Source organism: Mesoplodon densirostris, chromosome 3 (assembly GCF_025265405.1).
Source record: "Mesoplodon densirostris isolate mMesDen1 chromosome 3, mMesDen1 primary haplotype, whole genome shotgun sequence".
Lineage (NCBI taxonomy): Eukaryota > Metazoa > Chordata > Mammalia > Artiodactyla > Ziphiidae > Mesoplodon > Mesoplodon densirostris.
In genome coordinates, this window is record NC_082663.1 from 147,259,895 (window position 1) to 147,317,807 (window position 57,913).

Here is a 57,913-nt window from a genome sequence, read left to right on the forward strand (position 1 = left end):
TTTTGATTCCACATATAAATTATATCATATGGTATTTGTCTTTCTCTTTCTGACTTACTTGGCTTAGTATGATAATCTCTAGGTCCAACCATGTTGCTGCAAATGGCATTATTTCATTCTTTTTACTGGCTGAGTAATATTCCATTGTTTAAGTATACCACATCTTCTTTATCCAGTCATCTGTCGATGGACATTTAGATTGTTTCCATATCTTGGCTTTTGTAAATAGTGCTGCCAGGAACATTGGGGTGCATGTATCTTTTCAAATTATAGTTTTGTCTGGGTATATGCCCAGGAGTGGGATTGCTGGATCATATGGCAACTCTATTTTTAGTTTTTTGAGGAACCTCCACACTGTTTTCCACAGTGGCTGCACCAGTTTACTACATTCCCACCAGCAGCATAGGAGGGCTCCCTTTTCTCCACACCCTCTCCAGCATCTGTTATTTGTAGACTTTTTAATGATGGCCATTCTGACAGGTGTGAGCTGGTACCTCATTGTAGTTTTGATTTGCATTTCTCTAATAATTAGTGATGATGAGCAGCTTTTCATGTGCCTATTGGCCACCTGTATGTCTTCTTTGGAACCCTGTGTTTATTCTTAATAAGTAATGTTCACTGTTCAAAGCATACAAGGTCCAAAGGTGAGTGAAGGAAAGCTCCCCCTCTCTCTGGTTTCCCAGCCACCTGGCTTTCCTCTCTCGAGCTGCCTGTGTGTATCCCTCCAGAAAAACTCTGCACATTCAAGCCAACCGTAGGTCTATGCAGTATTTTAAGTGGGGGAGGGGAGGCAAGGCCACCAGATCTGTGTTCTAAGCCCACCCAACTGCTGAGAGGAGAATGGCTCTTTACATGTAGAGTTTCGTGCATTTCAGAAACTGTAGGCTTATTTAACAAATGTTTTCAGATTCATCCATGCTGTAGCATGTATCAGAACTTAATTCCTGGTAATTCCCTGGTGGTCCAGTGGTTAGGACCCAGTGCTTTCACTGCCAGGGCCCGGGTTCATCCCTGGCCAGGGAACTAAGATCTTGCAATCCACATGGCCAAAAAAAAAAAAAAAAAAAAGAAAGAAAGAAACGGAAAGAGAAAAGAACTTCATTCCTTTTTAAGGCTGAATAACATTCCATCGTATGGATGGACCACATTTCGTTTTTCCATTCATTCATCAGTGGACACCTGCATTGCTTCCACCTTTGGGTTATGATGAATAATGCTGCTATGAACATGGGTGTGCCAATACCCCTTTGGTCCCACTGTTTATTTTTTTCTCTCTTCCCTCCCCACCTCCCCTTCCTGGGCCATGGTAACAAAGGAGTTGATAATGGCACCCAAGACTGAAGAGACAGACCTTAGCATAATAAGACCAAAGAAGTATGCTAAGATCATGCCCCACTGTGACTTTCATGGGTCCCAGGCACTTTTGCCTTCATGGGTCCCATCCTTCACGAAAAAAAGAAAAAAATTTTTAAATTATATTTTACAACTAAGTTGGCATAAAGATGACTATAATTCCAGCTAGATTATATATTTTTTCCTTCTTATTTTTTAAAAAAAGTGAGGGCTTCCCTGGTGGCGCAGTGGTTGAGAGTCTGCCTGCCAATGCAGGGGACACGGGTTTGATCCCTGGTCTGGGAAGATGCCACATGCGCGGAGCAACTAAGCCCGTGTGCCCCAACTACTGAGCCTGTGCTCTAGAGCCCGTGAGCCAAGCCCACGCGTGCCTAGAGCCCATGCTCCACAACAAGAGAAGCCACAACAATGAGAAGCCCGTGCGCCGCAACAAAGACCCAATGCAGCTAAAAAATAAATTAATTAATTTTTAAAAAAAGTGAAGCATTTGCAAGGGCCCCCAAAGTATCGTGGGCCCTAGGCAACTAATAGGTAGGTCAGCCCTGCTAAGAGGTCAGGCCTGGTTCTTTGAAAGGCCTGATTGCCTTAGAAGCCCTGCATCTGCTGCCTGACTGTTCCACCCACACCCTCCATAGACTCTAATAAGCGCAAATAATTGTGAGAAGAGAGATGAGGTTCCAAACAGAGAGAGTGTCCTCAAGGGCCACTGGAGATGCTAGAAGCCCCTCCCGATCACCCGCCTGCGATGACCAAGAGCACTGCCCTGCACCACGGCCGTGCCTGGAGGTTGACAGCCAGGTGTGCTACCGACCTGCACCATAAAAGCTTTCCTTGTCCCTGAGTCCTGAGTGCCCTGACTCCTGGCTGCTCAGCAGGCCCATCTGCCACGTCCCCTTCGTTTGGGACACTGTGATCTCCTAGCGACCACAGTGGCCTCCTCACTGGAGCCAGAGGGGGATCTTTCCACAAAACAGAACTGACCGTATGGCTCACACAATACCCCAACACGCCCCATTTAAAATTCCCCAGAGTTCCTGGCTTAGGCGACCCTCGTGATCTTGTCCCTGCCTAGTCTCTCCAGCCAAGCTCTTTTGCTCCCCCTGACATCTCCCCAATCTGTCCTCATCCCCTGCTGGTGCTGTCCCCACAGCAAGCCTTCTAGTCTAGCTGCCCTTTATGGCTTCTTTCAAACGCCTTTGATTTCCCCATCCTAGCACTCGAGTGACTTAACTTCTGGAGGCCTTTCCTTCCTTGCCAGGAAAGGGAATGATGCCACCAGCTTCACAGATATTAAGGAGGATTCAAAGCCTGTCTTACAGACAGCCCTTGCTTTCACATCACCTGGGCTGGGCACAGCCGACGGGGCCAGGGGTCTATGCTGTGACCTGGGTCCGAGGCTCTGCCCTAACTGGGCCAGCTACATTCTCTTTGTAGATGTGGCCAGTGTGGGCAGCTTCCTTTCCCTCTGCAAGCTTTGGGTGCCGGCCTGTACGAGAGCACTAATGATAGCATCCGCCTTGAAGGCTGGTGGGCTGGTGCTAAATAAGACACTGCTTCCTGGGGCCTAGCACGACGTCTGGAACAGGGAAGGCACACAGCCAGTGCCAGCAGCTATTATTATTCTCGGGGAAGGAGAACAGGAGAAGGAGGAGAGAGTCAGCCGGGTAGAAGGGGGAGCAGAAGTGGGAAGGAGGCCAGACAGAAGGCAGACAGATGGCGGAGGCCCGTGGGCAGCAGAAGCTGGGTGTGCGCAGGGGCTCCGAGCCTGAGGGGAGAGGTAGAGGACCTGTTGTCTGAGTCTGCATGGGCCGCCCTAACAGAGGACCACGGTCTGGGCAGCTTACACAACAGAAATTAATTTTCTCGCCGTTTTGGAAGCTGCAAGTCCACAGTCAAGGTGTCTGTAGGGTTGGTTTCTCCTGAGGCGTCTCTGCTAAGCTTGCAGACAGCTGTCTTCTCCCTGTGTCTTTACATGGTCATCCCTCTGTGTGTGTCTGAGTCCTAATCTCCTCTTCTTATAAGGACACCAGTCATATTGGCTTAGGTCCCACCCCAGTGACCTCATTTTACTGTAATTACCACCTTAAAGGCCCTCCGTCCAAACACACATCCTGAGGTCCTGGGGTTAGAACTTCAATACATGACTTTGGAGGGACACCACTCAGCCTATAACAGCTGGTGAGGGGGTCGTTGGGAGAAGGGGAGCAGGAAGGCTGGAGACAACAGATTTCTCTTAATAACGAAGTGCCTGCATCCCAATCTGAGGCTGGAGGGACAGTTCAGTTGTGCCCATGAGGCCCAGCTGCAGGGTTAGATGCCCGTCCCCCCCACTCAGGCTCCTTCCAGCCACAGAGGGCCTCCCTAAACCAGTGTGTGAAGTACTTGGCACACTGCCTAGCCCAGTAAGAGCTCTACAAATTGTAGCTATTATTGTTCTAAGGATTATTTGATCAGTAATATTAATTTCAGAAAAAAAAATCAATTAGGTCAAAAATATTAAGAACCTGATTATATAATGGTTACCATTACCGTAAAATTGGAGCTGTGGCATTATTAAACCTAGAGTCTTCATAAAATACAATAATAAAATGGAAAAAAATGTTAGGAATAGAAGAAATTGACAGAGGCATTAATTGCAGTGAGAACGGAATATCATCCTATTGAGTGTATAAAAAAGAAGTAATTGATCCAGCAGTTGCCCCTGTTGGTATTTTTCCAAATGAGGTTAAAACTTACCAGCACACAAAAACCTGCATGTGTATGTTTACAGCAGCTTTATTCATAATTACCAACTAAGGAAGCAACCGAGATGTCCTTCAGCAGGTCAGTGGCTAAATACTGTGGTATATCTGGACAGCACTCAAAAGAAATGACCTATCCAGCCATGAAAACATGGAGGAAACTTAAATGCACGTGACTAAGTGAAAGAAGCCCATCAGGAAATGTGATGTATGATTCCAACTCTATGACATTCTGGAAAAGGCAAACCTATGGAGACAGTAAAAAGATCAGTGGTTTCCAGGGGTTATGGGGCAGGGAGGGATGAATAGGCGGAGCACAGAGGATTTTTAGGACAAGGAAATTATTGTCTGATACTGTGATGGTGGATACATGTCATTGTTCATTTGTCCAAACCCATAGAATGTTCAACACCAAGAGTGAACCCTAATGTAAACCATGGACTCTGGGTGGTGATGATATGTCAGTGCAGGTTCATTGATTGTTACAAAGGCACCACTCTGGTGCCAATGTTGACAGTGGCGGGGAGGCTGTGTGGGGCGGCTGGGGGGGCAGGGATTATATGGGAACTCCCTGGACTTTCTGCCCAATTTTGCTATGAGCCTAAAACTCTAAAAAATAAAGTTTTATGTTACGAAAAAAAAAAAAACAGAAAACGAAGAATGGTCCCTAATTATTTTTTTTTTATGTTAATGCCTATATTGAGACTAGTAAGGCAAATACATTAAAATTATGCATCTATTCATAAAAAATAATGACACAGACACCATTTCCCCTATTAACAATATCTTAGACTGGTAGGAGACATTTGTTACAATTAAGGAACTGATACCGATAGATTATAATGAACTGAAGTCCATGCTTTATTCAGATTTTCTCAGATTTCCCCTAATGTCCTTTTTCTGCCCCAGGTTCTGTTTGGTACAACTGTAACAAATAACGTTTGAGTTAGCCCTCAGTCTTGGCCTTCCCAGGCCATAGAATCAAATTGCTCTAACACTTACGAAGCGTGTAGGTGAGGGGCAGCTTCTAAAGTAGCCTTCAGGACCCCTACCTCCTATAATCACACGCTGGTCTGATCCTGTCCCCTTGACGGTGGGCAGGACCTAGTGAGTCCCTTTTAACTAACAGAATATGACAAACGTGGTGGGATGTCACAGCCAAGATTTGGTTACAAAAGACTGTCTTGCTGGCCCTCTCTTGCACCCTCGGATGGGAGCCGACTGCCATAATGGAAGCAGAAACTGAAGAGGGTCGCCAGGCAACAGTCGGTGGGAAATGGAGGCCCTTCATCCATCAGCCAGCAAGGGACTGAATCCTGCGAACAGCCACGTGAGTGACCTTGGAACAGAACCTTCCCCCAGTTGGGCCTAGGGGGGCAAACTTCTGGATGCTTCTTATCAAAGTGCCCCAGTACCTTTATAAAAGAGGCCCCAGAGAGATCGCTTGCCCCTTCCACCATGTGAGGACACACAGCTTTACTGAGGTACCATTGATATACACAACCTGCACGTATTCAGTGTATACAATTTGATGAGTTGGGGCATCTGCACACAGACCCCGTCGCCACAATCAAGGTTACGAACATGTCCATCATTTCCAAAGTTTTCTGTGTATCCCTTTGTTTTGTGTTGTGTGTTTTTTTTTTTTTTTTTTTTGCGGAACGCGGGACTCTCACTGCTGTGGCCTCTCCCGTTGCGGAGCACAGGCTCCGGACGCGCAGGCTCAGCGGCCATGGCTCACGGGCCCAGCTGCTCCGTGGCATGTGGGATCTTCCCGGACCGGGGCACGAACCCGTGTCCCCCACATCTGCAGGCGGACTCTCAACCACTGCGCCACCAGGGAAACCCTGTGTGTGGTTTTTTGTTTGTTTATTTTATTTGTTTGTTTGTTTTGCGGGGCGTGGGGAGGATGAGATCTACCCTCTTTTTTTTTTCACTTTCTTTTTTTTTTTTTTTGCGGTATGCGGGCCTCTCACTGTTGTGGCCTCCCCCGTTGCGGAGCACAGGCTCCGGACGCGCAGGCTCAGCGGCCATGGCTCACGGGCCCAGCCGCTCCGCGGCATATGGGATCCTCCCAGACCGGGGCACGAACCCGTATCCCCTGCATCGGCAGGCGGACTCTCAACCACTTGCGCCACCAGGGAGGCCCTCACTTTCTTTTTTATTGATGTATAGTTGATGTACAATATCATATAAGTTACAGGTGTACAATATAGTGATTTACAATTTTTTTGTGTGTCAATCCCAAACTCGCTATCTATCCCTACCCCCCACCCTTCCCCCCTGGTAACCATAAGTTCGTTCTCTAAGTCTGTGAGTCTGTTTCTGTTTTGTAAATAAGTTCATTTGTATCACTTTTTTTTAGATTCCGCATATAAGTGATATCATATGATATTTCTCTTTCTCTGTCTTACTGGGATCTACCCTCTTAAGAAATGTTTTAAGTGCACAGTACAAGACTATTAACTGTAGACACCAAGCTGGCTGTATAAGAGAGCTCTAGAATTCACACATCTTGTGTATCTACCCCCTAGTCCCTGGCAACCACCATCCTACTCTCTGTTAAGCCGTTACATTTTGGGTAACTTGTTACAGAGCAGTAGATGAGTAATACAAAGAGTCTTTCTGTGATCATCTTAGTCCAAAATCTTGCCCTTCCGGGGACACCATGTACACACTTCCAAGAACGGGCTTTCTGGATGCTCCTCTGGAGGGTGGCTCCCCATTGCCTAGGTCCATGTCCTACTCCTGGCCTTGCTGTTGACTGTGCCCAGCCCACTGTAACACACACGCACTGGACAGCATTGGGAAGGTTTCCAGGCAGCCTGGGGTTAGTCTACTGACCCGTGAGAACAGACTGTCTTAGTCAGCTAGGGCAGCTATAACAAAACACCACACCCACTGGTGGCTTCAACAACAGACCATGATTTACTAGTAGGCTTTGCAGGAACATGTAGATCAATCACAATCACCAATGACACACCAAGTCACAAGACGAAGCTGGTAAGTCTGCAACTGAGGTCTTATCAGGGAGCTGAAATCACAAAGACCCCTTCCCTTTTACCTTTTTTTGCCTTTAAGAAGACCTAAACAGACATTTCTCCAAAGAAGGCAAACAGATGGCCAACAGGCACATGAAAAGATGCTCAACATCGCTAATTATTAGAGAAGTGGAAATCAAAACTACAATGAGGTACCACCTCACACTGGTCAGAATGGCCATCGTTAGAAAGTCTACAAATAACAAATGCTGGAGAGGGTGTGGAGAAAAGGGAACCCTCCTACACTTTGGTGGGAATGTAAATTGGTGCAGCCACTATGGAGAACAGTATAGAGGTTCCTTAAAAAACTAAAAATAGAGTTGCCATATGATCCAGCAATCCCACTCCTGGGCATATATCCAGAAAAGACAAAAGCTCTAATTTGAAAAGATACATGCACCCCAATGTTCAGAGCAGCACTATTTATAATAGCCAAGACATGGAGGCAACCTAAGTGCCCATCAACAGATGAATGGATAAAGAAGATGTGGTATATATAATGGTATATATAATAAGCAATGGAATATTACTCAGTCATAAAAAAGAATGAAATAATGCCATTTGCAGCAACATGGAAGGGCCTAGAGAAAAGCTTACTAAGTGAAGTAAGTCAGAAAGAGAAAGGCAAATACCATATGATGTCACTTATATGTGGAATCTAAAAAATAGTACAAATGAACTTATTTACAAAACAGAAACAGACACACACATAGAAAACAAACTTATGTTTACCAAAGGGGAAGGGGGGAGGGATAAATTAGGAGTTTGGGGTTAACAGATACACATTATTATATATAAAATAGATAAAAGGCAAGGACCTACTGTATAGCACAGGGAACTAATTCCAATGTCTTGTAACAAAGTATAATGGAAAAAAATTTTTTAATAATTACACATATACATATATGTATATAATTGAATCACTTAGCTGTACATCTGAAAGTAACACAATACTGTAAATTAACTATACTTCAGTAAAAACAAAAACCTTGTGCCCCCAGCCAGCCAGCAAGATGGATTTGAGATGAGTCTAGGTCTCTCATCTTCCAGGTTGGTGCCTCTTCAACTAATTAACCTTTCTCTGCTCCAAAGTCCAATGTTTTGGTTTGTTTGCCTCACTGTTCCTTGGGCACACAACCTTGAGTTTGACAACACATATATATTTGTTTGCATATATATGTTTGTTTGCATATACATAGAGAAAGAATGCTAAAGCAAATGTAGTAAAATGAATCTAGGTGAAGGGTATATGAGTGTTCATTATAGTATTCTTGCAACTTTTTTGTAGCTTTGAAAATTTTCAAAATTAAAAGGTGGGAATAACACACAAACCACCCTCACTCTACCCCATATGTCCCTCCAGCTGTCACCATTTCACCTTCTAAGCACAGCAAAGATTCCTTGGAGGCATCTCTGTTCTCCCTCTCTATGTGGTGGTTAAACATTTAATAACTGGCCCTCCAAACAAACCAGAAAGCTACCGATCTGTAGTGTTTTTCAATTCCTATTGTCTAAATACTCCCACCACGGCCAATTTCAGGCTATTAATGTGGTGTCATTAAAGACAAAATGCATAAGAGATGCACCGCATATAATATGGTATTTCCAGCCTACAGATGTGATATATGCAAATAACCTCAGTAGCATAGATAGTAACATAATTAAGAAGTGCTGAGTTTTAAGTATTTATTACCTTTGTTTTAATATAATCCAGTTGATCGTAAGTTTATACAATCAATTTTTAAATAATGGCTGCGTTTAACAACTGCCTCCAAAATTCCTGAAAATTTGATAGTTGGCTCTTGCCAGGCAGTACAAGCTGGATCCAGCACACCTCTGTAAAAAAAAAAAAAAAAAAAAGAAAAAATCTCAGCCCACTGAAACCTGGCTTCCACAGCCACCATTCAACCAAAACCCTCTAGCCTGTCCCCCCAGGGACCTCCTCCATATTACAAAATGAAAAGGATGATAGATAGAGCTCTGGCCTGGTCTGCCTTGCTTGAGTTCTCTGCAACATTTAGCACTGTTTACTCTACCTGCCTTCTCCAAGGCCCTCTAGGTCCTCTTCTGACCTGCTGACCAATCCTTCCCAGTCTCCTTTAGGGGCTCTTCTTCCTCCATTTGACTATGGGGCTTTGATGTGCCCCTCTGACATACTCCCCCTGGGTGCTCTTGTCCAACTCCACGGTTTCAACTACAACTAAGAAGCCCAGACCTTCTTCTCAACAACAAACCTGTATATCCCAACCTCTTAACTAGTTTGCTCCTCTTCCAGTAAAGACATTTCAAACAAAGCCGAGTGGAAGCCTTCATCCCTTTCTGTCACCTCGAGGTGAAGGTCCTGAGTTACAGAAAACGCAGATCTGTCCAATCCTGAAGCCAGGGAATGTATGTTGCCTCCCTTTCAAGTCCCATAGACCTTACCACAGTTTACTAATGCAAAAGGTTTCAATAGGGCAAAGGCAACATACATTAACTCTCCCCACGGTACCAGCCCACCACCCCTCCCCAGCCTCAGATTGCATGGCCATGTCAAGGTACCGCCACTTGGTGGCGGCATTCTCCAAATGGAAAATAGTATCTGGGTGCTGACATGACAGAGGCTTGAGCTTCTTCAGGGCCAGGTGTATCAATTCACACCGAATCGATGGAGGGAGGAGTAGTCCACCCCCAGCCAGGTCTCAGCTTCCCGTTCCTTTTCTGGACCAAAACCAACAGGCGCCTTCCCGAAGTGCTGTACAAAAGTGGGCTCATTCGCCCTTGCTCGTGAAGCAACTCACTTGCCCGTCTGTTGGTCACTGTCCATCATTGTCAGTGAGAGCCAGAGTCAGTGGCTATTGGGCTGGTGCGTCGGTGTGGGTCGCTCTGTTTACCCGTTCTTCCGGCCACGCGAACCACGAGTTGCCAGTCGGAAAATCACCGCTCGCGACAGAATCCACACCCTCAGGATCCGCCCCCTCGCTGTTTTATCCAACCATACGTCTCTGCCTCACAGTAGTACCCGCTCCCCAGGTCACATTCAGTCACAGTCCCCGCTCTTCCGAAATTCTGCCCTATCAGAGGCCTAGCTCTCTAGGAATCCACGCCCACCACGAGACCACGCCCCCAGCTGTGGATTTCCCTCTACGGCCCCGCCCTCCTTGGGAGCCCTGTCCAGTGATAGGCCTTTCCCTCCCACAAACCCCACCCTCAGGTCTCGCTTTTCCCAGACCCAGGCCGTACTAGGCCGACGCGGCGGATGACGCCATCGGATAACGCCGCGAGAAGGTCACACGGGATCTTCCAGTATGGCGGCGGCGGCGGCGCTGCGGGGAGGCTGGTGCCGCTGCCCGCGGGTGAGCAGAGTGCTGGGCCGGGGGGGGCGGGCTTAGGGAGCTCCGGACCCGTGACCTCCAGAGCCTCGTTCTCCCCAGGCCTTTGATCCCTTCGGCCCTTCCCTGAGCTCGGCGAGAGGCTAGGAGTTTGGTCGCTGGGTCAGCCGAGGCCGGGGCGGGGGCCCCGGAGCGAGGCCTCGGAACGTGGGTACCGAAGCGAGGCCTGAGGGCGGGGGCCGGGCGTGCCGGGCCGGGAGCGGATCGCCCCTCACTTCCTGGCTGACCCCATGTGTACCGAGGAGTGAATGGTGTCCGTGGTGCTCAGTGGAGAAAAAGTAGCGAGGAAAAGGCAAAAAACCGTGACAGTCACAGCTCACCTTTATATGCCACGTCCCCCTACCGGGAGCATTTCCTGCATCGCCTCTCTTAATCCTCTGAAAGTGTGGGAGGTAGTTGTCGCCCTGGCTAAGAGCCTGGGCTCATAGATGCCCTGGGGGTCAAGGCGTGTAAAGCGGCTTCAGAAAATAGTACTCACGTTGCAGCTGTTTGTCGCTGTTTCACAGGGTAGGAAGCTGGGAACTCAGAATTGTTAAGCAAGCTGCGCACGGTCTCAAGAGTTGAGTGGGGTGGCTGACCTGGTCCAAAGCTCAGGTCAGTCTGACTCCAGAGCCAGACTCTGGAGGAAGGAAAATATCTCCCAGCAATCTGAGTGTCAGGAGAAAGATGGTGTTTTTGACTCAGGACTGAACTTTTTTTTCTGGGCTTGCTTGTCTTTTGAGGCAGGTTTTAAAGGTTGAATGTACACGTGTTTGGATTTGGGCACGTCCCAAGGAGAACCACCCTCAGGTTTGGTCCTGCTGGGGGATTTTTCTCCCCAGTGAGACAACCATCCACTTCTCTTTCAGGCTGTTGCTGAAGTCAGTGGCTCCAGGATCAATGGGTGTAGGCATTCAGAGGAGTAAAACAAGTTAGTTAAACTCCCAAGAGTTTAGGAGAGTGTGGCATCTGTGTAAGTTCGGGGTGTTGCTTAGAGTGACTGGAGACAGGAAGCATGGAATGGGGAGAGGAAGGGCCCAGGGGATGTGGAAATGAAAGAGTGGTTCTATCAGGTCATTGACATCAGTGTACCTAGCTCTGTGCTGGGTGCTAAGGTGTAGCATTGAACAGGACCTGCATGGAGCTTCCCTCATGGAGCTTTTTTTTTTTTTTTTTTTGGTTTACGCGGGCCTCTCCCTGTTGTGGCCTCTCCCGTTGCGGAGCGCAGGCTCAGCAGCCATGGCTCACGGGCCCAGCTGCTCCACGGCATGTGGGATCTTCCCGGACCGGGGCACGAACCCGTGTCCCCTGCATTGGCAGGCGGACTCTCAACCACTGCGCCACCAGGGAAGCCCCCTCATGGAGCTTTAAGTTCATCATTTTGTAGGAGAAGAAATGCTTACCAAAGAGGTGCTACACATGAGGTTAGCAGCATCTTTGCCCAGGTGACACCCCTAAGTTGCTCTGCTCACATCTCAGCCCTGGACCAGGACATGGTAGCTTTATTCCAGGGTTATGCCTGGGACAAGTTAGCAGTGTTTACCCCTTGAAGCCCGGGCCTCTGGTCCTCCAAGGCTGGCAGAAGTAGGGTGGGGTGGTGAGAGAAGACTGCTCGCCACCAGCGTCGAGTCTTAGCCTGCCCATTTTCAGACTAAGGTGTTCAGCCAGACTGTCATATTTAGCCTTCTTCCACCATAGGTTGGCATTTCGTAGGACCCATCAGTTTCCCCCACGTTCAGAGGCAGGAGGGTAGATATGGGCCCCGGATGTGCAAATCAAGCGTTTTCTCTTTCCACCAGATTCCACTGGCTTCTCAGAATTTGGGAAGATGGTCAAGCATCTAGCATGCAGCAGACATGTGATAAAAATCGTCAAATGACTCTCAGACGACCCCTGCTCTTTTAGCGTGCCCTACTTCCTCATCACCCTCTAGTCTAAATGGATCTTTCTCTCTTCTCCCTCAATTAGAGATGCCTTGGAGGTGGAGTCCATTTTCTTTCCAGCCACAACCTAGTGCCACTACCCCATGGTACCTATCAGATGCCCCGGCCGAGTGGAGAGCTGACCCTGGTGAGTGACTCAGGATACAAGCAAGCCGGCAGGAGGGGGAGGTGTGAAAATCAGACCTAGTTGACAGGAGAGAGGGCTGCAGGATGCTGTCCACACTGCTGGGGGTGTCTGAATGGCAGGCATTCCACATCCAAGGTCTTCCGGAGTTACAGAGCCCAGTGGGCCTGGTCCTCTTCGTATCCCGGGAAGTGCTCGACACTGTTAGGATTAGGGCTCCTGCCTCACACAAAGTAGCATGTCTCAGCTCTGCTGGCTAGAAGGGCATTCCTCTAACTGAGCTGAAATCCACCTCCTGGTGGCTCCCACCTGTGGGTCCTTCACTAAGCAAGTCTGTGCCCTCTGCTGGGTGACAGCCCTCTGGGCATTTGAGCAGAGTCACCCATCCATCTCCTGGAGCTGGGTTTCCCCAGGCCATATCTCCCTTACTCTTTTTTTTTTTTTTCTGCCGTACGCGGGCCTCTCACTGCTGTGGCCTCTCCCGTTGCAGAGCACAGGCTCTGGACGCACAGGCTCAGCAGCCGTGGCTCACGGGCCCAGCCGCTCTGCGGCATGTGGGACCTTCCCGGACCGGGGCACGAACCCGTGTCCCCTGCATCGGCAGGCGGACTCTCAACCACTGCGCCACCAGGGAAGCCCCTCCCTTACTCTTTATGTTGTTCCTCACAGAGAGCATTTTCTAGAGCTTTTTTGCCTTCCCTGTTATTCCTCTTCAACCACGTTTCTGTTGGTGCCTCACCACCATGGGGAAGAAAGCCCGAAATCTCACAGTCTCCAAATCCACATGCTCAGGCAGCCCACACCCTCCCTTCCCTTCTGAGTCTCATCTCAGCTCTCTACCCTCAGCATGCTTTATCTCCCAGATCCTGTCCTGGGGCTGTTGTGGGCTTGGGACATGCCCTTTGGCGCTTCCCCTTAGTTGTCCAGCCCCGCCCTCACCCCCAGTTTGCAGCCCTGGAGTGAGCTGTGGGGCTGCCGCGAGCTGGTGCAGTCCCTGACAGTCTTAGAACTTGGATTTCCCCTGGAGAAAGGCTGGTCAGGGCACATCTGGACCAGACAGCAGCCTGCTGTTGCCAGGCCGGGCCACCGCACCTGTGGGGCAGCGCCCAGACTTGCTGCTGCTCTCCCTGGGGCTGGACGGGGACCGGGGAGGCAGTCACCCCTGAAACTTGTAGGGTGAACCCCCTGCCGCTGCAGCAGACCCCGCACGCCGGCAGGAGTGGTGGGGGCAGCTGAGCAGGTGCGGCTATTTCCCTGTGACTTGACTGGCTCACAGTCAGTCTTTAAGCTTTCTCTTTCCTGAGCCTGCACGTAGTTACACAGGGGGCGAAGCAGGCATCTACAGCCGGCTGTGTCTGACCCCGAAGCCTGCGTCTCGGGTAGGGCAGTGCCTGGAGCAGGGCCTCACACTGTCTTCTGGCCTCTGGGTGTGTTCCGTTGGGTTTTCCTGTGGGGATTGCAGGGGGGACCCTGAGCTCCGGCTCTCGGTGACTGTGATCCTGTGGGCCAAGAGAGGGAGGTTTGTGCCAGTCCCCAGGCCCTTGGGTGACATGTAAAGCCCAGCTGGGGACTCGGGAGTGGCCCCAAAGGAAGAAGCTACCCTGGGCCCAGAAGCCCCTGGAGTAGGGCCTGGGCCGGCTCTTTTGGAATAAGGGGCCACAGAGTCCTTTCAGCTCTAGTCCTGGGACGAGGGTCCCTTTGGGTGTTGGCCTTTTCCTTGGATGGGCGTGTGTGAGGCCCCATGAGGATTCCAAGCTGCGCCTGTTTCTCTCACCCCAGCGAGAGAAGGGGCCTAGCATTTTCTTTTGTTTTTTAATAGACTTTATTTCTTTGAGCAGTTTTAGTTTTACAGGAGTATCAAGTGGAAAGTACAGGGCGTGCCCATCAACCTCCTGTCCCCCTCTCCTCCCACCGGGCACGCAGTTTTCCTCCGGTTGTACATCTTGCAGTTAGGGCGGTACATTTGTTAAAACTGATGAGCCAGTGTTGACACATTATTACTGACTTCAGTCTGTGGTTGACATTGGGTTCACTCTCTGTGTTGCATTTTATGGGTTTGAACAAATGTATAATGTATCTACCGTTGACAGTATGGTTACAGAGTAGTTTCATTGGGGTAAAAATCCTCTGTGCTCTGTCCACCCTCCCTCCCCTCCTCCAGCCCCTGGCAACCACCGGCCTTTTCCTTGTCTGCATAGTTTCGCCTTTTCCTTGTCTTCATAGTATCACCTTTTCCAGGACCTTAGAGTTGGAATCCTACAGCCTGTAGCCTTTGCAGATTGGCCTCTCTCCTTTAGTGATACGCCCTTAAGGTTCCTTCGCATCTTGTTTTGTTTCTTTTTTGAATCGCGATGTAATTGATATAACATGTCATGTGACTCCTCTTGTATTTTTTTCATGGCTTGATAACTCATTTCTTTTTCTTGCTGAATAATATCTTGTCCCACAGTTTACCGCCTGGTGGCTTTTTACTTTGTCTGTTATACTCTTCTAAAAGAGATAACTATTCATTGTGGGGTTTTTTTGGTTTTTGTTTTGCTTTGTTTTGTTTTCGTCGTTGTTTTTGGCCGCACCGAGCAGCTTGCAGGATCCTAGTGCCCCAACCAGTGATTGAACCCGGGCCCTCGGCAGTGAAAGCGCGGAGTCCTAACCACTGGACCGCCAGGGAATTCCCCAGATATTGTTTTTATTTATTTTTAAATTTTTATTTATTTATTTATTTTTGGCCACGCCGTGCGGCTTGTATTCATTGTTAAACTTATATCAACAGAAAGGAGAAAATGAAAAAATTCTTCGTTTCTTTTGCATTCTTTCTAGTCCAAATCCTATTCTTCTGGAAACAAGAAAGGCTTTCTCTCCGGCTTGCTAGATAACATCAAACAAGAATTAGCCAAAAACAAAGAAATGAAAGAAAGTATAAAAAAGTTCCGAGACGAGGCGAGGAAGCTAGAAGAGTCAGATGCGCTCCAGGAAGCCAGAAGGAAATACGTGAGTCCCCTTTGCTTTGCGTCTCCCTGGGCAGTCACGCTTGCTCTCAGAGCCAGGAATTCCCTCCCAGGGCAGTGCTGGGGCGGCCGGGGAGTGAGGGGACAGGAGCAGGCCCCCAGCCTTCCAGTTCAGCCGTGAGACTGCAGCCTTCTCTACACACGGCCCAGCAGTACTGACAGGATTTCAGAGCCCTCTCGACCTGCTGCATCAGAATCTGCCTCTCCACGGGTCCCTCGGGCACTAGGTTTGAGATGCGCTGCTCCTCAGGGCCTCTGACTGAAATGGGTAGAAAGTGAGTTGCGGGGCTGGTGTAATTATTATATTAATCACTGCCGCCGTCTCTCACGGAGTAGCTGCCAGGCGCCCGCCAGTGGATGGGCTTGGCACCCTTTATTTGTCTGCCCGTGAGGGCTCTGCCTGGCGGCACCCCCATCTCACCCATGGGCAGCTGAGCCTGGGGTTGTGGGCATTTGCCCCAGGCCCCTCGGAGGTTTTGTTCTGTTGGCGCCCCTCCCAGGCCATGGGCGACGCCTGTTCCCCCTGAGTCTCCCCAAGTCACTCACTTGGATGTAACTACCTGTGAGGGATTCGACCCTGTGGGAGATCGCCCTTCCTTTTCATTAAGGAGGAGGAGTGAGCCGAGGGGTCGTCCGGGGGCAGCGAAGGCCGAGCGTGGGACCGGGTGATGGGGAGGGGGCAGAGAGGGGCAGGAGAACGCTGAGAATGCCCCGCCCCACCCCCAGTATATCACTGGTGAGCATATGGGCAAGATCACCCCCTGCCGCCCAGACACAGATGCGGGGCCTGGGGCTTTGTGCTCAGGAGGGTCCCTGTCCCAGACTACAGCCAGGGACCCTGGGGGGCCGGGAGGGGACGGGTGGACAGGCTGAGGGGGTGGTAGAACGGGGTGTGTCTGGGGAGGAAGGAAGGGACTTCTGAGAAAACGCTTCTTTAGATTGTGTGTCACAACACAAAGATACAACATCCTTTACCCTAGAGAACCATCGAATCAGAAACCATGCGGACGGGGGAGGTGATCAGGAAGAAGCTGGGGGAGATGACCGGCACCGTGAAGGAGGTAATGGCCTCCGGACCCCCAAGGCCCCTTAGGGCCTCCGGAGCCCATCTGTCCCTCACCTCTGGTGGAGGAGTCGGGGAGCAGTGCTGGGGGCAGCCGGGGGTGAGCAGGCGGGGGAGGCTGCCTGGTCGGGAGGCTTCCGGAATCAAAGTCCAGAATGCCTTTGGGAAGGAGGGAGAGCTCAGACTAACCCACTGGCCTGCGAGTCACCGCTTAAGTTAGAAGCCTCTGAACTACAAGCAAGAACAGGAGGAGGGTGAAATGAGGATGTTTTTCTTCCTGCCTTAGGCTAGAAGGAGGTTGGGACACTGCACGCTCCGCCCCCGGGAGAGTAGAGGTGGGAGTGAGACTCCTAGAGGGCCTGGGAGACTTTGTTGCTTCTCCTGGGCTAGAGAGAGGGGCAGGGCTTTGCCTCGAGGCCAGCCCAGTGCGCTGGCCTCACCTACCTCCCCTTCGTCCTGACCCCGGGGCTGCTGCTCCTGTGCTGTCCTTCCTGCCTGTTACAGGCCGGAGCCCTAGGGTCCAGTGCTCCAGAAATCATAGGCAGCCTTCTGGGGCATGTGCACCCCAGTCTCGGCTCCATGAGCCAGATGGGCTCAGGACACCTGCTCCCGCCCTCTGGAGGCTGGGTCTGCTGTTAGCTCGGGGGGAGCTCCTGCAGGCCCCCACCGGGTGCCATGCCAACACCTTCCTCTTCTCTGTCTCAGTAGAGTTTTGACGAAGTCAGTAAAAGTGACCTTGGCCGGAAAATCAAGGAGGGTGTGGAAGAAGCAGCCAAGACCGCCAAGCAGTCGGCTGAGTCTGTGTCCAAAGGTGGGGAGAAGCTTGGCAGGACCGCCGCCTTCAAAGCCCTCTCCCAGGTGAGCTGGGCCGGGGCTCGTGCCCACGGGCGCTCTGGGCTCAGCCCCAGAGAGGCCTCACCGAGGGCTGCAGGGCACACCAGGCCTCAGCCAATCCTGGCTGAGCAGCCTCGGGCAAGTCACAGCCCCTAGGGAGCTACACGTTAACAAACCAAGAGCCTCCAACCTGATGTCAGCTGCTGACACCCTTAGCTCACGTCCAGAACCCAGAGACTGTCAGGCTCTGGGTCACTTGAGGTCCTGAATTCATTCCGTAAATACCGCTTACCACGCGCTGGGCCCTCTACTGGCCATGGGGCCTCAGGAGAGAAGGTCCGAGTTCTTGCTCTCAGAGGATCCCGGGACAGGAATGGGGACAGAGAAGGGGCAGGCAGTTCCAAGTAACACATGACAGAGGAACGCTCGGGGAAGGCGCCAGGCCAGGGGAGTGGGCATCACCAGCTCGGGGCGCCCCACGCAGCTAGGTGTGGCCAGAGTGGTGGCAGGGACACCAGAGGGTCCTGGAGGCCGTGCGGGGGAGTTTAGGTTCATCCTGAAAGCACAGCCTCCCAGTGAGGATTCCGGCAGCAGCTCAGAGGAGGCCGGAGAGTGTCTTGGGTGATGGAGCCAGGAGGGAAATGGGCTCCAGAGGTTTGCGGAGGTGGGATCCAGAGGCTGGGTCAGCTCGGATGGAGGTGGTGAGGCAGAGGCAGCTCTCAGGACGCCCGTCCGGCTTCTGGCCCATGTGAAGGAATGTTTCCAGCGAGAGTGTGGAATCGGCCTCAGAATGTGAGGGTCGTCTGGGGACAGCTCTTGGCGGGGGGCGGGTGGGGGCAGAAGTCAGAGCTGGGGTCTCCCCTCTGCCTCTTGCCTGTGCCTCCCCCCGAGGCTTGGGCGTGTCCTTGCCCTGCACCTGCGAGTCACGTGACCTTGAGACCTGGGAGGCGTGGCCCCGGGGTGGGTCCACAGCTGCTGGTCTGGGGTGTTGGGGAGCCTCAGCTCCCACATGGCCGGCTGTGCTCTGCAGGGCGTGGAGTCCGTCAAGAAGGAGATCGACGAGAGCGTCCTGGGGCAGACCGGGCCCTACCGGCGGCCCGAGCGGCTCAGGAAAAGGAAGGAGTTCTCGGGAGAGAAATTCAAGGAAGAGAAAGTGTTTGAGGCCAATGAGTAGGTACCAGAGCTGCCAAGGGGCCCCCCTCCCACCACCTCCCTTTGCAGCACCTGCACTGCTGTCCGTTTCCCAGGACCCACAGAGGTTCCTACCCAAGTCCGTTTGTGGGGTTTCTTTGTGCTCGAGGTTCCCAGGCACCCTGAGAGGACTGGGAGGGGAAGGGCAGGGTACAGGAAGGGGGAAAGAGACGGCAAGAGGCCGGGGTCGTCACACCGTCCTGCCGCCCCTTCCCCGTGTGCGGAGCGGCTCCCGGGCTGCGCTCACTGGCTTCCCCGATCTGCCCCAGGGAGGCCCTGGGCGTCGTGCTGCACAAGGACTCCAAGTGGTATCAGCAGTGGAAGGACTTCAGGGACAACAACGTGGTGTTTAACCGTGAGTGTCCCCATCTCAGAGAACCGCCTGGCGGCAGGCCGGTGACAAACAGCAGTGCTCCCCGAGGACCGGGCACAAGACAGAGCAGGAGGCCGGGGTCAGAGAGGACCAGTCACTCCCACAGCGTTGCCCAGCGAGTGAGCAGCGGAGCGCAGGCCTCAGGCGGCCTGAGGGGAAGCACCCAGTACCTCTTGGGCGGCGGGCTACCGCCCTCAGGGCTGGGCCACCACCTTGGCTGGAGCTGGTATCGTTGTGAGGCAGCCAGGTGCACGTGCCAGCCACCCCCCAATGTGAACTTGGCCTCGACACACCGAGGCCAAGAACCAGAACTTGGCCTGGACACTGAGGATGTCCAAAGGCCTGCGTTCCCTTGGTAGCGAAAGCCGCAGCCAGCAGGGGCGGCGCCCGGCGTTCACTCGGCTCCCCTCAGCCCCTGCCGGAGGGGTCTCTGCAGCCTCCCAGAGTCGGCCACCAGGCTCGGAGGGGGCTGTGATGGAGTGGGTGTGTCTCTCCGGAAGGGGCCTCTGACCCCATCCGCCACCCGCCACAGGATTATTCGAGATGAAGATGAAGTATGACGAAAGCGACAACGCTTTCATACGGGCGTCCCGCGTGCTGACAGACAAGGTCACAGACTTGCTGGGTGAGTGGGCTGCCCTGGGACTGTCCCCCCACAGCCCGAGCCGGTGGTGGGAGGGGGTCCCGGGCCTTCACCCCACTCCTGGCTCTGCTGCCCCAGGGGGCCTGTTCTCGAAGACGGAGATGTCAGAGGTTCTCACGGAGATCCTGCGGGTGGACCCCGCCTTCGACAAGGACCGCTTCCTGCAGCAGTGTGAGCACGACATCATCCCCAATGTCCTGGAGGTGCGTGTGCGGCTGGCAGGGCCGCGGCCCCGCGGAGAGTTCTGGCAGGGCCGCTTGGCTGTGGACGGGGCTTCTGAGCGGAGAGGTGGCTCCAGTGTTGACAGAGGCCTGAGCACCCCACACGGCCAGCCCTTGTTAGTCAAGCAGCTCGAGAAAGCCAGGCCGCTGCGGTCTCCTGCAGCCCCCGCTGGTCCCTGGGCCGGTGCCCTGACCATTCTTGCCTGGCCCATGGGGTGTGTCTGCCCCAGGGACTGAGTTTCTCACCCACTGGAGCCTGGAGCCCCGTGGCTTGTTTGCCTCGAGCTCTCTTCCTGACATTGTTCCCTTGAAGCTGCCAGGGGCCAGGTGTTTGTCTCCCAGGGGCCAGGGGCCTTTCAGGAGTTGGGAGAAGCCGGCTGCTGCTTCAAGGGCGCGGGGGGCAGCGCGTGACTCAGGGCAAGGAGGCGGGACCAGCACAGCAGCCCAGGGGCCTTTCCTCTCTGGGAACCCTGAAGCCCATCTTGTGGTCTTCTCGCCTCTCCTTTTGGCACATAAACAAGGAGGAGGTGCCTTGCTCAAGGTCACCCTCCTCTAGTCCCCCCCAAGCTGGGGCTGGAGCCTAGGCATCCTGCAGCCCAGCCAAGCCAGGGACCGTTGGCACGGCCTTAGTGGGACCGCAGGCAGCCCGTCCAGCCCCGTGTGAATGTCCGTTCCTTCCTCCCGCACCGCCTCCGCCTGGCCCCCTCTCCCTCCTCCGAGTTCCCAGGTCCCTCAGGACACTTGGCAGGGTTGGGAGGAGGTGAAAGTGTAGCATTTCCCCAAAGCAGCAGCCCAAGCATGGGCAGAATCTTCTGGGCTGAGATTGTCTCAGCCCCCAGATTCCCTGTGGTTTCCCACCAGCATCTCACCACCCCACTCCCCCCAAAACCCACCCTCTCCCTCCCCAGATCCAGCCCTGTCTCTGGGTTCCTGTGGAAGCTTCTCTCATTTGCACCCTGGGAACCCTCCCCCGCACTCCCCCTCTGCCCCGTCCTGCGTGGACCTGGCTGTCTAAGGCTTCTTCGTCCCCAGGGGAGGTAGAATGCCCTGCCTGGCCTCCTTGGGTCGGTTTCCCGGCCAGGGCGAGAGCCCCAAACGCTGCCACCTTCCTTTTCCTTCCAGCAGGCCGTTGGGACCCAGCCTGGGCTGCCCCGTTGTCACTTGCGGGGGCTCTGCTCCCACTGCTGCAGCCTGGCCCAGTCTCCCTTCCCCAGATTAGGACCCGGAGGCTGGGGTGGGGGGTCTGCAGAGGAAAGGTTCTAACTGGAGAACATTCTCCAGAGTTTACCTGCCTCAAAAGCCCACACTCATTCTCACACTTTTTTTTTTTTTTTTTGTCTTTCCCTTTTTAGGCCATGATTTCTGGAGAGCTCGACATTCTCAAAGACTGGTGCTACGAAGCTGTAAGTGCTTGCTTGCTTTCCCCCCTTATTTAGGCCTAAGAAGAAATCACAGTTCAGAGGAGATCTGCTTGGGTGGCTCAGTCCGAGAAGGGCGGGGTGTCAGGGGCGGGGGTGGCTACAGGCTGGGGGCCCAGGGGTCAGGGGGTGGGCGGAAAGGGACGGCAGATAACTCGGGGGGTGCATTCGATATTCCCTCAGTGCACGGGGGTCGTGGGTGCTGGCTGGTATGTGGGGTTTGAGGCCCCACAGCCTCCCTTCCCTGGGCTGGAGTTACATCATCGGGCTCATCTCATGGGGGTCGTGAGGATGCTTCGGGGACACAAGGGCAGCGCTCCAGTACATGCAGCGCTGGATGTATTCATTAGCTGTTCTCATTGCAAGATCCTCAAACACATCCAAACAGACATTGATAGATTCCCACCCGGGAAGAGCCGTGTGTCCTGACGAGGCCCGGCTGCTTCCTGGAGTCGGGGCTCTGGGCCCCGGGCCACAGGCCTGCTGGGCTGCATGGCGGCGGCTCAGGCGTCCTTGGGAGCATGCTGTCTGCACTGCCCCTTCCTGGCAGCCTGCCCATCCCCATCATCAGGCCACCTCACCCCACCCTGCTCACTCCCTGACCTGTGTCTTCACCGCGTTTGTTCCCCCCCGCCCCCACCAGCTTCTTGATACTGAGCAATCCAGACTCTCTTTTGGCTGATTTTATTCTGTACCCAGCTCACAAACAACTTGAAAAAGCAGAGGAGAAGATGTCAGGTTTTCTTGTTAAATACTCCCCTGCACGGTGACTAATCCAGCGGGCATTTATGAGTGGTTTGGGGTTTTTTTTGGTTTTTGTTTTTTGTTTTTTTTTACTTGGGGACCATTAGGATGTGGCTGGTTACCTTTGCCAGCAAGCTGCTGCTGGTGCCCCTGGAAACGCAGCTAAAGTTGCAGCCACTCACACAGGGGTGTTTTGAAAATGTCATCTTTAAGAAAACCACACAAGAAGTCAGATTGGCCCTTTTTTTTTTTTTTTTTTCCCACTTGGTGGATCAGTCAGTTACTTCCATAAAGAGTGGATGCTGTTGGAATGCCTTCTGTCATGGTTGCTTGTTGAGATACAAGGCTGCTGGCTGCTGTGTCCCGGGCCTGGGAGCAGGCACAAGAGGGTTAGGGTGTCATTTGGGGCACCACTGCCCCCGTAAGAGGAACAGGCTGCCAGTGGCCGAGACCCGCCCACAGGGGCTGGTCAGTGACAAGGCGGTAGACCTGGGCAGTTCACCCCAGAGCAGCCATGGGGTAGGATGAATCCTAGAAAAAGCATTTGGTTCCAGGCCAAGATTCACAGTGAGGTGAATGTGGGAATGTTCAGGGTCAGCCAGAGAGGCCTCGACTTACCTCTGGGAGTGTATTCCAGATCGCGTTCCCAGAGAATTACCGGCCTCACTGATTAATACCGCTTTCAATAGTATTGATACGGTGCTGTCTTTATAATGAGAGGGCAGTGTGTGATTCGAGCCAGCCAACGGGTGGCACCGGCCTCCCTGCTTGGACCCATGCTCCTGGCATCTGCCACTCCTGGCGCCACACACCCAGGAGCCGGGAGCCATTTCTGGAAGGTACAAGAGCTGAAATCCTGAAACCCCATGGTGAGCTCGCCCACAGGGAGCTTCCCGAGACACCGCAGCAGCCCCCCGGCTCCCCTGCGGTGCAGTGCCTTGGCGTGGCTCGCACGCACAGGTGGCCAGCCATACGGTTGTGTCTGGCTTCTTCTTGCAGACCTACAGCCAGTTGGCCCACCCGATCCAGCAGGCCAAGGCGCTGGGCCTCCAGTTCCACTCCCGCATCCTGGACATCGACAACATCGATGTGAGTGCCTCTTCCGGGGGGCCAGGTGGACCCCAGGGTGGGCAGGGGTGCTTCTCTGAATTGCGCTCAGCTGGGAGGGTTGGGCTCCCCCTCCCTGGAGGATTTCTAGTGCTTGGATTAAATGGCCTCCAGGGTCCCTTTCAGTGGAAGGTTTCCACAGTCTTGCTGTCAGGAATTCTCAGGCAAGTGGTGGCCCAGGGGGTGCTGTTGCCCAGACCAGGGTCCCCTGAGGCCCCTGAAGCCAGGGCTATCCCTGCACCTTCACTGGGGAGGCTTTGTCAGGACCGCTCAGGCCCCCCACTGGTCTGCTCTGCCACGATCCCCTCGATTTCCTCCCCGTGGGGAGCTGAAGGCACACCCACACCTGTGCGCGAGACAGCCGGCTCTGAGAGGCCATTACACGCCTGCACAGCCTCAGTCCGGGGAGCCTGTGTGGGTCCTCAGTGGTTCACATTCTGCCTCACAATTGGGACGTGCCTGCCTGGGCCAGTGGGAGGTGGCAGCCCTGGGGTGCTGAAGCAGGGGTCTGCACCTGGAGGGGGGAGCGGCAGCGAAGGGGCTGGGGACCATTCTCAGGCCTGCCTGCCCTGTCGTGCCCCTCCCCCCCCGCCCCTGCAGTTGGCCATGGGCAAGATGATGGAGCAGGGCCCTGTGCTGATCATCACCTTCCAGGCCCAGCTGGTGATGGTGATCAAGAATCCCAAAGGCGAGGTGGTCGAGGGTGACCCGGTGAGTGAGCGGGGGAGGGGATGGGGCCGGAACACGCAGTGAGGCCAGTTGAGAGGGGATGCGGCGTGGCAGGGCAGCACCTTGAGCTGGGCCTGGCGGAGGGTCGCTTATCTCTCCGGTTTGACCAAGTCCTGAGTTACAGCCTCTGCCCCTGCCTCTGCTCTGGACCCCAGACCCAGGCCGACCCCGCAGCACCACTCCCTGGTCCCTCCCAGTGCCCTGACCTGGCAGCATCTCTCTCCGTGCCCTGCACTCGTCCTGGAGTGGGTGCCGGGCTCACACCCTGCCTCCAGCCCTCACCCTTCCCTGATTCTGCAGGACAAGGTACTGCGAATGCTGTGCGTGTGGGCTCTCTGCCGAGACCAGGGCGAGCTCAACCCCTATGCGGCCTGGCGGCTCTTGGACATCTCCGCCTCCAGCACAGAGCAGGTCCTCTGAGCGCAGCAGCCACGACTAGGGCCTCGGGGCTGGATCGTCACTGCAGACACACGGGGGACTGGTGTCCACCTGCAGCAACTAGACCTCTGGGGACAAGACTGTCAGCTGTGCCCCCGCCGTGCCAGGACTGCTGCAGAGCTAGCGGGATGCGGCGGGGAGGGGAGGGGCTGCTGTGCACAACGCCAGCCCCAGCGCCGCCCCTCTGCCCCATGGGGGCTGCTCGGGCCCCGGGCACCCAGGCCACGGGCAGTGCCCAGAGGCCCCCAGCCCAGGGGTACCCTCCCAGGACCCAGTGGTGCGGCCTGGGCCCACTGGCCACATCAGCCAGGCCGTTTCAGCCTTTTCTTTTTTTTTTTTTTTTAACAGTGCCCTTATTATTATCCTATACATACGCAGAAATTTGGAAATAATAAAACAACAAAGTGCAGGAGAGCAACCTGGGTAGTCCAAGGTGTCTGTCACTGGGGTGGGGGGAGCTGGGACGGGGGGGGCAGCCCAGTGGTCATGGGGCAGCGGTCATGGTCACTGAAAACTCAACAGGAGGAGGACTCACCTGGACGGGACCCTGCCCGCCCTGAGTATGTTGTCGGGCGGGGGGAGGGGGGGAGGAAGGAGACTGGAAAAGCTACGGAGGTTTTCAGTGACCTGGGTGGGGTCGCTTGAGGGTTGGGGTCCCCGAGGCTGGAGGACCTTAAGCGCCGGTATGAGTTTTGGGGGCACTGGGATCCCCCAAACAGGGAGTCTGAGGGGTCGGTTGCAGAGGAGAATGGGGCTGTGGGAGCTTAAGTCGGGCTGGGTGGTTTGGAGGGGGTGCCTGTGGGGGTGGAAGGGCAAGGCCCTCGGTGCTCATGGTTCTATGGGGCCGGTGGTCTCCCCGGCGCCTCTGGGCGGGGCCCTGTTCTCCCGGAGGACGGGGCGGGGTCGCGGGCCCGAGCGCCGCTCCCTGCGCAGCCTCCGCCCCCCGCGGCGGCCCCGCCCCCGTCGCCATGGGAACAGCCGCGGCGGCCCGGCTGGCGCGGAGCTCGCCTGCCTCGGTCTCCGCCGCTCCAGGGGCGGGTGGGGTGGGCAGAGTCCGGGCCGCCGCCGCGGCCACCGGGGAGAGACCAGGAGCGGGTGCGGGTCCCGGAAGAGAGCGCGGCTGCCGGCCGCTTGGTCCCGGTCCCGGTCGAGGCCAGGGTGAGGGGCGCGGCGGGGCGGGGGCGCGGGCCGTGGGGGAGGGGGGTCCCCAGGACGCAAGAACAAAGGGAGCGGGGTGGGGGAACCGGGTCTCGCCCCCCACCACGCAGCCCGGGCCGCGCGTTCGCACCTGTTGTGCGCGGGCCGGCCGGGTCGGGGTTTCCTCCCCTTGCTCTTAGCGTCCCCACCTGCGCGCACGCCCGGAGTTGGGTGCCCGCGGGCCAGGCATGGGCGTAGCCAGGGGACAAAGGCACGGGCGGGGGCTGAGGCTCGGCAGGGTAGTGGGGGGCGGCGGGTGGGGACGACGCGGGGGCGCGGGAAGGCGCAGCTTCATCCCTGCCTCCCGGGCGGGCCCCCTCCTCCGCAGGGCGCGCGGCGATGTGAGCCATGAGCGCGACGTGGACTCTGTCCCCCGAGCCGCTGCCGCCATCGACGGGGCCCCCGGTGGGCGCGGGCCTGGACGCGGAGCAGCGCACCGTGTTCGCCTTCGTGCTGTGCCTGCTCGTGGTGCTGGTGCTGCTGATGGTTCGCTGCGTGCGTATCCTGCTCGACCCCTACAGCCGCATGCCCGCCTCGTCCTGGACCGACCACAAGGAGGCGCTCGAGCGCGGGCAGTTCGACTACGCGCTGGTCTGAGCGGTGCGGCGCCCTCGGCTGGCCCTCCGCGGGGTCTCTCTCCCGGGGCCGATCCGACGGGGCGCCGCCGGGCCTGGACCGCGCTCAGGATCCTGCCCCCGAGCTCGCAGCCCGAGGGGGGAGGGCGTCAGGAGAAGTCCAACCCCTCCCCCCTCACACCCCTCCCATCTTCCCTCCTGGCCAGGCCGGAGCCCCACTTCGTGCCTTTATCCCGCCCTGTCCTCTCTCCGTAACTCACCGGCCCGGCTGGCCCCCAACTCTAAAGCCTGGGTGGGAAGAGGACGCCCGCCTCTCCGCCCCCAGCGTGTAGGTGGCTCTGCTATTCTTCTGCCGCCGAGCATGAGTGTCATGTCCGCTCCCGGGTTCGGGGACCCCCGTCACCCTTTCCCTCCCTCCCCTGTCCTCTGGCCATCCTCACTCCCCCGCCGCCCGCCCCCCTAAGTGTTGAGCCCCTCCTCGGGCTCCGGGCCTGCGGGCTTTCCTGGGCCCATGAGGTGGACGCTGCATACCAATATGCCCTGCGCGGCCTGCTCCGGAGACAGAGACTGAAGAGCGACAATGGCTGCTGTGTCCAGGATGCGAGGCTCCTTCCATGGCGGGGAGAGCGCAGACAGGCTCCCTCCCGCCCCCAGCCCAGGCCCCAGTTCAGGTCAGCGCGCCCCTCCCTCTGTCACCACCTCCACCCCTCATTGGCCCTCCTGCCACCTCCCCCTGGTCCCTCCTGAAGCCCCCCCTCCCAGGCCCTCCCCTTGCTTTCTCACTCCTCCCTGCCTCTGAGCCCATGGTATTAATAAAAGCTATTATTGAGCGCTTACTGCATGCCAAGCAGCGTGCTGAGGTAGCTCCTCCTGTACTGGGTCTGTTCTCGTTTCAGGACCCTGTTAGCATCCTCATTCTACAGGCCAGGGGACTCGGGTCCAGGCAGGTTGAGTGACGTGCCTATAGCTGGCTTCTAGCCAGGCTAGAATTTGAACCCAGGGCTGACTTCTGCACACTCTTAACAGCTGCCCAGGGCTGCGAAACACCCAGATGTACACTCTGGAGGACCAAGGCATAATCCCTCCCCCTTGCTCCTGGAACAGCCAAGACCACCCTTCTTTCCCTTGACTTGAGGAGACTCTGGGGGCCATGGAATGGACTTAGCCTGGTAGGGAGCCTGGATGGGGTGCCCTCAGCCAGCCCTGGAGGTTGTCTCCAAGAACTGGCACGGCCTTCTGGTACTGTGACCACACCCGCAGCCCCAAACCTTTCTGGCCTGGTCCCTCCGTCCCACCATCAGCATGTGCACTTTGGACACCACGGGGCTGGTACTGTGAGGCCTTGGTCATGGAGTGGGCTGGCTCCGCTCCACGGCCCGCCTGCGAGCTGTGTTGTGTGCCCCCCGGGGGGAGCCGTGTGCAGTGTGTGTGGGGAGAGACGAGCGTTGCTATAAAAGGAAGGCTGTGTGAATGCACAGGCTCTGCGAACAGAAAATTCACTGGCTCTCAGAGGACTGGTTCGATTTGGGGGAAGGTGGTGCCGTAGGAGGACACCCGGTTCCCCCACCCGACCCTCACCAACCTGCCCCTGAATCCACACGCTCAGCGAGGCTGAGGGAGGGGGGCCCCGTGCAGGGAGACCTGGCAGCACCTCTGGGACTTGGAGACCTTGGGTAACGGCCAGGACCCCAGCCCCCTCCTCCACCCAGCTCTGCTCCTAAGGCCCCTCCAGCTCTCCCTCCCTCCCCCACTTGCTTCCCCAAGGCTGCCTCAGGGACTCACTCCCCTCCCTCCAACTTCCTGCCACATGGGCAGCCCACCTTTAACCCTCCAGTGGTCAGGAGTCCAGCTCCCCCGACCTGGCCACCCTCACTCTGCTAGCCTCTCCCCTCCATCTGTATGATGGAGGGTCATCGGGCTCTGAAAACCTTTCCCCGACACGGGTCAGGCTCAGGCGTAGACCCTCCAAACAATCACCAAGGGTCCCCCCACAGCCAAGCCAAGGTCGTTCCAGATGGCATCAGACTGGACCTGGTGCAGTGGCCTTTACCGAAAACCACACCCTCCTCCCTGGCATGTCCCCGCTCCGTCCCCAGGACTCCAAGCTATGGCTCCCTACCTCTGATTCTGGGCCCCCTCCCACCTTTAACTCACAGGAGAAAGAGAGCCAGGGGGATAGACCAGAACTTTATTCACAGTTACAGGACACCAGATACAGGACTTCAGAAGGGATGAGAAGCCAGTGGGGGGAGTATTTGAGGGTGGTTTTAGCCCAGCCATCTGACTGGAACCCCCTCATCCCAGTTCTATGGCTGAAACCCTGTACAACTTTGCTTCGGTTTTTTGGGGTTTTTTGGCCGTGCTGCACAGCTTAGTTCCCCGACCAGGGATTGAACACGAGCCCTCGGCAGGGAGAGCATGTAGTCCAACCACTGGATCACCAGGGAATTCCCTGTGCTTCCCATTTCTGAGACCCACGCTGCATCGAGCACCTTAAAGGCGACCTGTACTGCACACTGTGTCAGGGACCTTCCACCGTGGCAAGATCCTCAATGACAACCAGTGCCAGCCCAAGCAGGATTGAGGGCGTGGGGGCTCACTGATGTCTGGTGTGTCTGGCGAGGTGCCGGGCCCCTCACCTTGCAGGGGTGGCCACCTGGCCCAGAAGCTCCAGGGGTACCAGGAATGGGTTCAGGGGGCAGATCCCAGCTGCTTGCCAAGTGGATATCGGTTCGCTGGGCCCAGCATTCTCGGGGGCCTGAGGAGTGGCCTGGCCAGCCTCCTCTTGCCCCCCGGAACCTGTCCTGTCATCCTCAGCCCCAGACCCCAGGCCCCCACTGGCAGGGTCGGGCTGGGGGGCCATCAGGCGTAGGTACATATCTGACATATGTTCAACCAGGGCAGCGCAGGGCAGGCGGGACAACTCCTCAGGAAGTGCCATGAGCAGGTCAAGGACCACAGCTGACTCTGGTGATGGATGGAAAGGGGACGGGTGAGGGAAGGGCGGGGCTCGCCGCCGGAGACTCCCACCCCCAGATCGTCAGCCCCCCCTTCTCACCAGCTGCGGAAAGCTCGGGGCCTTGGCCGCCGCGGGAGATGGACGACAGGTACTTGTAGATCTTCTCGAAGTCCACAGAAAAGTCTTCCTCAGCGGACGGGCCGGCCAGGGACTCAGAGGATGCCTCAGGGGCAGGGCCTTGTGTCTTGGGGGCGGGGCCAGGAGACTCCTGCCGTCCAGGTGCCTCAGGGGCGGGGCCAGGAGCCTCAGGGCCCAGGTCCTCTTGCCCTCCAGGGGCGCTGAGGAGCAGTAGCTTTCCACGAGCCTGCGTGGGCTTGGGGGGCTGGGAGTGCAGGAGGCTGATGGGCTCCGTGGCCGCGATGGTGAGCACCTGGCAGGCAGAGAGATCAGGCAAGGAAAGGCAGAAGTGTCCCCGTGGGCTACTCCCCTGCCCTGCAGGAGACAGCCTTCCACCTCCAAATCCTCCCTGCCACCCTGAGGAAGGCGTCACATTCAGCAGAGGGCCTCAGAAGGGCGGACACTGAGGCTAGGGTGTCCGGTGACGGACCAGAGTCACAGAGCTGGCAAGAGGAAGGGACCCAGGAACCAGGTTCAGCTTAATTAGACTCACATATATGACCCCGTCCCCGGGATACCCCCATCCTGCCTGGCGGATGGCTGTACCTGTGAGAAAGCCACGGTCAGGGCCTCCTCCAGAGGGCCTGTTATCTTCTCAGCCAGATCCATCCACACCTGGGTGAAGTAACCAGAAGGTGCTCACGGATCAACCCTCAGGAGTCCCCCAAGCCCTACCCCTCCTGGGGCTCCCCTGACCAGGTTATCCCCCAACTCCCACTTCATCCTCCAGGGGCCGTCCTTGGGGAGCCTCGCCCCGCCTCACCTCGATGGGGGCCGGGGTCTGTGTTTCCCGGCGCCTGGGACCCTGTAGGCCATCTGGATGCATCCTCTGAGTGGCCTTTCGGAGCACTCGGCCCTTGAGCTGCCGGAGAAAGTCCTGGATCTGGGGAAGTGAGAGGATGAGGCCAAATGGACCTTCTAGAAGCCCAGGGCTAGGCAGTCCACTGCCTGCTCCAGGGCCGGCCACTGCTCCCTAGCCTCCCTCTGGCCCGGAGCTAAGGGTCATAGGGACTCTGCCCAGGGGTCTTGGGCCAAGGCCCCAGGTGTGACCAGCTACCTGACAAAGATGTTAAGGCCCTGGCCGGTTCTGGCTCCTCCCCGCAGCCAGGGCCCACCCCCGTGCTAAGTACTACCCTAGTCACCTACCCGCTTCGTCCACTCCGCCCCATTTCCTGACTCTCACTTCAACCTCATTCCCGCCCAGTCCCTCTGCGCCTTCCACCCAGTCCGGGGCCTCCGCTCTAACTCAGAGTTCGCTCCGCCCCTAAATTTTGGCTTCGCCCCGCCCCTCAGCCTGCCGCAGCACTGCCTCCTCCTCGCCCCGCCCCTCGGCTATGTTCCGCCCTCGCCCCGCCCTTAGCTTCTCGCAGGCACACAAGGCCCAGCCTTGCACTAGTCCCGCCTCCTCCGGCGTTCTTCCGGTTCCTCAACCTCGCCCCCGCCTCACCCTCGACCCGCCCACTCCAAGGCCCCGCCCCGCCCCCAAGCCTCACTCTCATCCCGCCATCTCCCAGGGCCCGCCCCTCCGCCAGCCCCGAACACATCCTAGCCCCGCCTCCAGCCTCGCTCCCATCCCGAGACCCCTCTCACCTCGACCTCGCTCCGGCCCGACAGCTGCCGGGCCAGCTCGGCGGCGTCCGGCTCCGGCTGGCCCCGTCGCGCCTGCAGTAGTCGTAACAGCTGCCGCTTCTCGCGGGCGCTCCAGGCCGCGGGGCCGGTCACCTCACGCAGATAGCGCGCCGGCGCTGCTCGCCGCCGCTGCGGGGGCTTCATGCCGGTGAGGCGGGTGAGGGCGGTGTCGTCGTTCTGGGGCCGTTACCCTAGTGGGCGGGGTTACGGCGGCCGCTGGGGCCAAAAGACCCCGCGCGGAGGCAGAAGTAGATGGGGGCGTGGCTCTGGGTTTGCGGGCCGAAGGGAACTGCCTCCCCGGGAAGTAATGGGGAGACTGGCATCTAACTGAGGCGGGGACGAACGAGACCCCCCGCCCGCATTCTATCTCATTCGTGAACTGGAGCCAACTTCTTAGATCTCGTGCCCTCCTTCCGTTCCAGGACTACGTCTTGTGAAACTCCTATTATGTGTTTTGTAGCCAAGAGCCTGGGCTGTGGGGTCGGCCAGCCCTGACTGGTGAGCAAGTGATTTGGCTTTGCCGAACCTCAGTTTCCTCAACCGTAAAATGGAGCTAATAGTCCCCTCCTTTGTCTATACTCTGGGGAGGGAGGAGCTCGGGCAGGAGGGATTTAAGGACCTTTAGGCTAGACGGAGAGGAGACTGGAGCAGAGGCCTGAGCTCGAGGCCCTAGCGAGGGCAGGGTCCGGGCGGTGGGAGTGGAGAGCGGAGAAATCCTGGGGTTGAGAAGGCAGGTGGGCGGTGCAGGGGTGGAGAAGGAGACGAGGCTTATTTTTAAATTTAAGCCGGTGGGGTTGGGTGTCCCCTTTTTGTTTGGGACAAAATGCCCTTGGGGCTCCCCTGGGCGGTAACCGCACACGTATATATAAGGGCGTGTGACGCCGCCCCAAAGCTCCACCCCTCCAGTCTGGACCTTTTCCACCCCGGAATCCCCACCCCCGCGCCACGCGCACACGCAGACTTCAGAACGCTGCAGTTCAGGCCAGATGTTTATTCTGAGCCCAGGTGGGAGGGTGGGAGGAGGAGCAAGAGGGGGTGCGGGGCGCAGGGATCTTAGTCCCATCGAGTCACAGGTCCTGGCGGCCCTGGTCCAAGGCTGTGGCTGGTATGTCTCCGGACCCTGTTGCGGGCGCGCTCTCTGGAGAGGGGCGACTCAGGCTGAGCAGGGGAGAGGACACTACGGCAGCTCACCCCCTTCCCAACCGATCATTGGCCGCCCCATCCGTCTGTGTGCCGGGGCGAGGGTGGGTGCTAGGTCTGAAACCCGAATTCTCCTTGCCTAGTGTGCCTGTCTGAGGTGTTGAGGTCCTTTCTTACGCAGTCGGCCGCGGGTCACCACTACGTGATTTCGAATCCCAGCTCCACCAAATTTTGTGACCTTTGGCAAGTTAATTTCAGAGAGTGCCTCATTTTGAAATATCTGTTATGGGGATTATAAGAGTATCTACCTGAAGCTTGTTACAAGGATTAATATGCGTAAAATATTTGGTACTCCGCCTGGCAGAGAGAACGCGCTATGAAGAGTCATTATCACCTCCCTCCTCCATCCGTCCTACCGGCCCCAGGTTACACTCCCCCTCTTCCTTCCCCCCAACACTTACCTGCCTCACTGGGGCCTCCTGGGCGGGGGGCCACTGGGCTAGGCTCTTGGGGGCGGGCCGGGGGGCGGGGGCGCTGGAGAGGAGAGGCAGGCTGAGGAGTAGGGGTTGCTGCGCGCTGGGCCGGGGCAAGGGCGCCCCCTGGGGGGCTGCTGCAGGCGTAGCGGAAGCAGGTCTAGGGATGGTCAGGCCCGAGCAGGCTGGGATCGCCGCGACCAGGGGTCCGGACGCGTGGGAATAGTAGGCTGGGGGCCAGGCGGAGATCCCGGCGGGCCCAGGTTGGTACCTGAGTGAGCGCAGACGAGGCCGAGCCCGGCGGCCAGAGCGGCGCCCAGCACGAAGGCGGCCAACACAAGTGCTACCACCGGCGCGGGCTCCAGGATCCCCGGGGCCGGCGCGGGAGGCTCGGGTCGCACGGCTCTGCCGGGGACGCCCTTGGGTGGCCCTGTGAGGAGTACAACGCAGAGACTGGGCTCATGCCTCAGATGTCCTCCCCATCCCCCTTCCCGACCCCAGAGACCCCCGCTGAGGACTACTGCGTGCTCACTGGGGGGCAGCCGCGGCACCGTGACCACGATGGGCTGCGTCAGCGTGTGCAGGTGAGGGCTGTCGGTACCCCGACTCTCATCGCGGCCACTGCCGGCGCCCGCGCACGCCTCATCCCGAGGCAGACACTGGGAAGGAGGGGGAGGCAAGAGGCGGGGACGTCAGGGCCCCGGCTCCAGGGGCGGGTCCCCAGGGCTCCCAAGAGATCTAAGTGTCCAGCACTATATTGCAACCAGGTGTCGCACTACTAGACCCCTGGAAATTCGGCCCCTTCGGACGTCCCTGCGCCCAACCCCAGCCTGAGACCCACTGCCTACTCCCAGTTTCGAGGTACCTCCGCCCCCAGGTCCAAAAGCTCCCAGACCCCCAGATCCCCAAACCCTAAGGGGCTTCTCCCTCAGATGCCAGAGGCTCTTGTGCCCAGCCCCCGACGGGCCCGGGCGCCCAGATTCCCCGCCCCGTGCCCGAGCACCGGCGACAGTGGAGACAGCGTCAGAGGCGCAGGCGTCTGGCGGGCTCCCCGGAGGCGGCGGCAGCGGCTCAGCTGGCAGTGCAAGAACTGCACAGAGGCGTTGAAGACCGGGCGCAGGCGGAAGCTGAAGCGCGCGGGGCGAGCGGCACCTGGGAGCGGCCGCGGTGGCGGGAAGGTGACCGAGGAGTCGGCGGAACAGCCCCCGCGCAGCAGCGCCAGGGCGGGGCCCGGGGTCGGGCGTGAGGATGGTGTCACCGAGCAGCGGTGCAGGACCATGCCCCAGCGCGGGGAGGGACGGGCCAGTGCCGCCTGGGGGGCGGGGTCGCGGTCAGGGTCGGCTGCCCCCACCGGCTGCCACCCAGCCTCGGTGAGCCCCGTGCCCGTACCTGCACGAACACGCGACTGTCAGCCGGGACCTCCAGCGGCCCCGCGCGGCGCGGGAAGGCGTACTCCGCGTCCGACAGCTCCAGACTGAAAAGGGGTCGGCGCAGCCTGGGCCCTGGCTCCGCGGGGAACGGGGACACTGGCAGGGAGAAAGGGTGGCACAGGGGAAGGAGGATGCGCTGTCCCTTAGCCCCCCTGGCAAGTGAGCCAACCTCGCCTCCACTGCCTACTTTGGAAAATGGATGCAGTTGCGGTGGAGGATTCACCCGCGCTCGGCTCCGCGCTTCCCACCGCCAGCCGAAAAGCAACTGTGATGTACCCCCTGGAGACCCGGGGGACAGCCCAGCCCAGCCCCTGAGCCTGGGCGCAAAGCTGCGCCTTCCTGGGGAGGAACCCCCTTCCCAGACCTCTACTTCTCCACCCGCCGTGAGCGAGGGAATCCCTGGCTCGGAAGGGGTCGAGGGGCACCTGATGGTGGAAGGTCAGCCTGGGTGAGGTCAAAGGTCCTCCCCTTCTGGAGTCTGAACCCCCCGCTCACGCACCGAGGACCAGGGGCTCCTCTGGGGTCTCAGCAGGGCCGTTTGGGGGGAGGGTGCTGGCCCCATTCTTGCCTTTCTAAGGGGAGGGAAGAATAGCAAGGTGCTCTCCCCCCAGCTCTTTGGGCATCGTGGAGGCCCAGCCCGGCCACCAGGGTCTGGGCCTTTTCCCTTTGTCTGTGTTCCTCACTCACTCGCAGGCTGAGGGCAGCAGCGGCAAAGGGTAGAGGCACAGGGGAGCCTCCACTGGGGTGTGTGATCACACACACATGCACCACACTGACAAAGACCTCTGCCTTAAGGAGGCGCTCAGCTGGGGTTCTCATCAAAGGATGTTCTCAAATGTCCAGCATCACCAGCACAGACATTCCCTAAAAGCATTGGCGCAGACTGCTCCCCTCCCACAGCCCTTGGTCTCACCGTGGCTGCTGGGACTTCGAAGTTGGGGATCCCAGAGAACCTGGAAAACGGGGGACGGGGCAGACCCCACCTCCCACCCACCCCCGTTCCCCCAGGCGGGGTGGATGAGAGGGTGCACTGAGAAAGGGTAACACGGGAATGGAGGTGTGCTAGGCCCCATCCCCTTGCTTGTACATACCAGCTGGCTCGCTGGGCAAGGTGGTCATCCCTGGGAGCAGGGCCAGAAGCAGGATCAGGGTGCCCAGCATGCTGGACCGGCTGAGGCAGCACTGGGCCCAGCAGGCGGGCAGGCGGCTCTGGCCTTGGCTGGGGGGCCATTTGGGGAGGCAAGGAGCGGGGGCGGCGCACTGATGGGCGGACATCAGAGCCCATGGCCAAGGCCTGCTGGGGATTAAGGGCTCTCTGGCCAGACCTGTAGCTATCGGGTTGGTGGGAGGTCCCTCACACTGGCCATTAGATACGGGGCTAGTCGCTACAAACACCACCCCACCAGCCACCAGCCCTGCCTGTTTCTCTTCGCTGCAGAGGCCCCATCCACCAGAATGGTCCCGAGCCCCAAGGTCGGGGCTCACGACCCCTTCCCTGGCCCCTTTCCCCACCTCACTGCCAGGCCCTGCCAGGCTCGCGACACACACCACAGACACCGCAGAAGAAAAGGGAGGGGTTTTATTCTCAAGCGTCTAAGGATTTACAAACGAGGGCGTTTCGTTTTAAAAAGGGATGGGGCAGTACTGGCGGCCTGAGAAGGGGCTGTGGACCATGGGCTGGGCCCAGGCCGCCCCAGGCCCCACCTGCCCACTTCACCCTCTGCCTGATGGAGAGGGATGGCTGGTGACTGGTGACTGGCGGGGTGGGGGGGGAGACATGGGAAAGGCAGGGGGGAAGGAGAGGCTCCCATTTAACACTGAAGGCGGGGAGGGGGAACGGGCCGACACACACTCACAGAACAGAAAGTTAAATAAAAATAAACTCAGGCAGCTGGCCCTTGGGGCCAGCCACGCGACCTTCCCGGCTACCCACAAAGGCCCCTGTGGCTGGGGCCCATGAGGGAGGGCGGGGGCCAGGCCTACTGGCCCCGCACCCTGCCCCACTCCCCTCACAAAGGGGATTGGAGCGAGAGAAGGTGGCCACCCCCCAGAGGGGGGACAGAGAAAAGATGACTTCGAGTACTTTTTAAAACATGCGGCGTTTTGTGACTATCCTAGTAACTACAGTCAGTGAGATAGATGGAGGGTACAGTGATGCCTAGTCTAGATTGCTTCAGCTACATCCAGCGAACTTCCTCACCTTTGGTGTTGGTTGCTTTTTGTGGTTTTTCTGGAGTTTTTTTTTCTTTTTTCTTTTTTTTTTTTTGTTCTGTTATTTCGTTGTCCACTTGATTTGCATGCATCACCAACAAAAAGGAAACACACCCCCTCCTGCTCTGGCTGCTCCCCAGGGCCCCGGGGATGTCGGGGCCGGGGCCTCAGCGTGGGCTGGGGACTGGCCAGCTCTGGGTGAGTCGAGGGGTGCTCAGGGCCACTACGAGGGCGTGACTGCCTCCACACCCCCAGCCCTCGGCCTGCCCCACCTCTGTCCCTGTCACACATCCTCAGACCCCCACGTCCACTCCACGTGCCCTCAATCCCTGCCTCCCCAGGCCCCATGGGCCCCGCTCCTGTCACCCATTCCCTCCTCTGCCTCTGCCTCACCGGCACCTGCTGCCCTCCACCATGCCCCACGCCTGCCTTCCCTGAAGGCCACCCTGTGTGGCCACGGCCCCTTGGGCTCCCTCCACACCCCCCGAGGTCCTCAACTCACCCCTACAAGCTGTGGCCAGTCTCCAGCCCCGAGGGAGCAGCACCCCGCCCCCAGAGAGCCCACCTTTGGGACTAGTCTCTCCCTGGCGGGGTGGCCCAGGCCCCCACGGCTCGGCCCCCAGCCCCCCAGCGCCCATGGGCCATCGGGGGGGGGGCTGCCACAAGCAGCTAAACATGACTTTGGTAAAAGTTTCTGAAGGTACCGACAAACCCCATGAGAACAAGCTCTTCTCCTCCCCCCACCCCCCAAACACCCCACCAAGTACAATAAAATACGATAAACTCCAAAAAGGACCCCCTGAGATCAAAAAGAGAAAGAGAGAGAGACCAGCCCGGGTCTGGCTGCAGTCACAACGTCCAGCCTGCCTGCCCAGGGCGAGGACGCCAGCCAACTGACTCATGGCTTGCCAGAGACCTAAACGGACCCAGGGGTGCCGCCGGGGGTGGCAGGGCCTGGGCCAGGAGAGAGGCAGAGGCAGGGAGGGAGACAGGGAAAGCCAGAGAGGTAGAGAGGGAGGGGACAGAGAGGGAGACGGAGCCAGGGTGCATGTGCGTGCGAGGCGGCAGCGGGACAGCGCGGTGTGGAGGGGCGGGGACAGGACGGGCGGCTCTCTCCCGGCCCCCGGGGGCCGCCCCAGCCCAGAGGTTACAACTGAATAAATAGCGAGTCTGCTCGCGGCCTGCTGTCTTCCGTTCACAGTGTCTGTCGGGGGGGATGCGCACAGCCGGCTGATCCTGGGACGGGAAGGGCTGGGGCCTGGCGGGCCCATCTGTCCACGGCTGGTGGGCAGGGAGTCAGGGGTGGGTCGGCGCCCCCTACTTTCTGTCCTCAGCCCTCGGCGGCCGTCCAGGTCCCAGGGCTCCCCTGGCGGGCAGCTGGGTGGCCGGGTGGGGAAGGGGAGGCCGGTGGCCACGCCTCCGGCCCCCAGTGGGCTGTGCGGCTACCTGAAGAAGGGCAGGTGGTGCTGGCTCAGGACCCCGCTCGCCCGCGGCGACTCGGTCTTCGCCATGACATCCTTGAACCAGGACGCCACGTCCACCTCCAGCGTCTCGTAGCGCTTGATGAAGCTGTGTTCCTGTGGGGCCCAAGGCGGGGCACTTAGGGCAAGGGCGTCTTCCCTGCTGGCCTTGCTCAGGCCCGGCGTCCAGTGTGGCGGGGGGCTTAGGATGGGGGCTGGGGAGGGCCCCGGGTACTCACAAGTAGCTTATTATACTTTGGTCTCTTCCTGTGATCTTTAGTAAGGCTGGAGGGAGAAGAGGAAAGGAAGAGAAGTGAGAGCAGGGAGGAGGGGCCTGGCCGCCCTCGTGGCTGAGTCGGGTCTGCAAGATCTGTGGGCAGAAGCCTGCACCCTCCCGGCCCTGCGCTTGGGCCCCCAACGTGACAGAAGCCCAATGTGCGCTGTGAGATGCCCATGGGAGAGGTGGGTGGGCTCCCCCACGGGAGGCCCCAACGTGGACATCCCGCGTGCGCTACTCTTGCCAGTTGGTACAGGACACTCAGAGCCCTTAGCCCTGGGGCGCCTCTGCTCGTTCACAGCTCCCCCAAGGTGAAGCCCAAGGGCCACCCTGCCAAATACCCCTGGGGCCAGGTGTCCCCTCAGGCTGAGTCCAAACCCCACTCCTAGCTCCCGGGGCTCGGGCTCCAGCCCCCACCCCATCCTGGGGCCCCTCTCCCCTCCCCAGTGGCCTGGGTGCAGGGCCACATCTGACCTCGCCCTGCCTTCCAGAGCGGAGGGCGGGGCTGGGGCTCCTCAGCAGTCTTTAACTCTTAGCTGCGGCATGTGGGATCTAGTTCCCTGACCAGGGATCGAACCCGGGCCCCCTGCATCGGGAGCGTGGAGTCTTAACCACTGTGCCACCAGGGAAGTCCCCTCACCAGTCTTTGACGAAGGACTGAAAGTCCCCCGAGAAGCCCATGTGACCGGGCAGGAGCGGGGGCTCTTCCTGTAGGACTTTGGTGAGGACCTCAAAGTCCGTCTTGCAGTTCTTGTAGGGAAACTGTCCCGTCGCCAGCTCCACCTGGGAGAGAGATGGGCAGGGCTGGGCCGGCCAAGGAGGACACGATCCTGCCCTTTCCCGCCACCTGCCTCTGTACTCCGAGAAGACCCCACCCCTGGCCTCGGAGAGCAGGGGCCCCAACTCACCAAGGAGATGCCCAGGCTCCACACATCGGCCCGGATGTCGTAGTCGGGCTTGGTGGGGTCTGGGGGATCGATGCGCTCAGGCTGCCGGTGGGAAGCAGGAGAGGGTGGATGTACCCCTGTGGCTGGGGTGGGTACACCGCCCCTCACGTCTGCCCGCCGGGCGCTGCCGGGCCCCACTTACTGCCATGTAGGCAGCGCAACCTGCGCTCCGCGTTTTGGCTTTGGAGTCAACGAGGCGGCCGCTGATGCCGAAGTCGCAGAGCTTGATCTGGCCCCGCTCATCCAGCAGGATGTTGGAGGGCTTGACGTCCCGGTGGATCACGCCGTGCTTCTCCTTCAGGTAGTAGAGTGCCTTCACGATCTGCGGCGCGGGCAGAGGAGGGCACCAGTGATGGCAGGGACAGGGCCTGGCGGGGGGGGGCCACCTGCCCGCCTGCGCCCCACCCAGCTGCTCACCGCCACTGTCATCTTGCCCAGGATCCGCTCAGGGATAGGGCCCTGCATCCGCTTCTTGAGCTTCTCGGCGCACGTGCCCATGAGCTCCATGGCAATGAAGACGTCCGTCTGCGGGGACAGCAGGTGGCGGCTTGGCGGGGTGGCTGTACCCTCCTGCCCACCCCAGACAGGCTCGGGTCCTGGGGAGGGGCGGGGGGCACGAGGCTGGCTCAGAGACCAGCACGGGAAGCTTGGGGGGCGGGCGGCCGGCTCACGTTGGTGATGAAGGTCCCGAAGCACTGCACGATGTAGGGGCAGTCGTGGCTCTTGAGCACCACGTCCAGGTCCATGAGGATCCGCTTGTTCTCCTCCTTGTTCCCCGAGCGCCGCATTTGCTGCACGGGACAGCAGGGGCCTTAGCGCCGAGCCTGGGGCGCGGGGCCCACCCGGGGCGGGGGCGGGCTCACCTTGACAGCGATGACGTGCCCCGTCTTCCGGAAACGCATCTTCCACACCTGGCCACAGGTGCCGCTGCCCATCTCCCCCAGGTTCTCCAGGTCGTTGATTTCCGCCTGGTAGCGCTGGCGAGGAGAGCCAGGGCTGGGGGTCCACCGGGCTTCTGCCCTCCACCCCCAGCCCAGACCTACCAGCTGCGTCCTGCCCACCCTCCCTGGGGGGGGCCGAGGGAAGGGCGGTACCTGGCCCCCAATGGTCAGGTAGCCCGTCTGCTTCATGATCTCCTGCAGCTTCTGGTCAATCTCGATGCTGAGGGGACAGAGCGTGGGTGCCGTTGAATGGGGGTCCTGACCAACCTGAGGCCACCCCAGCCCCTAACACACAGGGTTCCACAGAGCTCACCAGCTCCTCCCTGAGGCTGGCTCTGCACCCCGCCCCGCCCCGGCCCCAACCTCCCGGCCCTCCCACTGGCCACCCTAGCCGCTCACCTCTCCATGCTGCGGGGTGTGAACAAGGTTGACGGGAGCCCCAGCATGTGGCGGGGCCGGGCGGGGGGCGTGGGGTGCTGCGGGGAGCTCTCGGAGGACGGTGAGCGGCTGCCCCCATCATTGGCCAGTGGGAGCTGCAGGGCTGGGGTGGTGAAAACCAGGGGCGAGGAGGGGGTTAGCTCCCAGCTGGCTCCAACTCAAGGGCCTGGCACCCTCATCTTCCCCTCCCTGGCATCCCTCAGGTAGGGCGGCACAGCCCCCTGCCCTGCTGGGCTGGAGGAGCTCCCCGCTCCCAGACCACTCTCAGAGTGCCTTTTCCCACCCCGCCCCCCGCCCACTCCTCCCACCTGGAAGGGCTTGCGGTGGGCTGTTGAGGTGGGGTGGTCCCCAGAGGCTAAGGGTTCATCCCCAAGCCTCCCCTGACAGAAAACGGAGGCCCAGAGGCGGATGCTGTCCCTCGGGCAGGCAGCCTCCCCGCTGTGTCCCTTTCCTCCCCACCTCTGCCCGGGAAGCAGGCCCAGGGCCACCACGCCCACACTCTGGACCACACAAGGCAGGAATGCCCGCTGGGATCAGCCCGAGCTCTGGCGCTGTGGGCAGCGCTGACCTTGGCTGGACCACCCTGGGGAGAAAGTGGGCAAGGGACCCAGGCTTCCAGCTGCCTCGCCCAGCACTCTGTTTCAGGGTCAGGGAGGGCCGCCCTCTGGCCAGCGGGCTCATCGGTGAGCCTCCCGGCCTGGCCTGCGGAGCTAGGGCTGACGAGGCAGGGGCAGGACCCCAGGCTGGGCCTGCGTCCTCCGGGTGAGGGGATCCAGGTGGCACAGCCCCTCCAAGGGCCAGCGGGACGTGGGGGGCGGGGGCCGGGCCAGGCGGCGAGTTCGGTTCTTTCCAGAAGCCTGCATGCGGACAGCTCGGGCATGCTACAGGCAGGCAGGCAGGCAGCGGGCAGGCAGCGGGCACCCCAGGACGGGCAGGCAGCATTAGGGGACGGAAGGGCAGGAGACAGACAGACGGGAGCTGAGACTTGGGGCCCAGCTGCCCAGAGGAGGCGCCGCACAGACAGGCCGGGGAGGGGCCTGGGAAAGGAGAGCAGATTCCCTAAGGGATGAGGAGCCTCCGGGCTGGGCAGGCCCCAGGGTGGGGAGTGGAGGCCAGGGTGACTACCCTCCAGTGAACCCCTGAACGCCGGAGACCCTGGCACTCGGCCTCCAGAAGGGGAGACCCTGGCTGGGGAGGCTGCAGGCTACAAGCACCTCCCAGGTTCACCTTCCCCTGGAGAGCAGGCCAGGAGCTGGGGGCCTGCCAGTCTCCTTAGCCCTTGGCTGACGCCCCCTCCTCTCTCTCCACACTTCCCACACGGCCCACCTTCTCCTCCCACAGTCCTCCAGGCACCTGGTGACGTGGGCCCAGTGATCAACGGGTATGGTGCAGCACCTGGTGCCCGGGCGCTTTGCTGGCCTGCAACCCTGACCGCGGCCAGAGCGAGGGGCAGGTCTATGAGCCTGGCCTGTAGTCCTAGGAGGGCCTGGCGGGAGTGATGGAAGAGCTCTAGGGACCCCGGGGACGTGGCTGGGCCCAGTCCCCTCCACTGGCCCGGAGGCCTCTCCTCCCGTGCCCTCCCTGCTGCTCTGCTCTGCCGGGGCCAGAATCCCAGTCCTAATCCCTCCCTCTCTGGCTGGACAACCTCCGGGGCTCCCGAGGACCCTCGAGCTCCCCCTGCACCGGGACCCTGGATCCCTGTCAGGTTCAGATTCCCTGGGGGCACCAGGGCCCCCTTTCTGAGGGAGGACCACAGCCCTCTCCTCCCCACACCTCTCGGTGTGGTGTCCTGTCGGTCCCCTCCCTTACACAGTCCACCGGGCCCTCTGAGGGCTGCCCCAGAACCCGTGGCCAAGACTGTAGGGGGACAGAGCCTTCCAGCCGGCCCCACAAACTGACGCACGGTAGGCGTGTGAGTGGGGCCGGTGCAGGGTGGCTAAGGTGGGGTGGAGAGAGGTAGACAAAGACCCTGAGAACAGAAGTCACAGAGGTGGTACCAGGCCCATGGCAGGTCAGGAGGGCAGAATGAGAGCGAGAGGCTGAAGGGGAAAGAGAGAGAGAGAAGAATAAATGAGAGAGAACGAGAAAGGACACGGGGCTGGAGGGGGGGGGCATGCGGCCATCAGGAGCCACACACGTACCAGGCTGTCCGTCGACACACGTAGGCACACGCACACAGGGCATGGCACAAAACCACGCAGATGGGGAGATGACATGCCACAAGGTCTCCAGCAGAGCCACAGAGCCCCTCACCTTCCGACACACACGCGCACGCACATACACACACCCCCCCCCCACGCACACTTCCCAACCTAGTCCTGCTCACACACACAAGGACCAACGAGGCCAGACCCCCACCCCATCTCTCTCAGCACCCCCGCCCTTTGCACAGGCATGTCCCACACCCATCTGCTCCCAGACCCACTGGCACCTGCGCTCCGCCCCTAGGGGGGCTGCTTCCTCCACTTCCATCCCTGTGCTGCCCCCACCTCCCAGGAGACTTTGCTCAAATTCCACCTTCTCCAGAGGCTTCCTGACCGCAACCCTGCTCCCTGCTCCACCTGGCCTTCCCTCCAAGGCACCAGGGCCTCCTCCACTTCCCGCCCGGAGGCCCTCAGTGCTCACAGCCCTCCAAGCCCCAGGGCCCCCCACCCCCTGGGGTGCTCCAGCCTCAAGAGGACAGGGACTCAGTCCAAGCCTAGCACAGCTCAGCCCAGGGGGCGACACGGGTCCGCTGGGCTGCTGAGGTGGATGAGCAGGCGCAGAGCCCAGCTCTCTCTCCCCCCGCTCATGCACACGCCTGCAGGCACACGCACGGACACTCGTGACCCCCTTGGCAGGCGACAGACTCCCGGCCGGTGAGGGAGTCTGTCTCCTCCTCCAGGGAGTCCAAACCTGAGCCCGAGAGGAAGGGAGGAGCGGGAGGTGAGAAGACAGAGGAAGTGGCCGCGTGGGCCGGACGTGGACGGTGTGGATGGACAGAGAGTGAGGGTGAGAGGGGGGATGCGCACGCGCACACGCACACACGGAGCACGTGGGAGGGGGAAGGGGAGGATGGCATTCTGCGGCCGGGGCAGCGGTTAGGTCAATGGTGCAGAGGTCCAAGCAGCGATGATAAAAAGGCTGGTACCTGCTCGTTGGGACGGGGCAGGAGCAGGGCTTAGAGTGATCACAATAACTGGATGGGGAAAAGGAAGAAAAAAAAAAAAAAAAACAACACCACGATAAATCACAACGGAAACAACCGATTTGTCCAAAAGAAAAGAAATCAAATCAAATCATAACGAAGAGGAGGGGGAGGCACGCGGCACCAAACTGCAGAGATGGGTAGAAACCGACAGAGATGGGAGAACTGGGAGGATGGGATGGAGCTGACATAGACACAGATGCCTGGAGGGGGCTCCCCGGGGCCTGCTCACCATGGGTCTCACCGTGCCTCGCTCTGCATCTGGGACAGCCACCCCGCAAGGCACCCCAGGCCCCGTACCCAGGCCTGTCTCGTCCACGCTGGGGTTGGAGGGGGAGCAGCACTGCAGAGCCCAGCGGGGACCCTCCAGTCCTTCCTACCCCAGGCAGTGTCCAATGCCAGCACGGCCACCTCGGGGTTTTTTCTGGGCCCCAAGAGACACACACACACATACACCCCCAATCCAGTGAGGAACCCACACGGGCCCAGGTCAGGAAAGGGAGGATGGGGAGTGGACCCTACACAAGGATGGGGGCGCCAGGCTGCGTGAGCAGGCAGTGCTGGGGGAACCCAGATGAGGAGGTGTCTTCCCCATCCTGTCAGGATGACCCCACAGGGAGCTACATAAGCCACAGGAGTCGTATCAGAGGGGAGAAAAAGGAGAGCAATTTGCTGGGTCAAGAGAGACACAGAAGGCATGGGTGTGTGGGCAGGGGAATTCTCTGGTGGTCCAGTGGTTAAGACTGCACTTCCAATGCAGGGGGCACGGGTTCAATCCTCGGTGGGGCAACTAACATGCCACGTGCCGCGCGGTGCGTCCAAAAACAAAAACAGAAAGCATGTGTGTGGGCTGCTGTTCAGCAGGTCTGTAGGGAGGGGAAAAATCTGACTCCCTCTGAGCTTCAAGGATATGGGGAGGGGATCATGCAGGAAATCACAAGGAGACTAGATGTGGTCACAGTGATTCCGAGCCAGGTGTGGGTGCTGGGGGGTAGCTCTTGACTCCAGATGACAAGACACCAGGGAGACAGGCACTGGGATTGTGGGATCAGAAAGGAGGTGCATGTGCCCTGGGATGCCTAGATAGAGTCGCACTGGCCTCAGGTGTCCCCGGGCTGGGTGGGTGTGGGTAAGAATGGGGAAGTCACTTGATTCTAAGTGACAAAGTCGCCACGCTTGGGAGTTGCGTGTTTATTTCTGGAAGAGCCAGAAAGATGGCAACAGTGAAACGAGTCAGAGGAGTATGAAGGGGCCTGGTGTATGTGGGTAAACTGTATGTGGGAGGGAGTCCGCTGAGCCCAATGACAAGATCCCAGAGGGGGGAGAATGGAGCACCAGACACAACCACAGGGATGGTTATATGGTCAAGCGACCTCAGGTGTCCCCTGGCCAGGTGCGCGTGTGTGAGCGTGAGTGGATCATCTGCTGAACCCCGATGACAAGGACCCAGGTGCGGAGCGGGGGTGGGGGGTGGGGGAACCTCTTGACACAATCACTGAAATGGCGGGAGTAGAATCAGCTGGTGAAAAGGAATGTGTACATGTTAGCGGAGGACCTGGATGTGGTCACGGTCGCATGAAGTAGGAGAAGCAAGGCTCAGGGTAGGTGACAGAGGCTCCGAGGATCCCGGTGATTGGGGGCGGGTCATCAGGTGGGGGGGCCTCGCCTGGAGCCGGGTAACTAGGCTCCCAGGCCCCGTTAAGGGGGAACCTCCAGGCAGGGGGAGGGCTGCCCGGGAACCCGCGGAGCCCCACGCCTCCCGGGTCACTGTGACCCTCTCACCGCTGGCCGATAGCGGGGAGCGGGTCGGAGAGGAGGAGCTAGAGCGCCCCGGAAGCGGGGGCGGGGCCTGGAGGCGGGGGCGGGGCCTCCCGCGGCGCGCGCCCCGCCCCGCTCGCCCCCTCCCCCACGCCGCCGTGCTTACTGGGCCTGGGCCGCTGGGGGCTGATATCCAGGTTGAGGTCGATCCTCCGCCGGGCCTCGCGGTTCTCCTGCTTCAGCTTTGCTTCCAGGCGGGACAGCTTCTGCTCCAGGGAGGACGCCGCCATCTTCCCCGCCGCCGCCGCGCACCGCCCGGCCGCCCGTCAGTCCCGCAGACAAACACCGCACTGCGCCTGCGCTCGGATGACCCCGCCGAGCCGCCGTCTCTCTCAGCAGGGCGCATGCTCACGGTACACACCCGCCCTTCCCGCGTGCGAACTTCCGCGCGTGCGTGCTTCGTCCCGGCCGGAGGGATGACGCCGCCTAGAGCTCGCTGCTGGCAACGTGCGAATCCTCTCAGTGTGAGGCGAATGCGTGAGTTCCCGAGAGCTCCGGCAAGAGGCGCTGTGTGGAAACCCACTCATCGTTCCGCTTAGAGCGGTGGGCGGAGAAAGCAGCGCGCAAGCGTACAGAGGAGGAGAGGAGGTCACGCCCGTGGCTTCTGCTGCGCATGCGCATTCGTGACTTTTCTTTTCTTTTTTTTTCTTTTTCTTTCTTTCCTGTCGCTGTCCCCGGTGGTCGCCATGGTTGTGTGTCCTCAGCCTCGTTCTTTCTCTTCCCGGCCCGGCCATCGCTGGCACCCACTCCCTCTCGGAACTGCCTTTCTCATCTCGGACAGTGCTTCATTAGGATCCCTGTTAACGCTTAATTGCTGCCTCCTCACCATAATTAGGCACCCGGGGCAAGCCCTTTCCATTTCAGCAGGCTCAGGGTTGGCCGAGGACATGTAGGATGGGCGGGGTAGGGCTCGGGCCACTGTCAGGACGCTGGGAATCCAGTGGCGTGACCCCTAACCTCGGCGACGGGGCGAGGAGGGGGCCGGGAGGGGGGCCAAGGTCAAGGCCAGAGAGTTCCATGTCAGACTTGCGTGGGACATTTGAGACTTCCCTCAACTGCCCTGCCCCCAGGATTTGCGCCCAGCTCCTGGACAACGCAGAAGATAGGCCCCCGGGGTTTGGTGCCTCTACCTGGCGCCTCCGCGGCCTACACATTTTCTTTAGCTGGTCTGAAGAGTGCTGGGAAAGTGCCCCCATCTGGAACCCTGGGGCCACCGGAGAGCACCTTGCCTCTGCTCTCTGGTGCCAGGAGGAGGCTCGCATTTTGCAGACACCATGGAGGTGGTGATCCCAGGAGGTCAGGGTTGGGCAGGCTGTACCCTGCCCGCTCCAGCACAGGGACACTGTGATGGGCGTTGAAGGCTTGTGGCGACTCCTCTGGTGACAACTTACAGGTGGAGCAGATCCAAAACTGTGGTGCCGGGAGACTAACAGGGAAGGTAGAGGAAGAGCGGTTCTCCAGGAAAAAAGCTAGGCAGACGATGCCACCTGATTTCTCCTGGTTAGCTGAGGTCTCTCTCTGCCTCTGCTTCCAGGATAAACTCATACCCTTGATTCTGGAATGTGACTGTCGCCACTTGCCTGTTCTTGGTCTGGTGGAATCGAAGTCTTAGACTATGACAGGAGTGGACAGAAGGGATCAAGATTATAGTTCTCATAGTATCATTTATTAAGCACCCACTGATATACACTCCCTTGCATAGGGAACATTTGAAAGACAAAGTCCCAGCCTGTCTTCAGAAAAATGTACCCTCCACAGCAGGTGTTCTTAACCTGGGGTCCCCGATCCTTAGGATGTCCATAAACAGCCCTTTAGGGGATCTGGGGGAATCTGTTGATTGCCTCAAGTTGTTTGCAGAACTTTTCATGGATGTGCACGTGAGCATTTTCCTGAGGAAGGAGGTGCCCAGCTTTCGTCAGATTTCTCAAAGCATCTAGGGATCTAAAAAAAAGTTCAGGGGCTTCCCTGGTGGCGCAGTGGTTGAGAGTCCGCCTGCCGATGCAGGGGGCGTGGGTTCGTGCCCCGGTCCGGGAAGATCCCACATGCCGCGGAGGGGCTGGGCCCGTGAGCCATGGCCGCTGAGCCTGCACGTCCAGAGCCTGTGCTCCTCAACGGGAGAGGCCACAACAGTGAGAGGCCCATGTACCGCCAAAAATAAAAAAATAAAATAAAAAATAAAATAAAAAATAAAAAAAAGTTCAGAATCCCTGCTCTAGACACCCAGATATCTACTTTGTAGGTCAGCATTTCCCAACACACAGGCCTGGGACTGTCTGTGTCAGAATTACCTGGGATGCTTATATTTACCGGCAAGTTCCTGGCCTCCAGGCAAAGCTCCTGAGTCAGTCTTTCAGGGGTGGGGCCTGGGATGTTTTGTTTTGGTGATGTTGATTTTGATGCCTAGCCAAATATGAAAACCATTTTTCTGAGTTCAGGTGTCCATAGCAAACAACTTATAAATAGGGGATTAACATCCAAGTTGGGGGTGGAGGAGGGGGGAGCTTGTCCATTGCGTCTGTGTCCCCTCCTTGGGAGAGAATCCCAGAGATAAGATGCTTTGGTCCGGAAGAGAGGGTTGAAATCCCATTGGGATGAGCCCCACCCCCATATGTGGCATTGATTGAGCCAGAATGTTCGGAGTGGGTTGGGGGAGCAGCAGCTCTGGCCCAGGGCTGGGGGCAGGCCAGCTAGCCAAAGACACAGGTGTGGTTTTGCTCTGAGAGTCTTATGACTGAGTTAATCCCTCCAGGATGTTCCACCCCAGATCCACAGCCTCCCAGGCAAACCGATCCCAGGATCTTGCCTGGGTTCCGCCAGCCTGGCACGTCTGCTCCTCCTCTTCTGGCCTGGGCTCACTTGGTCCCCTCCCTTGAAGATAACAGTAGAGATTCCAGGGTGGTAGCATCCTGGAAGGACTCTACTGCAACCCGCCCCTCCCTGGCTTCACTCCACCTCCATCCTGTCCCGCACCTCTGCCGGCAGCCCTTCGTAAAGGGTGTCCTCCACCAGGAGCCCCGACTTCTTCAGTCCCCCACAGTTGCCGAGTTCTTCCGGCAGCGCCTCCAGCCGGTTGCCCTTGAGCTCCAGGCGGCTGAGGGCCCCAAGGGCCCCCACCTGGGGCGAGAGCTGGCTCAGGTGGTTGTAGCCAAGGAGCAGCGTCCGCAGCTTGCGGCAGAAGAAGAGCTCGTCGGGCAGAAGCTCCAGGGCGTTGTAGGAGAGAGCCAGGTGCTGCAGGTTCTGGAGGAGGCCCAGCTCGGCCGGCAGGGAGTGCAGCCCGTTATGGGAGACGTCCAGCAGGCGGAGGCCAGAGCACATGCCGAGCTGGGTGGGCAGTGTCTCCAGCTTGTTGTGGCTGAGATAGAGCTGCTCGAGGCCCCGGAGCTTCCGTACGTGCTCGGGGACGTAGGCGATCTGGTTGTGCCACAGCCGGAGTGTGACCAGCTTGCGGCAGTGCTGGAAGCTGAGGATCTCCTCGATGGACCGCAGGTGGTTGTCCTTGAGGTCCAGTTCCTGCAGTGCGCCCAGGCTGAAGACGGCATGGGGGATGCGCTCCAGCCCACAGGCCACCAGCTCCAGCTCCCGAAGCACCGCCAGCTTCTTGAGGCTGTTCAGTGCCAGCAGGCGGGCCCCGTCATTGTGCAGGCTGAGCCGCTGCAGGTGACCGGCCACGTCGGTCACGCTGGCGGGCACCTTGCCGGCGTTGCTCCGCAGAGACAGCACCTTCAGCTGCTTCAGCTCCCGGAGGCTCTCGAGGGTCGCCGCCCGGGCCAGCTCCGGGGGGAAGACCCCCTCCAGGTGCAGCTCCTCCAGGCCGCGCAGCCCGAACACCCAGAGGGGCACCTCTCGGAGCTCCTCGCACTTGACCCGGATGACCTTCAGGTGGTCCCGCAGGAAGATCTGCAAGGAGAAGGGCAGCCTGGCCGGCGAGTGGAGCAGGCTGATCTCCTGCAGGTGCACCAGCTGCGAGAGGCCTGGGGGGAAGGTGATGTCACAGATGGCCTCCAGCCGCAGGGCCTCCACCTCGCTGAGCTCGAAGACCGTGTCGGGCAGCCCCGGGAGCATGCAGAGGGCCAGCTCGAGCCGGCCGCAGGCGTTGCGCTGCAGCTTCTGCCGCAGCTTCTCAGTCGTCCACTCGTGGTTGAGGTTGAGCTGCTTCAGGCGGCTCTCGCTGACCTCAGAGAGGAAGACAGCGAAGCGCTTGGAGTAGAGTGAGTCGTACTGGTCGATGAGGTGCAGCATGAAGGCGAAGTCGTTCTTGACGTCGGGGATGTCGCCCATGCCCGTCTCTTCCCGCACGGACCGGAAGGAGTACTCCTTGAGGGGCCGGTGGAAGAGCCAGCAGAGTGTGTAAAAGCAGGTGATCCCGTAGACGCACACGAAGGAGATGTAGCAGAAAGCCAGCTTGGAGAAGAGGTGGGCCTTGGTGTGGTTGCAGCAGAAGCTGGCATAGCCCGTGACCTCCGAGGTCTCCACCCTACAGGCCACCAGGAAGCTGATCTTCCCCACATAGATGAGGTTGTAGACCAGGATGGCCAAGAACTTGCAGACCTTGAGCACCGTCTGCCGGATGTACATGGTGTACAGGATGTCCCCCTCTTCCACGTGCATGCGGAATTTCTTGACCTTCTCAAACAGGGCTTTGGCCTGCTCACCCTCCTTTTTGTCCAGCAGGGTGACAGCCGGTGGCTCCGTCACCACCTTCTCGGGCTCCGCCAGCATCTTCCCCTTCTCACCCTCACCTGCCTTCCCCGGTCCTGCCGCCGCTGCTGCCATGGTCACCATTGCCCGCCCGGCGGCGGCAGGGTCCTTGTGGTTCTCCCCGGAGACCTCGGATAGGGCCCGCGTGGTCCACGGAGAGTCGAAACACTTGCCCAGGATGGAGATGAAGTGCTCAATCTTGGAGCTGGTGCTGGGGAACTTGAACCAGAAGCTGGTGCAGACCATGAAGATGAGCGTGTGGATGACGACCAGGTAGGGGAAGTACTTGGCGTACCAGTGGAGGGCCGTCTCGTAGCAGAGCTGGTTAATGAAGCTGTATTGCTGCAGGTCCAGGTTGTTCCTGAGGCCGCTCAACTCCCGGAGGTCCCCCATGTGCTCGGAGACCCCCCGCGGCAGCAGTTGCTGGCACGGGGCCTCTGATAAGTTCTCCCGGGGTTCATGACTGGGCAGACAGATGATCTTGTCCTGTGTCACCTGGGATGGGAGAGAGGGTGAAAGATGGTGAAGGATCTGGGGCGGCCTGGGAAGTTGTGGGGTGGGGGAGGAAGCAGGCCGAAGGCAAGAGAGGTTTCCATCAACCCCCAACTGTCTCCAGTTTGTTCCCCAGCTTTGGAAGAGTCAATAAACCTCTGAGCATCGGACTTTGTCTGAAAAAAAGAGCTGGGTTGATTTGTGTCCTTCGAAAAGATGTTGAAGTCCTAACCCCCAAATACCTGTGAATGTTGCTTTGTTTGGAAATAGTCTTTCCAGAGCAGATGTAATCAAGTTAAGATGAGGTCATTGGGGGTGGGCCCTAACCCAATAGGACTTTGGGCTTATAAAAGGGAGAAATCTGGACACAGACACACACAGACACACAGACGTACACACACGGAAGATGCTTTGGAAGATACAGGGAGAACGTTATCTATAAACCAAGGAAAGCTGAGGCCACCAGAGTCTAGAAGGGAGGCGTGGAACTCATTCTCCCTCACAGCTTTCGGAAAGAACCAACCCCGTCAACACTTTGATTTCAGGCTTTCAGTCTCCAGAACTAAGAGATGGTAACGGAAGACTTCTGGAACCTCCCAGACCCCGCCCCTAGAGACCCCGCCCCTGCCCCGCCCCTTACCTGGAGGGTGCAGCCGAAGACCCCGATCATGAGCATAGCCACGGTGAGGTACTCGGCCAGCACGTCCCACCAAGGTTTGAGCACCTTGAAGGCGGGCTGGTGCTCCGCGAACTGCTTGAACTCCGCCACCGGAATCATCCCGCCTGTGGGAGAGCAGGAAGTGGAGGGGGCAGAGAGAGACCCTCAGGCAGGAAGTGGAGGGGGCAGAGAGAGACCCTCAGGAAAGGGCGCCTGGTGCCGGGTCCCCAGAAGAGCCAGACACACGCATCTGCTCCCAATCCGCGCTCGGCCCTGCCAAACTCTGGCAGAACCCACACGCTGTGCGCTTCCTTCCCCTCCCCCCACAGACCTCGCCTCCTTCCTGGAGCCGGGCAGCTACTGTCCTCACCACCTCTGCTCCCAGGGACCCCTGTCCCGGTCGGACTCTGCTTGCCCTCTCAGAGCTCAGGAGGGGCAGTCCACGGGGCCGCTGCTCCACAGCTTGCCCGTGTAGCCTTCTCCCGGAGCCCAGGCATCTCCTCCCACCCTTGACGCCAATTGGAAACACTTCGCTCTGCTTCTCTGACCCCAGGTACCCGGTATCCAGGCGGCCAGCCCCGGCTCCCTCCACCACTGGACCAGAGAGAGTCCCAAAGACTCGGGGACTTCCGGGGCGTGGGCCCCGCACCCCCTTCAGGGGCGCTCCGGGCACCACCTCCAACCTCCAACCGGAAAAGCCGGCTGGAGCCTGGTTCTGATTACGGGCCCCAGGGGCAGGGAGTGGCAAAGCTGATGGCTGGTCAGCCCTGGGGGGTGGGAGTGACTAGGACACCTGGATTTCTAGCGGGGCAAGTGCCTAGGATCTGCGGCAGAAAACAGAGACCTGGCCTCTGAGAGGCAGGGGCAGGGGGGCGCGAGGACGAGGCAGAGGATGAGGAAATGGAAAACTCACAGGGAGAGAGCCAGGGTGACACCTACGACTGGGACAGGGCTGGGCTGCCAGGCTCCTGGGCGGCCAGCCCACTCTGTCTGTCCCAGGCTTTCATTTTAGACCAAGGTATCATTATTCCAGATACAGACAGCCAGGCGCAAGTCACACGGAGGCGTGGGCCACGGGCCAGGACATCACCCTCCCTGACAGGCAGTCGGGAGCCTTTCCCCCATCTCCGAGGCTGGAGGGGCGAAAAGGAAAGGGAGGCAGCAAGCCCCTCACAGCCTCGGAGGGGGCTCCTAGGCAGTCTGCCCCCCTCCCCAGCACCCATGCTCCCAAATATAAAGATCCTGTTTTATATCACGCAGGTTTCCTGCGGCCTGCGGTGCTCATCCTGATAGCCTGTCACTGGGCACAGGCTGGGCAAAGAAGGGAGGCATCTGGGCCACGAGCCGGTCCTCCAGCCTCCCACCCTTCTCCTGGGTGGGAGGGAAACTGGCCTCTGTCCCACACCTCAGTCAATCGCTCTGACACCTCCTTGCCTCCCTTTTTGGTCCCCACAACCCTTGAAGGCCTTAGGGTTACTCCTGAGTGAGGACAAGGTGGAAGTGGGCGGGGATATGGGATGCAGGCCCCGCCCACCAGGCTGAAGTCAGGGCAGTCCGCCACAGCCCTTAATCCCATCAGAGGCTCCCACCTCAGTACCAGGGATAATACATAAGGGTCAGGGACACGCCTGCCCACACCCAGTCTCCGGGGGGCCCCCTGACTCAGGCCCTGACTCACCCAGCAGCCGGCACATGCAAGGGGGTGTGCAGACAGAGCACAGAGCACAGAGCACGTCACCCAATGGCCCATCCCTCGTGCTCAGTTTCACACCGTGTCCTAAACAACAAGCTGAGTAAAGTTGCCTCCAGTGCATCATTGGCTCAGACACCAGGGAATCTGCTAGAAACACACTCAGGGCAGCTCAACAGCCCCCAGGAGCCAAATTGCAGCCACCAAAAGGGACACCCTGGGGGCATTCTGGCGTGTGCACCTCAGGGCATGTGTGTACAAAGGGCAAGTACACACTAAGTTGAGGAGAGACCCAGGACCAGGGAGCCGGCCGTATGCCCTCTTCCAGTTCTGGCCACCCACTGTTCTCCCTGCCCTGGCCACCTACCCCTGCGAGGGACACTGCTTAGCTGCTTCACCTGAGAATGGTAACTGTTAGCAAAAATGCCACACACACGGGCAGGGACCAACTTCCTGCCCCCGAGGCCTTGCCACCCTTCAGGACCCATCTCACAATGGTGGAAGCTCCCCACTGGCCATCCCGGGTCCACAATCAAAGGCAAGAAGGCAGAGACACACCCAGGGTCCCCAGCAGATGGCCCAGAGGATGCGCCCCCAGAGCAAAGTGTATACACAACAGCCTCAGAAGCAGACATGGGGTTATCATTATCTGTCTCCATGACTCAATCTTGATCGTCCCGAACCTGCCATTAAGTTTCCCCAGACACAAGGCTGGCCCCCCTGTGTCTGAACAGGGCTGGTGGGAGGGCTTGGGGAGAAGGCTTCATGGGGGTGTGGGAGCAGAGAACTTATGACCACCAGATGCTTTCAGTGTCTCATTTTATCCCAGCCCTGGGAGCGGGGATGTTGGGACCCTCCTTTTCCAGACTCAGGAGAGTGAAATAACTTGCTCAAGGTGTCACAGTTTGTGACAAGTGGCATTCGAGGCGAGACCCCCAAGTCCCGTCTGTCTGATCACGTTGTTGAGCGAGAACGTCTCGCTGAGATGAAGCATCTTTGCCAAAAGAACCTCAGAAGGGGTTCCTTCAGGCAGAGAAGAAATGGAGGGAGGATGGCTGCTCTGCCCAGCAGGCTGAGTTGTCCTGCTCAGCCTAGGGCCAGGAACATGCCCCCTACCCAGCCTTAGCTCCGCTCACCCATGCCTCACCCCTGCTGCTGCTTCTCCCTCAGGCCTTCCCCAAGCCCCCAGCTTGCCTCCGAACACGTGGCGGTGGCGGGTGCTCCTGGTCCAGCGCCCCATCCCACACCGTCCCCACCCACAGCCCATGCTAAGGGGCAAAGAAGAAACAGTGACTGTTGTCAGCCCTGAAATGGGTCTTGGAGGACACAGGGTCCAACTTTGGATTTTTACACAAGTGAGAAACTGTGGCCTGGTTGGGGGAGGGTGGCCCCATAGTAGCAGATCCTGTTCTGGGCCCCAGGCCTAGGGACTCCCAACCCAGTACTTTTCCAAGCTGTCCTGCCAGGACTAGGGGGGTCTGGGGAGTCTTGAGGTTCAAGAGTCCCAGAAGAGACAGCCTGGTGAGGCTCCCAAGTGGTAGGGATCTGGGAATTGAGGGACTCACAGGGCTGAGTCGTCAGCAGCGGAGGAGAGGGGAACACGGTCAAGACCCTCAGGGTGGACCCCAGCCTGTTGATCTTCACTCGTCCTTGGCCAGGCCTGCCGGGCTCCCTGACAGGCGCCCTTGGGCTGGCCAGGGCGGGGCCTCTCTCTGCTCCCCCCAGCCCACCCCCCAGCTCCTTCTGTGCCCCAGACGGCGTTGGACTCAGGTCACAGGGCCAGCCGCACCTGGGGCGGTCCTCCCGTGGGCCAGATCCTCACCCCGCCACCTGGTCCCCAGGGGCGGAGAGCCACCTACTCACCTCACGGGCCGGACGCTTGTTCCAACTCCTGTGTCCCTGGGAGCGGAGCGGCCGGGACTCCCGCAGAGTTCGCGGGACAGGCTGGGTGAGTCAGGGCGGGCAGGCGAGCTGGACAAGAGCCGGGAGCAGCTCCGCCCCGCCCGGCCCCGCCCACCAGCCGTCTCGGCCCCGCCTCCCTTTGGGCGCTCACAGGTCGCCCCCGACTCCTGGTACCGCGGGATCGCGGGAGGAGGGCGATCCTAATCCTGATGTCTCCGAGGTGGGCGAGGGGCTGGTCGGAGGAGCAGGGACCGTAGAATTCTGGGCTCCGCTTCAGTGGGGCAAACCTGGCACGGGGGAAACTGAGGAGGGCTGGAGGCGCTGGGCTCCCAAAGCCAACCTGAAGGCACGCTTCCGGGAGCCAAGCTGTATAGACCCTCTCAGGAACGCGTGGAAGTCCTCCTCCCCGTCCTCCTCCCTTCACTCCCAGGTGCAGCTACCTGGCCTTGAGGCTCAACCAAGGAATCAGTGACCAGGGCCCAAGAGAGGGCAAGGCGCTTCCCCCTTCCTGCTCTGACCACCCAGCCAGGGGAAGCTCTCCACTGGGGGAGGAGAGGGAGTGAGCTGCTCCCGGGTCCTTGTGGGGTTGGGCACGGGGGTCAGAGGGCTCTGGGAGCCGGGGCTGGAGTCCAGTCTGGGAGGCCGGCTTCTCAAAGGGAGACTCTGCCTCCCCCCACCACGATTTCCTCCCCACTTTGGGAGGCCTGAGCTGGGTCTTAGGCGACAGTTGACCTTGATCTGCCCTGTCTGCAAAACTCAAGGGTGAGAGGACCTGGACCAGGTGGCAGAGTGAGAACCCATCTCCCATGGGGAAAAGAAAACAAGTTCACCAGAGTAGAGACACTCCGAAACCTTGAGGGTTGGGTTCCCCTGTGAAACCCTGCAATGGGCGCGACCCTTGAAGAAGTCCTTGTGGGCTCGACCACAGGCTGCCCAAAGGCAAACCTTCATTGTGTGGACAAGAAAAGCGAGGTTACCTTCTCTCTCAGAGCTTCTGCTCTATTGGTGTGTGTGTGGATTGGGGGTGGAGTGGGGTGGGCGGAGACAGAGGTAAGAAAGTAAATAAGGAAGGAACAAGGTAATGTCAGTTTGTGACACATGTAACAATGTGTATGTAACAATGTAGGGTGAGGTGAAGTGGTAGCAAGGGGGCAGGGGCCTTTTGAGGTGAATAGTTTCTCCCTTTCCTCTAGCCTCGGGAGAAGCTCCTTGAGATCCATACCCTGGCGGTTTGTTTCCAGCTTTATATTGGGATAAGTGTTTTCATAAATGACGCTTTGCACACTTGTTGAAGAGTCTCTGTAGTGACTGAAATCGAAGCCCCATGATCCCCAGACACGTGTCTCTTCTGTTCCCTACTGTGTCCCCAGCACTTGGGATGGTACCTGGCACACAGTGGGCATTCAGTAAATGATGGACGGAACGGATGGATGCTTAGTTCGGGCTCTTCTAGATGCAGATCCTGAGGCAAGGAATTAGATGCAAATAGTTTCTCTGGAAGGTGAGGCAGTGGGGAAGGGAAGGGATGGAAGCCAGTAGTGTTAATGAGGGTGAAGGAGCAGGCTGCCACTATGGGCAGCTGGGGTTCCATTGTGCTGGGGAGCTCTGGAGATGGTGGAGGACGCACCTCCAAGTTTTCCCACCCAAGAGGTGAGGGAGTTGAAGCATTGATGTACCAGCTCCTGCCTGTCGTGGCTGAGGAGGGGGATGGAGGGAGTGTTAAGGCCCTGACGCTTCTGACTTTCCTGCAGGTGGGGACTGTGGGTGCTCAGGAGATATGGAAGGAGCTGTATGGCACTGCCACAGGTAGGTACAGACGCTTGAGTGGAATGTCTCAGTCATATGACACGCATACAATGCTTTCCAGTTGTCCTCCAGGAAGCCTGCCCCCTTTACATTCCCACAGGTAGTTTGTGAGTTTTCCCACATGGACACTGTCCAGGTTTTAAACAATTGTGGTAGAGCACGCACATAACATAGAATCTGTCATCCTAACTATTTTTAAGTTTACAGTTCAGTGCCATTAAGTACATTCAGTGTTGGGCAACCATCGCCACCATCCATCTTCAGAACATTTTTTGTTTTGCAGAACTGAAACTCTGTCCCCATTGAATTCATATTCCTCATTCCTCTCCCTAGCTCCTGGCACCCACCATTCTACCATCCATCTCTATGAATTTGAATCCTCTGGGGACCCCATATAAGTGGAATCACAGTGGTTGCACCATTTTACATTCCCACCAACAGTACACAACTGTTCCAATTTCTCCACATTCTCACCAACACTTGATATTTTATACCCAGCTTTTAAGGTTTTGTGAGCCTGAGGTAGTTACATATTACTGTGCTGTGTAACCAATTGCCCCCAAACCTAGCACCATAAGACAATAAGAATTTATTGTCTCACATAGTTTCTGAGGGTCAGGAATCAATCAGAGTGGCTTCAATTGGTGGTTCAAAAGTTTCCCTCCCCCAGCGGTCCCCAATAGCCACTGATTTGCTTTCTGTCACTATAGATTAGCTTGTGTTTTCCAGAATATTATATAAATGGAATCATATGGTGGATACTCTGTGTGTGTGTGTATGTACAAATGTGATGGGGGAAGGGGTGAGGCAGAGGGAGCTGGTTCTTTGGAATGAGGTAGTGAGTGGCTAAGAGTCTGAAGAGATGGGGCTTGGGGGCAGAGAGCACGGTGTGTGTGTGGGGAACCATGTGGCCTTGAGTATAAGCAGAGGTGCAAGAGGGCACCTGGCACTGTTGGCCAGCTCTGGGCAGCTGAGGATGGCCGTCTTCCTCTTCTTGCTTCAACCCCCTCAATGCCACAGTCCTCTACCGAGGTCCTCCATGAGGCCTCTGCACCAGTTTGGAGGGTCACCAAAATGACACCTCTCACTCCCTCAAGTTGGGCGGGGAAACCTCAGACGGGATTTTCTCGGCTCCTCTTGCACCCGTTTTTACACCTCCAGGCCCCCCATAATCTCATCCCCACAAAGCCCGGCTCTGCCAGGAAGCCTTTGCTGACTTGACTTCGTGTGACCTGGGAGGGTGTGGCGAGTTGGGGGGTGCTCTGCCCTGCAGAAGGCTGGGTCATCTCTCACCATCCTCCGTCTCTCCCTCTTGTCCTTTCTTCCTCTCTTCCCCCAAATCTGGCGTCTACCCCTACATTCCCAGGGCTGCATTCTCCCACCAGTCCCCCCAGCCCAACCAGGTACGAGGTTTCCTGGGGTCTGTGAAAACCCTTTGGGTATGAGAGGGGCGGAAGCCCCAAGAATCCTCGGGGGCCCGCCCCTGCGGT

At 58.6% G+C, this 57,913-nt stretch overlaps 6 protein-coding genes across 11 annotated transcripts; 2 read left to right on the forward strand and 4 right to left on the reverse strand.

Moving 5' to 3' along the window:
• Positions 1-10,380: 10,380 nt before the first annotated feature.
• TIMM44 (translocase of inner mitochondrial membrane 44) lies at positions 10,381-24,736 on the forward strand. Its single transcript, XM_060094243.1, has 13 exons — positions 10,381-10,470; positions 12,454-12,555; positions 15,370-15,540; positions 16,538-16,618; positions 17,329-17,478; positions 18,485-18,624; positions 18,915-19,000; positions 19,551-19,643; positions 19,740-19,864; positions 21,235-21,285; positions 23,044-23,133; positions 23,752-23,862; positions 24,181-24,736. The coding sequence occupies exons 1-13, from the start codon at positions 10,423-10,425 to the stop codon at positions 24,298-24,300; spliced, it is 1,368 nt and encodes a 455-aa protein (XP_059950226.1). The 5' UTR covers positions 10,381-10,422; the 3' UTR covers positions 24,301-24,736.
• A 570-nt stretch (positions 24,737-25,306) lies between these two features.
• On the forward strand, positions 25,307-26,926 carry CTXN1 (cortexin 1). The gene is made up of 2 exons (XM_060092313.1): positions 25,307-25,476; positions 25,844-26,926. Exon 2 carries the CDS (start codon positions 25,864-25,866, stop codon positions 26,110-26,112), a length of 249 nt encoding a protein of 82 aa, XP_059948296.1. The 5' UTR covers positions 25,307-25,476; positions 25,844-25,863; the 3' UTR covers positions 26,113-26,926.
• A 1,338-nt stretch (positions 26,927-28,264) lies between these two features.
• On the reverse strand, positions 28,265-31,061 carry SNAPC2 (small nuclear RNA activating complex polypeptide 2). The gene is made up of 5 exons (XM_060092314.1): positions 30,817-31,061; positions 29,990-30,109; positions 29,773-29,841; positions 29,149-29,479; positions 28,265-29,057 (listed from the first exon to the last, which is right to left on the reverse strand). Exons 1-5 carry the CDS (start codon positions 30,997-30,999, stop codon positions 28,726-28,728), a joined length of 1,035 nt encoding a protein of 344 aa, XP_059948297.1. The 5' UTR covers positions 31,000-31,061; the 3' UTR covers positions 28,265-28,725.
• Positions 31,062-32,494: 1,433 nt separating this feature from the next.
• TGFBR3L (transforming growth factor beta receptor 3 like) lies at positions 32,495-35,404 on the reverse strand. Its single transcript, XM_060094248.1, has 6 exons — positions 34,990-35,404; positions 33,858-33,994; positions 33,482-33,780; positions 33,001-33,146; positions 32,740-32,898; positions 32,495-32,529 (listed from the first exon to the last, which is right to left on the reverse strand). The coding sequence occupies exons 1-6, from the start codon at positions 35,171-35,173 to the stop codon at positions 32,495-32,497; spliced, it is 960 nt and encodes a 319-aa protein (XP_059950231.1). The 5' UTR covers positions 35,174-35,404.
• A 59-nt stretch (positions 35,405-35,463) lies between these two features.
• MAP2K7 (mitogen-activated protein kinase kinase 7) lies at positions 35,464-45,711 on the reverse strand. 3 transcript variants are annotated; one of them, XM_060094245.1, is made up of 12 exons: positions 45,284-45,707; positions 43,303-43,350; positions 40,134-40,275; positions 39,888-39,954; positions 39,657-39,770; positions 39,465-39,584; positions 39,211-39,318; positions 38,936-39,115; positions 38,755-38,835; positions 38,487-38,629; positions 37,809-37,854; positions 35,464-37,686 (listed from the first exon to the last, which is right to left on the reverse strand). In XM_060094245.1, exons 1-12 carry the CDS (start codon positions 45,405-45,407, stop codon positions 37,552-37,554), a joined length of 1,308 nt encoding a protein of 435 aa, XP_059950228.1. In that variant the 5' UTR covers positions 45,408-45,707; the 3' UTR covers positions 35,464-37,551. The 3 variants fall into 3 exon arrangements, with proteins under 3 accessions (XP_059950228.1, XP_059950230.1, XP_059950227.1); XM_060094247.1 differs by lacking the exon at positions 43,303-43,350 and having other exon boundaries at positions 45,284-45,708; XM_060094244.1 differs by lacking the exon at positions 43,303-43,350 and having other exon boundaries at positions 39,657-39,954; positions 45,284-45,711.
• An 887-nt stretch (positions 45,712-46,598) lies between these two features.
• Positions 46,599-54,665, reverse strand: LRRC8E (leucine rich repeat containing 8 VRAC subunit E). Of its 4 annotated transcripts, none has more exons than XM_060094250.1 (3): positions 54,579-54,665; positions 51,008-51,150; positions 46,599-50,370 (listed from the first exon to the last, which is right to left on the reverse strand). In XM_060094250.1, the coding sequence occupies exons 2-3, from the start codon at positions 51,143-51,145 to the stop codon at positions 48,121-48,123; spliced, it is 2,388 nt and encodes a 795-aa protein (XP_059950233.1). In that variant the 5' UTR covers positions 51,146-51,150; positions 54,579-54,665; the 3' UTR covers positions 46,599-48,120. The 4 variants fall into 4 exon arrangements, with proteins under 4 accessions (XP_059950233.1, XP_059950234.1, XP_059950235.1 ...); XM_060094251.1 differs by lacking the exon at positions 54,579-54,665 and adding an exon at positions 51,583-51,705; XM_060094252.1 differs by lacking the exon at positions 54,579-54,665 and adding an exon at positions 51,574-51,705.
• Positions 54,666-57,913: the final 3,248 nt, after the last annotated feature.

Excerpts from the sequence above, each read along its gene's own strand:
- CTXN1 (XM_060092313.1), top strand. The coding sequence starts at position 25,864 with ATGAGCGCGACGTGGACTCTGTCCCCCGAGCCGCTGCCGCCATCGACG.
- TIMM44 (XM_060094243.1), top strand. The coding sequence starts at position 10,423 with ATGGCGGCGGCGGCGGCGCTGCGGGGAGGCTGGTGCCGCTGCCCGCGG. Across the intron at positions 16,619-17,328 it reads TGACCGGCACCGTGAAGGAG|AGTTTTGACGAAGTCAGTAA; the intron begins GTAATGGCCTCC and ends CTGTCTCAGTAG. Across the intron at positions 23,863-24,180 it reads AGGTGGTCGAGGGTGACCCG|GACAAGGTACTGCGAATGCT; the intron begins GTGAGTGAGCGG and ends CTGATTCTGCAG.
- LRRC8E (XM_060094250.1), bottom strand. The coding sequence starts at position 51,145 with ATGATTCCGGTGGCGGAGTTCAAGCAGTTCGCGGAGCACCAGCCCGCC. Across the intron at positions 50,371-51,007 it reads TCTTCGGCTGCACCCTCCAG|GTGACACAGGACAAGATCAT; the intron begins GTAAGGGGCGGG and ends CTCCCATCCCAG.
- MAP2K7 (XM_060094244.1), bottom strand. The coding sequence starts at position 45,407 with ATGGCGGCGTCCTCCCTGGAGCAGAAGCTGTCCCGCCTGGAAGCAAAG. Across the intron at positions 40,276-45,283 it reads CCCCCAGCGGCCCAGGCCCA|CCCTGCAGCTCCCACTGGCC; the intron begins GTAAGCACGGCG and ends TCACCACCCCAG. Across the intron at positions 37,855-38,486 it reads CAGTCCTTCGTCAAAGACTG|CCTTACTAAAGATCACAGGA; the intron begins GTGAGGGGACTT and ends TTCTCCCTCCAG.
- SNAPC2 (XM_060092314.1), bottom strand. The coding sequence starts at position 30,999 with ATGAAGCCCCCGCAGCGGCGGCGAGCAGCGCCGGCGCGCTATCTGCGT. Across the intron at positions 30,110-30,816 it reads CGGGCCGGAGCGAGGTCGAG|ATCCAGGACTTTCTCCGGCA; the intron begins GTGAGAGGGGTC and ends TCACTTCCCCAG. Across the intron at positions 29,480-29,772 it reads TGACCGTGGCTTTCTCACAG|GTGCTCACCATCGCGGCCAC; the intron begins GTACAGCCATCC and ends TCTGCCTGCCAG.
- TGFBR3L (XM_060094248.1), bottom strand. The coding sequence starts at position 35,173 with ATGTCCGCCCATCAGTGCGCCGCCCCCGCTCCTTGCCTCCCCAAATGG. Across the intron at positions 33,147-33,481 it reads GCGCCTCTGACGCTGTCTCC|GCCTCCCCCTCCTTCCCAGT; the intron begins ACTGTCGCCGGT and ends TCCCCGCCTCTT. Across the intron at positions 32,530-32,739 it reads CCTCGTCTGCGCTCACTCAG|CGCCCCCGCCCCCCGGCCCG; the intron begins GTACCAACCTGG and ends TCTCCTCTCCAG.